The sequence below is a fragment of the Coregonus clupeaformis genome, chromosome 29 (genome assembly GCF_020615455.1).
Source record: "Coregonus clupeaformis isolate EN_2021a chromosome 29, ASM2061545v1, whole genome shotgun sequence".
NCBI lineage: Eukaryota > Metazoa > Chordata > Actinopteri > Salmoniformes > Salmonidae > Coregonus > Coregonus clupeaformis.
In genome coordinates this window covers 33,897,755-33,969,843 of record NC_059220.1, presented here as the reverse complement: position 1 = coordinate 33,969,843, position 72,089 = coordinate 33,897,755, and the positions used below count along the sequence as shown (strand labels likewise).

The window sequence follows — 72,089 nt, the reverse complement described above, 5'->3', positions numbered from 1 at the left end:
GAGGAGATCTGCATGGAGGAATGGGCCAAAATACCAGCAACAGTGTGTGAAAACCTTGTGAAGACTTACAGAAAACCTTTGACCTGTGTCATTGCCAACAAAGTGTATATAACAAAGTATTGAGAAACTTTTGTTATTGACCAAATACTTATTTTCCACCATAATTTGCAAATAAATTCATTAAAAATCCTACAATGTGATTTTCTGGATTTTCTTTTCTCATTTTGTCCGTCAAAGTTGACGTGTACCTATGATGAAAATTACAGGCCTCTCTCATCTTTTTAAGTGGGAGAACTTGCACAATTGGTGGCTGACTAAATACTTTTTTCCCCCACTGTATGTGGTCGTTCTTGACACTCAAGAGCAGATCCTAGTGGCAAAACACAGTTAAGGCTACCCCAAAGAGAAGCACTTATTCATCCAGCAAAAATGTATGCTTCCATTTAAGGTAACTTTAATATGAAGCTAGTATAAAACCCCAGTTCAGCAACACAAAATGCTTGTGGCTATTAACAGCTACCCCAACAAAAAGCAATTACTGCAAAATACCGCTCAATGCTTTTGTTACGGTTGCTGTTGTGACATGTAGGGACGCATTAAAAAGTAGTTGCTGTAATTCAATGCAGAACCAGACCCCCAACTTAACAAGAAGACAACACATGAAAGCAGTTTATGTGGTCGTTCTTGGCACTCAAGAGCAGAGCCTAGTGGCAAAACACAGTTAAGGCTACCCCAAAGAGAAGCACTTATTCTTTCAGCAAAAAATGTATGCTTCCATTTAAGGTAACTAATGTGAAGCTAGGAGAAAACCCTTGTTCAGAAAAGCAACACAAAATACTTGTAGTCGAGTGGCCATTAACAGCTACCCCAACAAAAAGCACTTACTGCACACAAAACCGGTCAATGCTTTTGTTACGGTTGCTGTTGTGAATGTAGGTACAAGTAGGGACACATTAAAAAGTAGTTGCTGTAATTCAATGCAGAATCAGACCCCAACTTAATAGCACTTTCTGTGGCCTGATAAAAGAAAGGTGCTCAAGTTGAAGTAGAATTCAGCATGTTCTGGAAAGCAGAGAGCTAAGGAAATGACCTCTAAGTAAAACAGTTACGACTACTGCAAAGAGAAGCACTTTTGCGCTATGGATTCAAATAACGCTTCTGTTTGAAATAATGAGTGTGTTTCAATCAAAAGAAGAAGGATAGTATTATCAGGAGATGTTGCATAAGTCACGGCAAACTACCCCAACAAGTAGCACTTACTGAATTATGTAGACAAGTCAATGCTAGTGTTAGGGTACCAATTGTGACAGGTTTGGTAGGGAAAAGGCCACAGTTGGAGATCTCTGGTAAAGACTACTTACTGGTTTGGTAGACAACATGCCACAGTCGTAGAGCTCTGGTAAAGACTGCTTACTCCTTGAATCCCCTTTATTGAGGTGGCAGTCCTCCAAGGAGTCCTACTAAAGTGATTTTCTATCCTGGGACGTGCTCATTTTAAATATTCTTGGACACCAACTGATAGCTGTGCCATTTGCGGCCAAGCCCCTTCCACACCTATTGTGAATTACGTATTGGTCTTCATGCTAATGTGAGTATGCAGCTTACGACTGAGGTGCTCAAGGTTGATGAGTCGTATTCCACATGGTCAGCTAATTGTTGATATGAAAAATAAGTGTGTGATTAGGTAAAAGCAATACACACAACACATGAAAGCAGCATATGTCGTCGTTCTTGGCACTCAAGAGCAGAGCCTAGTGGCAAAACACAGTTAAGGCTACCACAAAGACATGTGGTTGTTCTTGGCACTCAAGAGCAGATCCTAGTGGCAAAACACAGTTAAGCCTACCCCAAAGAGAAGCACTTATTCATCCAGCAAAAAATGTATGCTTCCATTTAAGGTAACATTAATATGAAGCTAGGAGAAAACCCCTGTTCAGAAAAGCAACACAAAATGCTTGTAGTCGAGTGGCCATTAACAGCTACCCCAACAAAAGCACATACTGCACACAAAACCGGTCAAAGCTTTTGTTACGGTTGCTGTTGTGACATGTAGGGACACATTCAAAAGTAATTGCTGTAATTCAATGAAGAATCAGACCCCAACTTAATAGCACTTCCTGTGGCCTGATAAAAGAAAGGTGCTCAAGTTGAAGTAGAATTCAGCATGTTCTGGAAAGCAGAGAGCTAAGGAAATGACCTCTAAGTAAAACAGTTACGACTACCGCAAAGAGAAGCACTTATGCGCTATGGATTCAAATAACGCTTCTGTTTGAAATAATGAGTGTGTTTCAATCAAAAGAAGAAGGATAGTATTATCAGGAGATGTTGCATAAGTCACTGCAAACTACCCCAACAAGTAGCACTTACTGAATTATGTAGACAAGTCAATGCTAGTGTTAGGGTACCAATTGTGACAGGTTTGGTAGGTAAAAGGCCACCGTTGGAGATCTCTGGTAAAGACTACTTACTGGTTTGGCAGACAACAGGCCACAGTCGTAGAGCTCTGGTAAATACTGCTTACTGCTTACTCCTTGAATCCTATCTTTACTGGAACCCCTTTATTGAGTTGGCAGTCCTCCAAGGAGTCCAACTAAAGTGATTTTCTATCATGGGACGTGCTCATTTTAAATATTCTTGGACACCAACTGATAGCTGAACCATTTGCGGCCAAGCCCCTTCCACACCTATTGTGAATTTAGTATTGGTCTTCATGCTAATGTGAGTATGCAGCTTACGACTGAGGTGCTCAAGGTTGATGAGTCGTATTCCACATTGTCAGCTAATTGTTGATATGAAAAAGAAGTGTGTGATTAGGGAGAAACAATGCACACAACACATAAAAGCAGCATATGTGGTCATTCTTGGCACTCAAGAGCAGAGCCTAGTGGCAAAACACAGTTAAGGCTACCCCAAAGAGAAGCACTTATTCTTCCAGCAAAAAATGTATGCTTCCATTTAAGGTAACTGTAATGTGAAGCTAGGAGAAAACCCTTGTTCAGAAAAGCAACACAAAATGCTTGTAGTCGAGCCATTCCCTCCCCTACCCTGGACGACCCTGGGCCAATTGTGCGCCGCCCATGAGTCTCCCGGTCGCGGCCGGCTGCGACAGAGCCTGGATTCGAACCAGGATCTCTAGTGGCACAGTGATAGCTGTGCCATTTGCGGCCAAGCCCCTTCCACACCTATTGTGAAATAAGTATTGGTCTTCATGCTAATGTGAGTATGCAGCTTACGACTGAGGTGCTCAAGGTTGATGAGTCGTATTCCACATTGTCAGCTAAATGTTGATATGAAAAATAAGTGTGTGATTAGGTACAAACAAAGCACACAACACATAAAAGCAGCTTAGTGGCAAAACACAGTTAAAAACTACCCCAAACAGAAGCACTTATTCATCCAGCAAAAATGTATGCTTCAATTTAAGGTAAATTTAATGTGAAGCTAGTATAAAACCCCAGTTCAGCAACACAAAATGCTTGTGGCTATTAACAACTACCCCAACAAAAAGCACTTACTGCACAATACCGGTCAATGCTTTTGTTAAGGTTGCTGTTGTGACATGTAGGGACGCATTAAAAAGTAGTTGCTGTAATTCAATGCAGAATCAGACCCCAACTTAATAGCACTTTCTGTGGCCTGATAAAAGAAAGGTGCTCAAGTTGAAGTAGAATTCAGCATGTTCTGGAAAGCAGAGAGCTAAGGAAATGACCTCTAAGTAAAACAGTTACGACTACCGCAAAGAGAAGCACTTATGCGCTATGGATTCAAATAACGCTTCTGTTTGAAATAATGAGTGTGTTTCAATCAAAAGAAGAAGGATAGTATTATCAGGAGATGTTGCATAAGTCACGGCAAACTACCCCAACAAGTAGCACTTACTGAATTATGTAGACAAGTCAATGCTAGTGTTAGGGTACCAATTGTGACAGGTTTGGTAGGGAAAAGGCCACAGTTGGAGATCTCTGGTAAAGACTACTTACTGGTTTGGCAGACAACAGGCCACAGTCGTAGAGCTCTGGTAAATACTGCTTACTGCTTGAATCCTATCTTTACTGGAACCCCTTTATTGAGTTGGCAGTCCTCCAAGGAGTCCAACTAAAGTGATTTTCTATCATGGGACGTGCTCATTTTAAATATTCTTGGACACCAACTGATAGCTGTGCCATTTGCGGCCAAGCCCCTTCCACACCTATTGTGAATTTAGTATTGGTCTTCATGCTAATGTGAGTATGCAGCTTACGACTGAGGTGCTCAAGGTTGATGAGTCGTATTCCACATTGTCAGCTAATTGTTGATATGAAAAAGAAGTGTGTGATTAGGGAGAAACAATGCACACAACACATAAACCAGCATATGTGGTCATTCTTGGCACTCAAGAGCAGAGCCTAGTGGCAAAACACAGTTAAGGCTACCACAAAGAGAAGCACTTATTCTTCCAGCAAAAAATGTATGCTTCCATTTAAGGTAACTGTAATGTGAAGCTAGTATAAAACCCCCGTTCAGCAACACAAAATGCTTGTGGCTATTAACAGCTACCCCAACAAAAAGCACTTACTGCACACAAAACCGGTCAATGCTTTTGTTACGGCTGCTGTTGTGACATGTAGGGACACATTAAAAAGTAGTTGCTGTAATTCAATGCAGAATCAGACCCCAACTTAATAGCACTTTCTGTGGCCTGTGGATAAAAGAAAGGTGCTCAAGTTTAAGTAGGATTCAGCATGTTCTGGAAAGCAGAGAGCTAAGGAAATGACCTCTAAGTAAAACAGTTACGACCACCGCAAAGAGAAGCACTTATGCGCTATGGTTTCAAATCCCCCAAAACTGTGAGGGGGTGAGCCATCCTCAGGAAAGGAACTTATCAAGGCGTCAAGCTCATTGATGAACTCTCCCAAGGGAACCTGGAGGGCGATAGATGGCAAGGATATTAAGCTTAAATGGGCTAGTGACTGTGACAGCATGGAATTCAAATGAGGAGATAGACAGGTGGGTTAGGGGGAAAAATTGAGAATGTCCACTTGGGAGAGATGAGGATTCCTGTGCCACCACCCCTCTGACCAGATGCTCTCGGGGTATGCGAGAACACATGGTCAGACGAGGAGAGAGCAGTAGGAGTAGCAGTGTTTTCTGTGGTAATCCATGTTTCCGTCAGCGCCAGGAAGTCGAGGGACTGGAGGTTAGCATAGGCGGGGATGAAGTCAGCTTTGTTGGCAGCAGAACGGCAGTTCCAGAGGCTGCCTGAGACCTGGAACTCCAGGTGTGGGGTGCGTAAAGGGACCACCAGGTTAGAGAGGCAGCAGCCACGCGGTGTGAGGCGTTTGTGTAGCCTGTGCAGAGAGGAGAGAACAGGTATAGGCAGAGGCATAGTTGACAGGCTGTAGCAAATGGCTACAATAATGCAGAGGAGATCGGAATGAAATTAACTAAACATCTGGGAGAGGAGAGAGCAGGGCCTCCCTCACCAAAACTTCCACCTCAGAAACTATAATTGTTTCACTGAACCACCCGAACAAAAACTCTCCCAACTTCCACCTTTAGAAATCAGAATTGTTGTGAACCACAGCGGTTCAATGTTTAAAGGAATAGACTCAACCCACTTTATTCAGCTAGCTAACTATGACACCATAGCTAACTAGCATGCTAGCATCCAATGACACACAGTTTAGCACCAACACTTGGTCACAACAAACCACCAATAGTGTGTTAACACACTAAGCAGATAATTCGTGTCCGTGTCTAGTTCCTTTCATAACGCAGCAATAATTAAACGTTGGCTAGCTTAGCACAAATATATTGTATTTAGCTGCCACAGTACAGCACACAATGGCTACTGTGTTGACTCTGTTCGAAAAAACGGCTAGCTAGCTAGCTTCGGTGCTACACCGGCACCGCCGAAGACAATGCCAACCTACAGTAACTACCCACAACAGCCCACGATGCCTAACTATGACACCATAGCTAACTAGCATGCTAGCATCCAATAACACACAGTTTAGCACCAATACTTGGTTACAACAAACTACCAATAGTGTGTTAACACACTAAACAGATCATTCGTGTCCGTGTCTAGTTCCTTTCATAAGGAACGCAGCAATAATTAAACGTTGGCTAGTTAGCACAAGTATATTGTATTTAGCTACTACAGTACAGTTAGCTGGTCGTGTTGGCTAGCTAGCAATGGCTACTGTGTTGACTTTGTTTGAAGAACGGCTAGCTAGCTAGCTTGCGTACACCCGGCACCGCCGAAAAACAATGCCAACCTACAGTAACTACCCACAACAGCCCACGATGCCTAACTATGACGCCATAGCTAACTAGCATGCTAGCATCCAATAACACACAGTTTAGCACCAATACTTGGTTACAACAAACTACCAATAGTGTGTTAACACACTAAACAGATAATTCGTGTCCGTGTCTAGTTCCTTTCATAACGCAGCAAAAATTAAACGTTGGCTAGCTAGCACATTAACATTGGAAACAACTCTCCACCGTTGCTAAACGTTACCAGTAGCTACCCGCTAGCTAGCTAGCCTCGTGCTTCGCCGGGCTCCGCCGTAAACAATACTTACCTACAATAATTACCTACGGAAACCTACAATTACTACCTAAATAACTACCTAAATAAACTACCTACAATACCTAACTACAACTACCTACCTACGATCTAAATACATGGTTTAAGCTTTACTCAACACCATATAAGAAGCCAAGCTTACCTCCTGCTAGAGAAAACACAACCTCTCCCGACCTATGAAATAACACATATGGAATCATGTAGTAACCGAAAAAGTGTTAAACAAAAGTGTTAAACAAATCTAAATATATTTTATATATGTACATTACCAGTCAAAAGTTTGGACACACCTACTAATTCAAGGGTTTTTCTTTATTTTTTACTATTTTTTACATTGTAGAATAATAGTGAATACATCAAAACTATGAAATAACACATATGGAATCATGTAGTAACCGAAAAAGTGTTAAACAAATCTAAATATATTTGAGATTTGAGATTCTTCAAATAGCCACCCTTTGCCTTGATGAGAGCTTTGCACACTCTTGGCATTCTCTCAACCAGCTTCATGAGGTAGTCATCTGGAAGGCATTTCAATTAACAGGTGTGCCTTCTTAAAAGTTAATTTGTGGAATTTCTTTCCTTCTTAATGCGTTTGAGCCAATCAGTTGTGTTGCGACAAGGTAGGAGGGGTATACAGTAGATAGCCCTATTTGGTAAAAGACCAAGTGCATATTATGGCAAGAAAAAGCTCAAATAGGCAAAGAGAAATGACAGTCCATCATTACTTTAAGACATGAAGATCAGTCAATATAGAACATTTAAAGGACTTTCAAAGTTTCTTCAAGTGCAGTCGCAAAAACCATTATGCGCTATGATGAAACTGGCTCTCATGAGGACCGCCACAGGAATAGAAGACCCAGAGTTACCACTGCTGCAGAGGATAAGTTCATTAGAGTTACCAGCCTCAGAAATTGCAGCCCAAATGAATGCTTCACAGAGTTCAAGTAACAGACACATCTCAACATCAACTCTTCAGAGGAGACTGTGTGAATCAGTCCTTCATGGTCGAATTGCTGCAAAGAAACCACTACTAAAGGACACCAATAATAAGAAGAGACTTGCTTGGGCCAAGAAACATGAGCAATGGACATTAGACCGGTGGAAATGTGTCCTTTGGTCTGGATTCCAAATTGGAGATTTTTGGTTCCAACCGCCGTGTCTTTGTGAGACACGGTGTGGTTGAACGGATGATCTCTGCATGTGTAGTTCCCACCGTAAAGCATGGAGGAGGAGGTGTTATGGTGTGGGGGTGCTTTTCTGGTGACACTGTCTGGTTTGGGCTTAATGGGACTATCATTTATTTTTTAACAGGACAATGACCCAACACACCTCCAGGCTGTGTAAGGGCTATTTTACCAAGATGGAGAGTGATGGAGTGCTGCATCAGATGACCTGGCCTCCACAATCCCCCGACCTCTACCCAATTGAGATGGTTTGGGATGAGTCAGACGGCAGAGTGAAGGAAAAGCAGCCAGCAAGTGCTCAGCATATGTGGGAACTCCTTCAAGACTGTTGGAAAAGCATTCCAGGTGAAACTGGTTGAGAGAATTCCAAGGGTGTGCAAAGCTGTCATCAAGGCAATGGGTGGCTATTTGAAGAATCTCAAATATAAAATACATTTTGATTTGTTTAACACTTTTTTGGTTACTACATGATTCCATATGTGTTATTTCATAGTTTTGATGTCTTCACTATTATTCTACAATGTAGAATAAAATAAAGAAAACCCTTGAATGAGTAGGTTTGTCCAAACTTTTGACTGGTACTGTACATATAACTACGAATAAAGTGACAGATAGTAAACAGTAGCAGCAGCGTGTGCGATGAGTCAAAAAAGTTAGTGCAAAAAGGGTCAATGCAGATTAACTAAATACTGTAGCTACCCAGACTAACTCTTTAGCAGTCTTATGGCTTGGGGGTAGAAGCTGTTCAGGGTCGGTCCTGTTGGTTCCAGACTTGGTGCATCATCACTGCTTGCTTTACCGTAGCAGAGAAAACAGTCTGTGGCTGGAGTCTTTGACACTTTTTAGAGCCTTCCTCTGACAAAGGAATCCCCTCCCTCATTCCTCTCTCTCCCTCTCCCCCCTCCCCCACTCTCTCACTTGCTTTCTCCTCCTCTATCCCTCTCTCCAATAATGGAAAATTAATGTTGTCATCATTCACCATTCAATTTCTAAAACAGAACCAAAACACAACCAAAACAAGCTGCAAATGCATCCAACGAGTTTGTAGAGTTACACGCTTGATGTAGTCATTGCGTGCTAGGAATATCCATCACTCTCTTCCTCAATAGCAGCAGAACTAACCAGCACTGTTCCATCCATGCGTGAACATGACATTTAGCTTATTAAGATGGATAACTAGCCACCAACAGTAAAGGAACAAACTTATACCACCCTACATTTCAGTATCTTTCTCTCTCTTTCTTCTCTCTCTCTCTTTCATCTCGCCCTCTTTCTCTTTCATCTCTATCTCCCTTTCTCTCGGACAGGCAGACAGACAGGCCACCCTACCCAGAACCAGTTGGGACTGGCGTCGTTGCAGAATTCTTCCAGATGTTCCTCTGGGGTCATGGTTCCATGGCAGGGCTCAATACCCACTCAGGCGTACAATCCTCAACTTGTGTGTCTGTGTTAGAAACCTGGTGATCCAACTGACGTGTGTGTGTGTGTGTTAGACACTTGGTGATCCGACGGACGTGTGTGTTCAGGTGTTAGAAACCCGGTAGTCCGACGTGTGTTCAGACGTTAAAACCAAGTAGTGATCCTAGCGATTCTCTATAAGACTGTTGTACTGTGTGTCCTCACTGGTCAGACTGTCTATATAGTGTTTCTGGAGATGTTTAATTTTACCGAGCGTGTTCTGAGAACCATGTTCCAAGACGAAACCTGAGAGGACCGACCAGATCCCATCCCAGCTCCTTTAGAAGGTGCTGCTGACACCCAGGCCAACACACACAAACACACACACATGTGCGCACACACACATGCACGCACACACACTTTACTTGTGTACATGTGCACACGAGCATACACACACATAGACATAGAATACACAAACACATGCATTAATTGCATACACACTAACTGCATGCATACTTTGTTGGTACAAACACAAACAAACACACACATGTATGCATGTATGCAGGCATGCACACATGTACACACACACACCCTAAGTAAAACATATATATGGGCAGTAACTCCTGGAACTGGTTTGCTACCCGACTCTCAGCTCCCTCAGTGACATCATCACAGCCATTTGGGACAGAGAGCCGTTGTCCACTAAGTTCTGACCTCTGCTCTAGCCCCCCCTCCGCCCCCTCGTCTATCCCCCCTAGCCCAAGGGCTGCAAGACGAGTAGGTCAGCTCAACATGCTTTTACAACCCAGGGTACACAGCTCAGTTGAATGGCTATAGATGTCCCTGTCTGTCCCTTTGCACCCCTGGGTTGGACCCCTGAGCTGCGGCTCAGAGTATTGTTTCTTCATCTTATGTAATGTATTCTCTGTGAATTTGGTGGGGTTTCTTCCCCTGTTCAGAGAAATTAGTCATTGAATTTGTTAGGTTTATGTCCCATCCTACATCCTGATATGACCAGATTGGCTGTGACTTTAGTGAATCCTATACATCTGAGAAACAGTGTGCAGCTCGATTCTTTCTTAGAGTGCTGAAACTAGGCATTGGGGTACATGGCTGGATGATTTTCAGTCAGGAGACTGAGTGTCGAACACAAGCCCCAATTTAGTTGATTTAGACCAGGCACTGACTCCTGGCTTTTACCATAGCAGGAATCCTAGCATTATTGTTAACACAAAACTCCTCTGTCAATAAAACACAAGATTATGAACCTGGGCCTTAGGTGTGTTGGCAGGAGTTCTACCAATAGACCAGTGCTGACACCACCAATTACCACCGCTCTCACAGATAAACCCTAGTCAAAAGATCCTATAGGATTCCAATAAAAAAATCTTAATAGAATCCAAAAGAAAATCCTATCAGATTTAGAACCTATCCTATAGGATTTTATCATAGAATCCTATAGGAGTCAATTGGACTGGTTCCCAAATCTGATAGGATCTTCTTTTGGATTCTAATAGGATTTTTTTTATTGGAATCCTAAATAAATTTTTTGACTAGGGTAAAATATATTTTTTAAGGAGATCTGAGTTTTTTATGACAGGACAGATGTAAATACATATAGTGAGACAGACCATTGGCCAAGCCAGGGCTTGAAACCCCATCACCAAGGTGGCCTTGAGTCAGGAGCTCAGACCACTACACCAGACTTCAGCACACTGATAGGATTTTCTATTAGATTTTTGTATATAAAATATACAAGTCTGGTTCCAAAATAAGACTGGTTCCAAAATCTGATACGGTTTTTCTATAGGATTCTAATTGGATTCTAACTGGATCCTTGTATTGGAATCCTATTGGATCTTATAGGATTTCAAAAGATTATTCTACATTGTAGAATAATAGTGAAGTCATCAAAACTATGAAATAACACATATGGAATCATGTAGTAACCAAAAACGTGTTAAACAAATCAAAATATGTTTTATATTTGAGATTCTTCAAATAGCCGCCCTTTGCCTTGATGACAGCTTTGCACACTCTTGGTATTCTCTCAACCAGCTTCACCTGGAATGCTTTTCTAACTGTCTTGAAGGAGTTCCAACATATGCTGAGCACTTGTTGGCTGCTTTTCTTTCACTCTGCGGTCCGACTCATCCCAAACCATCTCAATTTGGTTGAGGTCGGGGGATTGTGGAGGCCAGGTCATCTGATGCAGCGCTCCATCACTCTCCTTCTTGGTAAAATAGCCCTTACACAGCCTGGAGATGTGTTGGGTCATTGTCCTGTTGAAAACAAATGTTAGTCCCACTAAGCCCAAACCAGATGGAATGGCGTATCGCTGCAGAATGCTGTGGTATTCATGCTGGTTAAGTGTGCTAAATAAATCACAGACAGTGTCACCAGAAAAGCACCCCCACACCATAACACATCCTCCTCCTGGCTTTACTTATCCGTTCACCCACACCGCGTCTCACAAAGACAAGGCGGTTGGAACCAAAAATCTCCAATTTGGAATCCAGACCAAGGACACATTTCCACCGGTCTAATGTCCATTGCTCATGTTTCTTGGCCGAAGCAAGTCTCTTCTTATTATTGGTGTCCTTTAGTAGTGGTTTCTTTGCAGCAATTCGACCATGAAGGCCTGATTCACACAGTCTCCTCTGAAGAGTTGATGTTGAGATGTGTCTGTTACTTGAACTCTGTGAAGCATTCATTTGGGCTGCAATTTATGAGGCTGGTAACTCTAATGAACTTATCCTCTGCAGCAGAGGTAACTCTGGGTCTTCTATTCCTGTGGCGGTCCTCATGAGAGCCAGTTTCATCATAGCGCATAATGATTTTTGCGACTGCACTTGAAGAAACTTTGAAAGTCCTTTAAATGTTCTATATTGACTGACCTTCATGTCTTAAAGTAATGATGGACTGTCGTTTCTCTTTGCTTATTTGAGCTTTTTCTTGCCATAATATGGACTTGGTCTTTTACCAAATAGGGCTATCTTCTGTATACCCCTCCTACCTTGTCACAACACAACTGATTGGCTCAAACGCATTAACTTTTAAGAAGGCACACCTGTTAATTGAAGCTGGTTGAGATAATGCCAAGAGTGTGCAAAGCTGTCATCAAAGCAAAGGGTGGCTATTTGAAGAATCTCAAATATAAAATATATTTTGATTTAACACGTTTTTGGTTACTACATGATTCCATATGTGTTATTTCATAGTTTTGATGTCTTCACTATTATTCTACATTGTAGAAAATAGTAAAAATAAAGAAAAACCCTTGAATGAGTAGGTGTGTCCAAACTTTTGACCGGCAGTGTAGGTCATCATACTTTTTTAATTTAATTAATTTTTTTACAATACCTGGATCAGGTAATAATAATAATAATATGCCATTTAGCAGACGCTTTTATCCAAAGCGACTTACAGTCATGCATGCATACATTTTTTTTTGTGTATGGGTGGTCCCGGGGATCGAACCCACTACCTTGGCGTTACAAGCGCCGTGCTCTACCAGCTGAGCTACAGAGGACCACGTGTGCCAAGAGGTCACTAAATGGTCACTGGTAGTTACATCCAGGAGGTAGATAGTGTAGATCGGGAGGGAGCACCTTCTAGGGATGGAAGGAGGGTGGGGGGACAGCTCTGGGGGGGAAGCAGGGGAGGGGGTACAACCCTGGGAAGCAGGTAGGGAGGGAGAGGGTTGGTACAACCCTGGGAGGGAAGCAGTCGGGGGGTCTCATTATCTTTATTTATTTTTATATTTCTCTCCTTATCCCAACGTAGAGGGTAAAGGGAACATTCTCTTTTTTGTATGCATAGCTGACAATTATATATGAAATGAAAGAAATGCTCATATCTTTGTGTTACTGTACCTAAAATGTATTTTCCTTCTACTTTTTATTTGCATATAAGCAATGTAAAGATGCTGTGCATTCTAAGGACCCCCCCCAATTTTTTTTTTTTTTAAATATTGTGTTATTGTTATGTCTTATTCAAAGACAAGACATTGCATGACTAGGAATCAAATCAAATAACTCAAGTGAGTGTTTTGTTGAAAAATGTGTACTGTACTGGTGGTCATACTGCAAATGAACTTGCAGCCTTGAATCACTCCCATATTGTGGTGAATAAAACCGAAAGGAATATGTAACTGTTGTTTACGATCAACGAAAATGTTGTAATGAATGTTGTTATATTGTACTGGAACAAATGTCAACAAACTATCATTTAATAGCTTCAATTAAGAAAACAAGTTATAATAGGGTGACAAAACCCTACAAGACTTATCAAAACCCTCTGGGCTCCAATAGGATTCTGATAGGATTCTGATAGACGTGACCCAAAAGGGTTGCGAGAATCCTATAGGATCCAATAGGATTACTTTTGATTTCCAATAGGAAAAAAGTAGTTCAATAGGATTCTGGTAGAGGTGAGACAAAGTCCTGTAGGATTAGTGATTTTTCCAATAGAATCCTAATCACTAATCCTACAGGATTTTTGGACTAGGGAACACTATATACTGCGGTATATTTCTGTATAACTACAGTATGACTCAAGATTCACTAAGAGGAAACTCTTAGCTGTAAACACTGTTAGGTGTCAGTATTTCAATTGGACTAGATTTACTGATCACATACTGTACTGTCCACAACTTGAGCCCAGTGGCAATAGCTTCCACTGACAGTCAGTGTAATCATATAGTGTGTGTGGCCCTCTGCTTGCCATAGATAGGGTTCAGTCTCTTGTGTGCAGCAGACAGAATGTAAAGAAAGGGAATAAAGAGGGAGACACCACCCCCTAGTGGTGATAAACTAGAGTTGCAGTGAGAGATTTGTGAAGTGCAGTGAGTCAACGTTTCGAGCAGGGTTGTGTAGGCTTTTGCTCCCCGCTCTCGTGAATGAGCCTAGTCAGTATGACCTGATGACTCCTGCAGTCCCCAACAGAACTCTGGTAACACTGAAACAAGAAAGATCAAGAAGAAGCCGAAGATGAACATGAAGAGGCCTCAACCACAAGCAGCTAGAGAGCAGCAAAACTCAGTCAAGGGCAGGGAGGAAGTGACAGGGGAAGGTAGACTGTATGCAGATGTTCCTCTGCTGGAGGGCGAAGGTTCATCTTATATGGTGACACTCCCGTCAAACTCGAGCCCTGGGATGGAGCTGGTGGAGTGGGCCATGAAGCAGATGACACCACACATTGTCGTCACGTATGAAGGAAACAATGTGTTACCTAACGCTGTGTAGATATCATGTGTAAAGGAGTCAATGTGTTATGTAACTTTGCTTAGATGTGTTGTGTGGCTGTAGTCAAAGGAGGCATGGGCAAAAGTGTATGAAAACCATTGTAGAAGATAGGGAAAGGGAGATTCTGGGGAAGACAGAAGCTGATTGATGTATTAGAAAACTTTGGTGCAAGGTAAGAACAGAATATAATTGTTATTGTTAGAAGCTACTGCATTCTAATTGCTATTTAAAACATCGATAAAATCCATCAATTGTGAAGCTGTGGAGCCAAAAGATAAGTATTACTGGTTTTCATTAACTAGTTAATTTATTGGTTGAAAAAATAGTCAAGAATTAGAGTAGCATTATAAAAACTACAGGCTCAGAGGGTTCACCTTAGGTGGCCCGCGGCCAGACCAGGAAACTAAAGGGAGGCTTGGGGGGAACTGTGTAAAAAGCACACTAAAGGCGCACTGGGTGTCTACAGTTTGTCCTCTACCCAGACGAAGTGCAGTTAAGAGTTAATTTTTAATAATTCATTTTAGCTGAAACCCTATACCCGGGACTTAGCTAGGGTGACTCACCAGTGGGGGTACTGTCCGGTCAATTAGATAGGGAGGACCAGCCGCTAGCAGAAGTGTCTGAGATTATTCTGTGTTTATAATAAATAGTTTAACCCCGTGGTGGAACGTATCCTGCGTTAACGGCGAGTAATCACACAGTAAGAGCCGGACCATGTAATAAAATAGCACAGAGCGGACTATAAATAAATATTGGATCGCTCGTTGGTGTTGTACGCAAAAATAGCCCCCGTTGATGCATAGTATAACGTGTCACAAACTACCTGTGAAGTGTAATCAGTAGGAAGGAGTGAGCTAACCTTTGTGGCAAGCAGGGATAGACCAAGATGGGTGACCCGGTTGATAAAGTGGAACTCAGGGCTCCACTGCTAACTCAGCTCAGGGTAGGAAGACAGGGAGGCCCCCTCACTGGGAAAGAGGCTCATAATAATCCAGGCCTACAATGCGCGGTGGGAGTTGACCCATCCTGTGAGGCCAAGAGAAGATCCACAGGCGTGAGTGAATCTAGTAGGTCCGTCAGGGAGGCGGCCCGTACCAGTCACCTCGACACCACCCAGAACTAACTAATCCTGGTCCACACTGAAGCCTGCGATTAGTTGATTATTTGAAACAGGTGTGTTAGTGCTGGGCTAGAACAAAAGTGTGCACTCCCAGTGGCTCCCCAAGGCATGAGTTGGAGAGCCCTTGTTTAAAGCCCCTCTGAACTGTGTAACTACCCCCAAGAAGTAGATCATAGTAAAACAAATACATCATTCAGAATGTACCCAAACCTGGACTAGTGTATAACCAACAGAAGACAACAGAGATTGAGACCGTTTTCTAAATATGTACATTTACACATTGTAAAACATCCAGTACATAGGACATTGTGTCAATAGAACATGTCTATAGAACATGACACCATGGATTCAAGGTTCTCAACATAGTGATCATCAGAAGGCTACAAACACTGAGCGTCAGAAATTCAAACTGCATACACATAAGAGTCCCCACGTAACGCTTTCGTAACGAACATTGTTATGTAGACAATAAAGAAAACGTTACATAGATAAGTACTTTTTACATGACGAAAGCTGTCAAAATATATGCATTTCATCACAAAAGCCCAGGCAAAACAAACGTCTACAAAAATAATGTTTGTACAAAATACACCCGTCAAAAATCTCATAAACTACAATATGAACGGTGGCATACACTGCGGAATAATTGCTTTTTAACACATCACAACAGAGAAGTGGAGGGTTAATAGGAGTATTGTAGTAAATTGTAGTTGATACTAAAGTAATACTAAAGTAATACTACAGTAATACTACAGTGAACAGAGCCATACCAGTCCCAGACTCACAGCTGTATTCACTACCAGTTACTGTCTCCATGGTTATTGGCTTGATCCACCAGAAGAGTACAGATCGTTTTGGGCTTTCTATTTTGACCCCACTGCAGGGTTCACGGTGAGGGGTACGGGAGTTCATATGTGTTTCCCTGTGAGGAAGAAGAGGGGGCGGTCCTCTTTAGCGTTGGCCGTCTGGAACTCGTCACTCAGCCGGAACCTCCACTTGTCCTCGAGCTCCAGCCTCACCACCGTCTGTCTCAGAGAGCTGCGGTCAGCACATATCACACACAGAATCGCCCCTGGAGGACGGAAGAGAGAATACCTTTGAGGATGTGATGACTTTTGTGTGTGTGTGTGTGTGTGTGTGCCTGCATGGGTCTTTGTGCGTGTACCTTTGAGGAAGTGAAACTTCTTGAGAAAGCCTGGTGTGACGAAGGAATCACAGAAGCAGAGCAGCAGGCCGCTGAACAGCAGCTCTGCAGTACTGATGTTGATGGCGTGAGGTCTGGAACTCACAAAACACACCGTCACCTGGAGAGAGAGAGGGAAGGAGGGTGGAGGGAGGGAAGGAGGGTGGAGGGAGGGAAGGAGGGTGGAGGGAGGGAGGAAATAAAAGACGCACCAATGAGTGATCTGACATCGAAACAACCACATATGTATTTGTGTGTGTGTGTGTGAGTGTGTACCTCAGGCCCCAGGTTGAGGTAGCAGTCTACAGACAGAATGGGGTGTGTGTAGTTGCGTGCGCTGAGGGGGAACAGGCGTTGGCTGGTGTGTTGCAGGTATTTCTCCAGCAGTAGCTGTGCAGGCGTGGCCAGGAATGGATGCTTGCTGTCCGGGGCACAGATATACTGAGACGGCTGGATGGAGGTGGGGACGTCAGTTATCTGAAACCCCACATTACATCAACATTGGTCAAAGCATGAACATTACAACAACATTAGGGGCTCGAATCAATCCATATTGCTGAAGTTCCGCCTTATAGCGGGATAGAAATTTAAAGGTAATGTTCCTGAATTGGCAGAAACTGCATTCACGGTACACGCCGCCGGCTCACTCGGAAATGTCTTAATAATGTAAATCGTGCTATAATGCGGAACTTCAGCGATACTGATTAAATCGAGCCCCAAAACTGAGATATTACATTAGAAAGGGATATGAATCGATCCAACGCGGAACACCACATATGATCTTAAGTCGTGTGACACTGTACCCCATGATGATGAAGGTGATGTTGTGTATGTGTGCGTGTGTATGTGTGTGTGTGTGTGTGTATGTGTGTGTGTGTGTATGTGTGTGTGTGTAAGACTGTACCTTGGTCTTGATGATGAAGGTGCGGTATCCTCCGATAGCGATCTGTTTCTTCATCACACTGAAGTTGTTAAAACGACAGATGAGCAGACCAGCGCTGTGGGCTCGCAGTGTGAAGTCCACATCATCACACATGAACCTGAGGAGGAAGAAGAGGAGAGGGGGGGCAGAGGAAGAGAGGAAGAGAGGAGAGAGGAGGAAGAGAGTGGAGCGTGAGAAAAGGAAGATAGAAAGAAGAGTGAGAAAGAGGAAAAGTGAGAAAGAGGAAGAGTGATGGTTCAGTGAAGTTTTTTCACCAGAGACCAGTGTTTCACATAGAAACCACTTCAACCTAGCAACCACACTCTTCTTACAATAGCAATTACTTATGTAAAGTCAAGTGTCTGTCCTTTCTCATCCATTCTGGTTATATTGTATTGTATTGTATTGTATTGTATTGTATTGTAGTGTATTCCATTCCATTCTATTCTATTCTATTCTTTCATATTCGGCAGAAGGTAGCCTAGTGGTTAATAGCGTTGGGCCAGTACCCAAAAGGTTGCTGGTTCAAATCTCCGAGCTGACTAGTTGAAAAATATTTTGTTGTACCCTTTAGCAAGGCACTTAACCCTAGTTAATCTAGATAAGAGTATCTACTACTATTCTTTTCTACTGTCTCACCTGTTCTCGTTGTATTGGACGTCCTGGGTCAGGTCCACGTTGAGAAGCAGGAAGTCGTGGAGGTGTCCTCTGGAGAACGGTTCCTCGTGACGAGCCCCTCCCCTCTCCCCCTGACCCGGGGAGCGACTGCTCCACTTCCTGATCCCACAGAGGCCGTACTGGGTGAGGTCAGGACACGCCTCCATGTGCTGCAGCACCTGCTTCAGAGACACGTTCCTCTCTACAGGCCCTGAGGCACTGGAGGGGAGAGAGAGGACACAGACAGACAGACAGAGAGAGTGAAAGACAGAGAGATGACTACAGAGCTCTGCGAGGACAATACTTTCAAAACCTCCATTTAAAAAACAACAACATTGTGTTGATGTGTGTGTAGCTGAGACTTGTTCCTTGTGTGTGTGTGAGTAGGTGTGTATGAGTGAGTGTGTATATGCCTGTGTGAGTCCAGGTCCACGGCGTTCCACATGACGCAGGAGTCATCAGAGACTATGATGAAGGGCCAGACATTGCCCGGCGGCCCCCCTCCCTCCAGCCTGCGGCTGCGCTCCAGCTCCAGGTTGTGATAGGACAGCTCCTTGATCAGGAAGTGGGCCGCACCTTGGGGGAGGGGCCAGAGGTCAGAGAGGGAGACATCGGGAAACACTGTTGTTATATTTATGTGTTAGTGCGTCTCATGTTGTTAGTTAGTCTGTCTCTCTCTCTCTCTCTCTCTCTCTCTCTCTCTCTCTCTCTCTCTCTCTCTCTCTCTCTCACTCCACAACAGGGGGAGTGGGTGAGAGATAGACAAAGTGAGAGATGTAGTGAGTGAATGGGAAAGAGAGTGGAGGTGGAGGTGGTTAGCGTACCGATGCCGGCTCCATTGAAGACGGTGGGCAGCACCAGCATGATGTGGTTGGGCCAGTACTTCTTATAGATGGACATCTCGTACTCCTTGATGACCAGGATGTGGAGGTGGGCCGCCCCGTCCATGGCATGGTACAGGTTAAACAGGCCGTGCTCATGACGACCCGTTGTCGGGGTGAAGATGGGGCTCTTGATGCAGTCTGGGTTCTGATGGGGGAAAGGAGAAACATACAGCTGTATATAAAAGTTTGAGTGGGTTCTGCAAAGATTTGATGATCTTCGGGCTTCTATACTTTGTAGGACTGTATATGTTAGAGGAGGTTTCAGATGGGGAAGGTATATAGAAAAGAAAGAGAGAGAGAGAGAGAGAGAGAGAGAGAGAGAGAGAGAGAGAGAGAGAGAGAGAGAGAGAGAGAGAGAGAGAGAGAGAGAGAGAGAGAGAGAGAGAGAGAGAGAGAGAGAGAGAGATGACATTTTTCTACTCTCTTAGTAATTCCTACTAGAGAGGGAGGGGACAGGAGTTCAACTAACGAGCGTCAGGGACATGGCTTCCTTCATGATGGTGCAACGTGCTAAGCCAAACACCATGAATAAAGCTGACATGATTCATTCATCTTACATTGAGCCATATTCTGAATGTGACCCCTGTTTCATTACTCTAACACCCATCTATAGTTACAGTTGAAGTCGGAAGAGAGAGAAAGAAACAAAGAAACAAAGAAAGGTTGGCAGATGAGGAAAATAGGCTCTTGGGTGGTGAAATTAAGCAGTGCATTCTGTAGGGGTTAATGTAAATGTTAGAGTATGGCTGTGGTCCGATTCTCTACTCTTCTCCTCGACTTGTGTACTTGCTCATCCCCCTGGCAGATTGAAAGGCACTGGATTGCTGTAAGGAGTTTGTACCATATTTCTTAAACCAGTCCATTTCTTACATCCATAAATAGGAGTGAACGAGTGCACCCTTCAGAAGAATGGGTATTATGGTTAGTATTAGGGGTAAGGCGCTTAGTTAGGTTACCCAATCGGAGGTGAGGGGCAGTCTCATGCTCTCCAGCTGGCCTCCTGGTTGGCTGAAGCTGAAGTGGTGTTGTTTAGACTTGGGGATGATGAAGTAGAGCTGGATCTCCTCCCCCAGCAGCAGGTGGGAAAAGGTGAAGGCATGCAGCGTCGATTCATACATCTACAGGTAAAGCATATGGTGGAATACATTATTATCTATCTGAAGGTATAGAATACATTATCATACATCTACACACATACAGCTGGATCCTGGGTGGCGCAGCGGTCTAAGGCACTGCATTGCAGTGCTAGAGGCATCACTACAGACCCGGGTTCGATCCCAGGCTGTATCACAACCGGCTGTGATCGTAAGTCCATAGGCCCAGCATCGTCCGGGTTAGGGGAGGGTTTGGCCGGGGTAGACCGTCATTGTAAATACTAATTTGTTCTTAACTGACTTGCCTAGTTAAATAACATACAGTTGAGCACTGATTGGTAAAACTATGAATAAACAGTGTGTGTGTTCTCTGCTCACCTGGTATCTGGGGTTGAAGCCCATGTACTGGTGACACTGTTCACAGTGGTGGTAGGTGTTGTAGGTTGCATATTTGGACAGTTTGATCCTGGCCGTTCGCCTCCGCAGATACACATCCTCCTTACGTCTGGGGTTTCCTGGGGGACAGAACAGGGGCTGGGGGTTAGTTAACTTGGCAAACGCCAGTCTAGAACCATGGAACAACCATAGAACATCTCTGATAGCCACATACATATAGCTACTCTCTTAGAATAAAAGGTGCTATCTAGAACCCAAAAGGGTTCTACCTGGAACCAAAAAGGGTTATCCTATGGGGACAGCAGAATAACCCTTTTTTTCTAAGAGTGTACAGAGCTCAGCCAAGCTAGAAATAGTAGAAAAAGAGATCAGGAAGTCTAAGACAATGACATAATCTAGTAAGTCTCACAATCATAATGATAACCTAGAGAGATGTCCCGCTCTCCTGTCCTACCGTCTGTGTTGGGGTAGTAGTCAGGGCAGTAGACAGTGCTGATGTCTTCATATTTGGGGTTGTGGATAGTGTAGTCGAAGGGCATGCCCCTCAGTGTGTCTGTGATCGGCCAGGGGGCACAGGCTGGGTGGTACTGGACACACTCCAGCTGGCCACCTATATAACACACACACACGTGTTTACATTCATAATACATTCATAACAGCTCATGGGTCCTTAATCAACATTTATACATGCATGGAAGCCTATATAATTCATTCATAATGCATTACACATGTTGTATATACAACACAAAGATGTCTATACCAGCAAATAGCTCCTTAAAATAACCTCTTCATGGAAGCTATATACTGTACTGTAATTCATTCATAGTGCATTACACAGGTGATGCATATTATTAAGACTAGTGCAGAGTGGAGGGTCATAGCAGTTATGGAGTTGAGGCCAGGGAGTATTGCCATGGTAACTCACTGGAGTTGATATCTTCCTCGTCATAGATGTCCACCTCCATCAGTCTGATCAGCATACGAGACAGGATGCCCAGAAACTGGAGGTATGCTCCTGTCTTCCCCACCTGAACAGGTTACAGCAGTCAGAATAGTGTGTGTGTGTGCGTGTGTCTGTCACTTGTGTGTGCATGCATGTGTGTGTGTACCTGTGGGGGTCCACTGAGCAGCAGTCTGCGGGGGTGGAAGTTGTCCGTGCGTCCCTCTGCAGGGCGGTTGCTGCTGTCCATGTGGCAAGGCCTTGGGATGGTCCACTGGCGGTAATACAGAGACTGTTCTGTACACGTCATCATCTTACTCAGCAGAGGTCTGATACAGAGGAAAAGAAAGCAGAGGAAACGTTGATATAAAGCATCATATTACACACCAGTGTGTGTGGAGCTGGCCCAGGCTACAGACAGGTGAGGTGTGTGTGTTTGTTCTTACCTGAAGGAGCTGGCCCAGGCCACAGACAGGTGCGGCAGGAAGGAGGTGCAGCGAGGCAGTCCGCTCCCGTCGCACGCTGTGATGATGTCATAGAGCGCCCGGGGCAGCAGCACGGAGGGGGGGCGACTCACCCCCCGCGCCCAGGAGCAGCTCTGAAGGGGGGAGGGGGGAAGGGTGGAGGAGGAGTCAGAGGAGGTTGACTTGGAGGGCCAGCGCTGGGTGTCGGAGGGGTTAGGTGGGTTAGGGTTTGGACAGGGGGAGCGATGGGGGTCAGGGGGGGTGGTGTGGAGATGGAGGGTGTCCGCACCACTGCTGTCGGAGAAGGGTCGGGAGGGCTGGGGGGCTGAGGGAGGGTGAGGGGGAGGGCAATGACCCAAACCAGGGACCTCCAACTTCAGAGCTAGAGGGAAGACAGGAGAGGAGGAAGAGGGTAAGGGATGTATACAGAGATGAGTTATAAACGGTCAAATTGGTTGTTTAAGGTTATAAACACCCATGTTGAAAGTATAGTGTATTACTGAATAGCTAGAATTGTGTTGTATTTCATTGAATTGAATTTGGCCAGTGGATGGCGCTCCATCGCTCACCGTTCTCTCCCCCCTCCTCCTCCTCGTTGTCGGTGCTGCTGAGTTTGTCCGGGTCGCTCTCTGATAGGTCGCTACCGGGGCCAGGGGCGTGGCTGTGGGGTTGTGACCCCTGGGACTCCACCCTCACCAGGTAGGCAGCCAATCCCAGCTCCTCCTCCAGTGATGTGCGCTGCAGGTAGGAGGAGCTTATCACACGCAGGTCACAGTACTTCAGTGATCTGGTCGGAGAGAGAAAATACATCAATCAACCAATCAGGATAAATATACAGGCACTATGTGTGTGTGTGTGTGTGTGTACCTGGGTAGGGACTCTCCCAGGGGGTCTGCCCCAGAGAGGATGAGGATACAGGGGAGAGCCTCTAGCTCCAGGTAGGTACGGGGAACCCAGTCTGTCTCCTTGATCTTCAGCCATGCCTGGACACAAAACACACAGACAGGCTTTACCCAAGTGCTAGAACAATAACGGATCTAATAATATAGGAAATTCCACCCATTCACATTGACTGACTTTCCCACCAGCTTCCTGTTGCAGGTGCAAGACTTCTGCCACACCAACTCACTCTTTAAATGGCTACCTAATGGACTGGAAGCATGACTAGGGAATGTGTAGTGTTAGTAGAATGTTTGATACGTAATGTATAGCTCTTCAACCTTGGTGTTTACGTTACAGCCTTATTCTAAAATGGATTAAATAAATAAAAATCTTCAGCAATCTACACATAATACCCCATAATGACAAAGCGAAATAAACAGGTTTTTTGAAAGTTTTACAAATGTATAAAAAATTAAAAACAGAAATACCTTATTTACATAAGTATTCAGACGCTTTGCTATGAGACTCGAAATTGAGCTCAGGTGCATCCTGTTTCCATTGATCATCCTTGAGATGTTTCTACAACTTGATTGGAGTCCACCTGTCTGTGGTAAATTCAATTGATTGGACATGATTTGGAAAGGCACACACCTGTCTATATAAGGTCCCACAGTTGACAGTGCATGTCAGAGCCAAAACCAAGCCATGAGGTCGAAGGAATTGTCCGTAGATCTCCGAGACAGGATTATGTCGAGGCACAGATCTGGGGGAAGGGTACCAAAACATTTCTGCAGCATTAAAGGTCCCCAAGAACACAGCGGCGTCCATCATTCTTAAATGGAAGATGTTTGGAACCACCAAGACTCTTCCTAGAGCTGGCCGCCCGGCCAAAGTGAGCAATCAGGGGAAAAGGGCCTTGGTCAGGGAGGTGACCAAGAACCTGATGATCACTCTGACAGAGCTCTAGAGTTCCTCTGTGGAGATGGGAGAACCTTCCAGAAGGACAACCATCTCTGCAGCTCTCCACCAATCAGGCCTTTATGGTAGAGTGGCCAGACGGAAGCCACTCCTCAGTAAAAGGCACATGACAGCCCGCTTGGAGTTTACCAAAAGGCACCTAAAGACTCTCAGACCATGAGAAACAAGATTCTTTGGTCTGATGAAACCAACATTGAACTCTTTGGCCTGAGTGCCAAGTGTCACGTCTGAAGGAAACCTGGCACCATCCCTACGGTGAAGCATAGTGGGGGCAGCATCATGCTGTGGGGATGTTTTTCAGCGGCAGGGACTGGGAGACTAGTCAGGATCGAGGAAAAGATGAACGGAGCAAAGTATAGAGAGGTCCTTGATGAAAACCTGCTCCAAAGCGCTCAGGACCTCAGACTGGGGCGAAGGTTCACCTTCCAACAGGACAATGACCCTAAGCACACAGCCAAGACAACGCAGGAATGGCTTCGGGACAAGTCTCTGAATGTCCTTGAGTGGCCCAGCCAGAGCCCGGACTTGAACCCGATCGAACGTCTGAAAATAGCTGTGCAGCAAAGCTCCCATCCAACCTGACAGAGCTTTAGAGGATCTGCAGAAAATAATGGGAGAAACTCCCCAAATACAAGTGTGCCAAGCTTGTAGCGTCATACCCAAGAAGACTCAATGCTGTAATCGCTGCCAAAGGTGCTTCAACAAAGTACTGAGTAAAGGGTCTGAATACTTATGTAAATAGTCTGAATACTTTCCGAAGGCACTGTATGTGAAAATGGCACGTTTCTATGTTTTGTAGATAAAAAGATAGAGAACGATAAGTGTTTCCAATGACATCATCAACCAATTAGTAGACAATTAGTTAGGCAATGCCAACTCACAATTGGTCGAAATCAAAACGATGCACACCGATGATGTAATTGGAAACACTTATCTTCCTCTATCTTTTTATCTACAAAACATAGAAATGTGCCATTTTCACATACATTTTCACATACAAAACATAGAAATGCGCCATTTTCACATATGTTGATGTTGGGGTGGTGCTGGAGATTATGAATATGAAGTTGAACAATTGTGAAGTTTCCCTTTAAGGTGAGGGTTAAGATCAGATTTCAAGACGAAAAAAGTTTAGAAATAGGTGGGGGTTAGACATAATTATGACTTTGTGGCTGTGGTAACTAGTGACGAGCCCTTTAAACGAACTCACCTGAAGGCAATCTAGTGGCTACCTAATGGACTGAAAGAATGACTAGGGAATGTGTAGTGTTAGTAGAATGTTTGATATGTAATGTATACCTCTTCAACCTTGGTGTTTACATTAAGGTTTTATTGAACAAAAAAAACATCTGTTACCATCCCACCTATATTCCCTTAACCATTTCACCGGGTTAGCCCTTTCATCTGTACTCCTCCTGTGTTCTTAACGGCACACCATCACGCTAGCCCATACCAACACCAGCAATCCAACCTAATATATACAGTCTTTTCAGCCTACCAGTTTTTACAAATAATGTTATAATATATGTAACCTGCCCTATATTGAGATTGTCTTACAATCCTTTCAACTAACTGTCATATGGGTAGCTAACTGTTATGTGGCTAACCAGCATCCGTATGTATTAAGTGTCTCAGATTAGAGTGCTGATCTAGGATCAGGTCCCCCCTGTCCATGTAATCTTATTCATTGTGATGCAAAAGCAAAACTGATCATAAATCAGAACTCTTGACCCAGTTGTCCTGTGGTTTATCCCCTACCTTGATGCGCTCAGTGAAGCTCTGTCCTATGCTGAGGGCTTGGCTGGGGTTTCCCAGGATGATCTCAAAGCGCTCCCCCAGCCCCAGTCTCTGTCTGACCCACGCCAGCCGCTGGTGGGCCCACCCTGCCAGAGCCAATGAGGGGATCCGTAGCAGCACCATGTGACCGTGGTGGGTGGGGCATCGCTGGGCGGAGCTGAGCAGGCTCTGGACTATCTCCAGCGTCTCGACGGAGGTGTGTTTATGTATGCTCCGCCCCCCTGAGCCAGGCCGACCTGACACAGCCATCAGGGCCACACAGTAGTGCTGGACCAAAACCTGGGTCCGGATCACTGCACTGTGTAGCTTGGGGAACCTGGGACAGGAGATCGAGAATTTTCTTGTGTCATTTCGATACCCCAAATTAAATCAAATGTGTTTCTCTCAGTGATGTAGTCGAGTCACTAATCGTTAAGTCTGAGTCGAGTCCCAAGTCCCCTGTGCTCGTGTCCGAGTCACGAGTCCCTAGGGCTGAAGTCCGAGTCCCAGTGCTCGAGTCCTGGTCCAAGTGTTCAAGTCTGAGTCACAGGGTCCACATTAACTCAAAATAAAGTGATTTACCCAGTCAGATATACCGTAATGTCAAGAGGAATTATTTAGTCAATACATTGTTTGCTATCCCTTTTCCTTTCTTTCTGTGCCACCAAATGTTTGCATAAAGGCTACTGGTAAAGTTACCAGGTTGTTAGCAAGCTAGCTAATTAGGTAAATTGACTGAACAAGGTGTAGCCTGCAATATGGTTTACGCATGTAAAATGTGTCTCTCCAATGCGCGATAGAAAGAAAAAAACGTAGCGCCGGTAATATGGGTCATAACTTTTTGAATGGTAAGAAACAAGCCATTTTCTCTGTAGAAAAGAGGGAGACTTGGCAGAACCTGGCTATGGGATGCAGTGGGGAGAGTGGGAGGGAGCGAGAAGACAAATTCAAAGACAGCCTACTTTTCTATACTCAAGGGGGAGAGAGACAAACAAAGCTAGACTGTTGTTTTACTATTAAACTCAATGCTTTCGTTTTTAATTTCATAAAGCAGCTTGTGTTTCTTAACCTTTTACTGCGTTGGGCTAAATCAGGGTCACATAGAGTGATTCTTAGTAGTCTTAAACAAATCTAATTTGAAACAAAAGTATACACCTCACACAAATGGTTATGGGCTTTAAAAAACTGAAGACACCATGTCAGATATAGAGTTGAAATGTATTAAATGTTTAGTTTGCATCCCAATATTACACTTTATATACAGTTGAAGTCGGAAGTTTAGCTTAGCCAAATACATTTAAACTCAGTTTTCCACAATTCCTGACATTTAATCCTAGTAAAAATGCCCTGTCTTAGGCCAGTTAGGATCACCACTTTATTTTAAGAATGTGAAATGTCAGAATAATAGTAGAGAGAAGGATTTATTTCAGCTTTTATTTCTTTCATCACATTCCCAGTGGGTCAGAAGTTTACATACATGTTTAACTTGGGTCAAACGTTTCGGGTAGCCTTCCACAAGCTTCCCACAATAAGTTGGGTGAATTTTGGCCCATTCCTCCTGTCAGCGCTGGTGTAACTGAGTCAGGTTTGTAGGCCTCCTTGCTCGCACACACTTTTTCAGTTCTGCCCACAAATTTTCTATAGGATTGAGGTCAGGGCTTTGTGATGGCCACTCCAATACCTTGACTTTGTTATCCTTAAGCCATTTTGCCACAACTTTGGAAGTATGCTTGGGGTCATTGTCCATTTGGAAGACCCATTTGCGACCAAGCTTTAACTTCCTGACTGATGTCTTGAGGTGTTGCTTTAATATATCCACATAATTTTCCTTCCTCATGATGCCATCTATTTTGTGAAGTGCACCAGTCCCTCCTGCAGCAAAGCACCCCCACAGCATGATGCTGCCACCCCCGTGCTTCACGGTTGGGATGGTGTTCTTCGGCTTGCAAGCAACCCCCTTTTCCTCCAAACATAACGATGGTCATTATGGCCAAACAGTTCTATTTTTGTTTCATCAGACCAGAGGACATTTTTCCAAAAAGTATGATCTTTGTCCCCATGTGCAGTTGCAAACCGTAGTCTGGCTTTTTTATGGCGGTTTGGAGCAGTGGCTTCTTCCTTGCTGAGCGGCCTTTCAGGTTATGTCGATATAGGACTCGTTTTACTGTGGATATAGATACTTTTGTACCTGTTTCCTCCAGCATCTTCACAAGGTCCTTTGCTGTTGTTCTGGGATTGATTTGCACTTTTCGCACCAAAGTACGTTCATCTTTAGGAGACAGAACGCGTCTCCTTCCTGAGCGGTATGACGGCTGCGTGGTCCCATGGTGTTTATACTTGCGTACTATTGTTTGTACAGATGAACGTGGTACCTTCAGTCGTTTGGAAATTGCTCCCAAGGATAAACCAGACTTGTGGAGGTCTACAATATTTTTTCTGAGGTCTTGGCTGATTTCTTTTGATTTTCCCATGATGTCAAGCAAAGAGGCACTGAGTTTGAAGGTAGGCCTTGAAATACATCCACAGGTACACCTCCAATTGACTCAAATTATGTCAATTAGCCTATCAGAAGCTTCTAAGGCCATAATATAATATAATTTTAAAGGCACAGTCAATTTAGTGTATGTAAACTTCTGACCCACTGGAATTGTGATACAGTGAATTATAAGTGAAATAATCTGTCTGTAAACAATTGTTGGAAAGATTACTTGTGTCATGCACAAAGTAGATGTCCTAACCGACTATAGTTTGTTAACAAGAAATTTGTGGAGTGGTTGAAAAACTAGTTTTAATGACTCCAACCGAAGCTTATGTAAACTTCCGACTTCAACTGTACATCACAGAAGACTGAAATATAACAAAACTGTTTGACATAGAAACAACGGATTTTCGTTGTAAAAAAAAAAAACATCTTTAGGAATTATGAAATTATGAAAGATATTCATAACATTCCACCCATGAGGCCAAAGAGGACGTTTTGGTCATTGACTGCAGGAAAGGGCTGCCCAGGCAAAGGGTAGCTAACTAGAAGGCTGGTGACTGGTTAGCTACAGGGAAGCAACAGAGTCGCCTGCGCAACGTGTATGATCGGAGCGGAGCCTGCCTGTCTGCCAACACTCATCGTTTGCTCCCCCGCAGCTCACCAGCTGATGTAGGCTGTGTGTGCCGGGTGTGGCGCGTCCTTCCCAATGATGAACAGGACCCTAGCTGCGCTGCGCATCTAGTGCTGCTAATATTCTGCTTATCACAGGCAATCCAGTCCAAGTGCAAAGTCACGAGAAGGCGAGTCCAAGTCTGATTCACCAATGGTCACGTCCAAGTCGAGCCACAAGTCATGAAAATCGAGACTCGAGTCAGACTCAAGTCTGAGTCCTGGACTCGAGTACTACAACACATACGGTCTCTATTTACTGTATATTTACATATACGGTTAATTGTGTGTATTTCTTGTACCTGTGTGATTGTGTGTGAGTGTGCATGTGTGTTTGTGTGAGTGTGTATGTATGTATGTATGCACAGTATGATGAATGTGTATGTGTGTGTGTAAGGGTGTGTTTGAGAGTGAGTGAGTGAGCGAGAGTGCCTTTGTGAGTATGCGTCTTAGTGTGTGCGTATATGTGTGTGTGTAAGAGTGTGTATGTATATATTTGTTCATGTGTGTGTGTGTTACCTCTCCTCCAGAGCAGAGGCCATGCTTTCGAAGGAGCTGTCGTAGCGGAGGAGAGGCAAGCCGCTGCCTGAACGAGTCGAGTCCAGCAGCTCCGACACACCAAAGTACCGCGTCTTCTCATGGTACAGATCCATGTCCTAGACAAACACACACACACACACACACACACACACACACACACACACACACACACACACACACACACACACACACACACACACACACACACACACACAGAGAGTTTGAGACAACAGTGTGTGTGTGTGTTTGTGACTGTGTGTGTGTCTGTGTCAGTGTGGGTCTGTGTGTGTGTGTGTGTGTGTGAATGTCTTACGTTATTGAAGGTGGAGGGCCAGTGTATCTCGTTGTAAGGGCTGATGCGTGTGTGTTGTGTCTGCAGGGCAAAGGGGAACGAGGTGACGTGGAGAGTCAGTATGTTGGTGGCATCTCTGATCTGAAGGGAGTTGAGCAGGCTGTCCACGAACCCACCGCCGGAGTCACCACCGTTGGCACCGTACGGTCCACTGGGAGACAGGGGGATGTATACTGTACGTTACGGTCACGTTAGAAACACAGGGACACACTCACACAGACACACGCAAGCAAAAAAGCACACAAACGCACACACGCACACACACCTGTTGATGTCCCAGTGTGCGTGGTCATGCACCAGGATGTAGAGTGTGTTGGAGTTCCTGTGTGCTTCCTGTATGAGGTCATCAATGCGCGCCCTGGCCTCCTGGTCCATCTTGACCACGTAGCGCTCAGCCTCTCTCTGAGACAGACACTCCTGCTCCAACCCCAGCTGCTGGAGGACACCTACAGGCATAGACAATGATTAAACACACACAAGCTCGAACGCACACGTGCGGACACACACACACCCACACCCACACAAACATACACACACACGACACCAATGTGTTTCAGGTGAAGGGTTGAGTAACGCGAGTGAACACATTTCTCAAGGATTCTATAATACACCAGCAGGGGGCTCTGTGTTTTCAACCTGCTATACAACACAGACATCAGCTAGAGGAGAAGAAGACCTGAAGACAACTTCCTGGAAGTCACCTCAGAGGGATTGAGGTGAAGGCGGGAAGGAGGAGGAAGGAGGAGGAAGATGAAGAGGAGAGTCTGCTGAACTGTGAGATGAAAGTGGAGGAGAAAGAGAAAGAGATAGAGGAGAGGGAAAAGAGGAATGTGTTGATATCTGGAATAGAAGTGAAAGAAAAGAGAAGGAAGAATAGGAGGAAGAGAGGAGGGGTCTCACCTGAGTTCCAGAGATGAAGTACAGTCTGTTGGAAGGTGACCTCAGATGGAGGAACACAGATGAGGAAGTGGACCCTGTTGAAGGAGCCCAGGTCCAGGTTCTGAGTGCTGGAGTCAGCTATGGCACACACATGGGACAGCAGCTTCCTGGCTACCGCCAACTGGATGGGCCGCACCTCCCGCCACTCCACACAGTACTCTACACACACACAGAAACACACACACACGTTAGACATACACGTTAGACACAAATGTATATACACGCACACATGGAAACACACGTTTTAGACACCACACAAATGTATAAACATAATGCACACTCACACACATACAGACACAGGTTTTGGACAGACTCTACACATATCATGCACAAAGTCATAAACGCAACACATATACACAACACACACACACACACAAAACATATTACACACACCTCTTGCCACTTCACATGAAATTCTACACACATACAATATGTAGGTACAGTATGTAGCTTAGTCAAACTACACACATTTCATGATGTTCTCTCCACACAGAGTGGATGTCTCACCTGAGCAGGAGTCCTTGGGGCTCTCAGCTCTGTCTTTGGGGCTGCCTGTGTGTCTGTCTGTGGCTGGCTCTTTGGGGCTGCCTGTAGCTCTGTCCGTCTGTCTGTCTTTAGGGCTGCTGTCTCCTGTGGACTCCTGACTGCTGGACAGGGGGGACAGCTGGCTACTGCTCTCCACAGCAGCACTCTCCAGCAACACATCTACCTCACCATCTGACAAACACATACAATATGGTGAGTACATGCATACAGTAAACAATGTACAGTGTACATCTCTCAGAGCACTTAGAAAATATGTATATGAAACAAATCCATTGAAGTTAAGATGGGTAAATACACACACACGCACAAACACAGACACACTTTCTCAGCATCCAGGTGGGTTGTGTACAGATGTAACATCATCATTTGATCACTGTTTTGTTGATGAGAAGCAGGAAATGCTAATTTCAGACTTGATTGTCCCTTATGTAAAACGTATCAAAATATCCATTCATTATATAATCTACATTGCTGCAGGATAATTTTTCGGCTGTAGCAAACTGGCTCAAATGAAGATCCTACATCTGTAGTAGTCTTACCAGGTCCCAGAGAGTTGCAGAAGGTGGTGAGTTCCTGGGTCATGCCAGAGGACAACTGTTGACTGATCTCTCTCAGACTATCACTGGGACTGAACATCCCCTCAGCCAGGGTACGACACTGGTGTTTACCTACACACACACGCACACACAAATAGTATACACCAGTTATTACACACACGCATGCATGCACACAAAAGTCTGCAACTCCACTCACACCATAAGTCGAAGTGTAAACACACATAGCAAATGTAAAAGACACAAGCAGGCACCCACACACAATATTACACCCCCCTCCCCACCACACACCTGTCACCACCACACAGGACTCAGTCTCCTGTCCCTTGGCTGTACAGATGATGACCACATAGTTGGTATGAGCCAGCCGTCCCTCCATCAGCCTAGTGAAGGTGTCAGCCAGCCCCAGAGCCATTGAGGTCTTCTCCCCCAGCACCACTACTCCCTCCCCACATGACGAGGCTGCCAGCTGGGCCAGCCAGGGCAGCTGGGAGGGGGTGAGGGCCTGGGCCTGTGGCAGCCCAGGCAGAGTGGAGGGAGCCTGAGGGAGGGAGAGGCCAGGCTGGGGCTGCTGGTACTGGCGGATCTCACTGAGGTGGGACTCTCTCCAGGAGCGCATGAAGATCTGCTCCAGGTCCTGGATCAGCGGGACCTGGTCTGGGCCTGGAGGGAAATGACAATAACCAGTTATTACCAACTAGGTTTTTAACGATTGCCTCAATGTAATAGTACGTTCTGCACAATTCAGCCTTTTTAACTGGGGCGGCAGGTAACCTAGCAGTTAAGAGGCTTGGGCCAGTAACCTAAATGTCATTGGTTCGAATCCCTGAGCCGACTGAAAAATCTGTCGATGTGCCCTTGAGCAAGGCACTTAACCCTAAATGCTCCTGTAAATCACTCTGGATAAGAGCGTCTGCTAAATGACTACAATGTCAAATGTAACTGTGAGCATGACTAAAATTAAAAATGAAATCAACCATCTCTCTCACCTAGTTGCACCAGGTAGTATACAGTGAGTAGTATCTGCATCTCTGCAGACAGGGGCTGTATAGGAGAGGGTCCATAGTGTTGGTAGATCCTGGGCAGGGCCTGGCTGTTCTGATAGCAGCTCTGGAGCAGGGAGCTGACTTGCACATCACACACCTTACCACTCAGCTGGGGTAGGCTGCCGTGACCTGGGGACCAGAGACACACACACACACACACACACACACACAGACAGACAGGTCACACACACAGACAGGCACGCACACACACACACACATAAACACACGTACACACACACACACCAGATGCTACTGCACAGGATCAGGTTGTGGGAAAATGGAGAGTGAGCTAATGGATACCCCCAGGGGATGGAGGGATGAGGGGGATGGGTGGGAAACAGAATAGAGGTGAAAGGATGAGAGGTGGGAAAATGATAATTGATCCAGGTGAAGCGGTGGTTGAGTGAGAGAGAGGTGGAGTAACAAGTTGGGGTGAAGGGGTGAGATAGAGCAGAGGACATTATGACCTTTCCACTGCTGAGCTAAGAAGCTTTAGGACAGTGGCTCAGACTCCGGTCCTCAAGGGCCTCAGTGTCTGCTGGGTTTTGGTTGCACTCTTGCGTTTAATGTCACTGTGGAATAGGAACACACATACACACACAAATACGCACGCACGCACACGTGCACACACACACTTCTGACCTCTGAAGATGACGGGCTGGAGTCTGCAGGTGTGTAGCAGCTGCTCAGGCACTGTGACAGACGGCCCGGGGGGGGAGGGGGGGTGGGAGGACCCCTGGGACACACTCTCTGGGGGGGCATGGTCTGTGGGCACAGGAACACACACACACTCAGCAGGTAGCAGAGATAAAACAGTGGTAACTAACTATACCCACAAAGAAAAGAGCAGCCTTGTATGCTAGTTAGCTTCTGAACATCTGAAATTGCATGCACGCATGTGCACGCACACACGGACACACACATGCACTCTCTCGCTCTCTCTCTCTCTCTCCTACCTGGTTTGGTACCATTGGTGAGTGATGAGGAAGAGGAGGAGGAGGAGGAAGATGGGGGGGTCTTCACAGCTGAAGACTCAGGAGACCAGCCTTTGTGTCTCTTTTTAGGTGGTCCCGCATTGAATGTACCTGACAGGACAAGTAACACACTGTTATGTATTGTATGTCTCTGGGGTTGGGGATGCTTCTGGATTTGTATGCACATTTTAAAAAAAATACAGAATATACAGAATAATGTCTTCTTGATGGACAATTAACATTCATTCATTATTTCATAAGGCACCCTAAATACAGTGCATTCTAGTTCACCTGTTTGTTTGTTCGTTAATTCATTCTTCTGTTTATCCAACAGATCAGCCAGCAAGCCAGCCAGCCAGCCAACCAATCTGCCAGCCAGCTAACCAACCAGCCAGCAAGCCAGCCAGCAAGCCAGGCAACCAGCCAGCTAACTAACCAGCCAGCAAGCCAGCCAGCAAGCCAGCCAACCAGCCTGCCAGCCAGCCAGCCAGACAGCCAGCTAACCAACCAGCCAGCTAACCAACCAGCCAGCCAGCAAGCCAGCCAGCCAGCCAGCTAACCGACCAGCCATCAAGCCAGCCAGCCAGCCAGCAAGCAAGCCAACCAGCCTGCCAGCCAGTCAGCCAGACAGCCAGCTAACCAACCAGACAGCAAGCCAGTCAGCAAGCCAGTCAACCAGCCAGCTAACTAACCAGCCAGCCAGTTAGTCAACCAACCAGCTAACTAACCAGCCAGCCAGTTAGTCAACCAGCCAGCTAACTAACCAACCAACCAGCCAGCTAACTAACCAGCCAGCCAGTTAGCCAACCAGCCAGCTAACTAACCAGCCAGCTAACTAACCAGCCAGCCAGTTAGACAACCAGCCAGCTAACTAACCAGCCAGCCAGTTAGCCAACCAGCCAGCTAACTAACCAGCCAGCCAGTTAGTCAACCAGCCAGCTAACTAACCAGCCAGCCAGTTAGCCAACCAGCCAGCAGGCAGTATAACCGTAGCTCACTATTGACCATAAAGATAGCACGGTCTTTGTCATATAAACCAGCTCCTCCTCTTCCCCTCTACACGTGCTGTCTTTCCTCTCCTCTCTGCCTGCTCTCTTCTTATGCAGCAACAGAGACAAAGACCAAAGGGTCCACGTGTTGAAACGCCCCTATCAAAACCCAGACTGGCAGGAAGGAAGCCTTCAACTTTACAACTAAACCCACTGAGAATGAGACAGCCAGAAAGAGAGGGAGAGAGGGAAAGAGAAAGAGAGAGACTTTTTACTGTGCTGCTTTTATTGAGATAACAGTCTGAGGGAGATAGAGGGAGGAAGAGAACGGAGAGAGGGAGAGTGTTGCTGAATGAAAGGGGGTCTTAACAATGGGGGCCCACACACAATACAGCCGGCTCCTACTGGGCACTTTAGACTGTTAAAACACAGGAGCTCTCTCTTTCAGGGGGAGGTGTGAAGATGAGGGGGGGTACAATGACATCACATATTTAAAGCCATGCCTCCTACCCCATAGAGATGCTATAATGCATATGTCATTCTATGTCATACCCCTTCATAATACATAAACACACACACACACAAGCGTGCACACACACACACACAAGCGTGCACACACACACACACACAAACACACACACACACACAAGTTACCTATAACTGTGGGTCTCCCTGGTCCATTGGATAGTACGGCCGTCTGGGGCAAAGGATTCTGGGATAGGGGAGTGTGGCTCCCATTGGTCAGGGGAGGGGGGAGGTCAGCCAGGTGAGGGTGGCCGATCGGATCTACAGGGGCGCCGGCTTGAGGGACGGAAAAAAACAACAAACATGGTCATCTAGCAGACAGTTTCATAGTGTGTGTGGGTGTGTCTGTGTGTCTGTGTGTGTGTGTTATGTATGTGTGTGTGGGGTTATGTCTGTGAGTGAGTGTGTGTGTGTGTGTGTGTGTGTGTGTGTGTGTGTGTGTGTGTGTGTGTGTGTGTGTGTGTGTGTGTGTGTGTGTGTGTGTGTGTGTGTGTGTGTGTGTGTGTGTGTGTGTGTGTGTGTGTGTGTGTGTGTGTGTGTGTGTGTGTGTGTACCAGTGTAGCTGCCGGGTGTGTGTGCAGGGTGAGCGGTGACCGCTGGATTGAGGAGGTGCTCGTCTGAGATAACATGACCATCAGAGGCGTTGGGCGCTGTCTGTCTCCCTCTGCTCTCTGAAAAGAAGACGCACACAGTCAGACACACAACAACACACAGCAACACAAACAACACGCGTACAGATTAGCATTTGGCTACACACACACTGTCAGCCAGGCATACAAAACCATCAAAACACAGTCAATGCTCCTGTACTTACACAGCGTTTGTGTACTAATTTGAGAGAACGTATGGCTATTTTCCGTAAGAGCACTAGAGTCACTCCAGTGACTATGTTAATGCCAACTGAATACAGTGGGGAAAAAAAGTATTTAATCAGCCACCAATTGTGCAAGTTCTCCCACTTAAAAAGATTAGAGAGGCCTGTAATTTTCATCATAGGTACACGTCAACTATGACAGACAAAATTAGATTTTTTTTCTCCAGAAATTCACATTTTTAATGAATTTATTTGCAAATTATGGTGGAAAATAAGTATTTGGTCAATAACAAAAGCTTCTCAATACTTTGTTATATACCCTTTGTTGGCAATGACACAGGTCAAACGTTTTCTGTAAGTCTTCACAAGGTTTTCACACACTGTTGCTGGTATTTTGGCCCATTCCTCCATGCAGATCTCCTCTAGAGCAGTGATGTTTTGGGGCTGTCGCTGGGCAACACAGACTTTCCTTTACACGGATCAGTCGTCCTGGTCCCTCTGCAGAAAAACAGCCCCAAAGCATGATGTTTCCACCCCCATGCTTCACAGTAGGTATGGTGTTCTTTGGATGCAACTCAGCATTCTTTGTCCTCCAAACACGACGAGTTGAGTTTTTACCAAAAAGTTATATTTTGGTTTCATCTGACCATATGACATTCTCCCAATCATCTTCTGGATCATCCAAATGCACTCTAGCAAACTTCAGACGGGCCTGGACATGTACTGGCTTAAGCAGGGGGACACGTCTGGCTCTGCAGGATTTGAGTCCCTGGCGGCGTAGTGTGTTACTGATGGTAGGCTTTGTTACTTTGGTCCCAGCTCTCTGCAGGTCATTCACTAGGTCCCCCCGTGTGGTTCTGGGATTTTTGCTCACCGTTCTTGTGATCATTTTGACCCCACGGGGTGAGATCTTGCGTGGAGCCCCAGATCGAGGGAGATTATCAGTGGTCTTGTATGTCTTCCATTTCCTAATAATTGCTCCCACAGTTGATTTCTTCAAACCAAGCTGCTTACCTATTGCAGATTCAGTCTTCCCAGCCGGGTGCAGGTCTACAATTTTGTTTCTGGTGTCCTTTGACAGCTCTTTGGTCTTGGCCATAGTGGAGTTTGGAGTGTGACTGTTTGAGGTTGTGGACAGGTGTATTTTATACTGATAACAAGTTCAAACAGGTGCCATTAATACAGGTAACGAGTGGAGGACAGAGGAGCCTCTTAAAGAAGACGTTACAGGTCTGTGAGAGCCAGAAATCTTGCTTGTTTGTAGGTGACCAAATACTTATTTTCCACCATAATTTGCAAATAAATTCATTAAAAATCCTACAATGTGATTTTCTGGATTTTTTTCTTCTCATTTTGTCTGTCATAGTTGATGTGTACCTATGATGAAAATTACAGGCCTCTCTCATCTTTTTAAGTGGGAGAACTTGCACAATTGGTGGCTGACTAAATACTTTTTTCCCCCACTGTATGTTAATGTGAGCTCTACTTACATGTTAATGCCAACTTCATATGTTAATGTGAGCTCTACTTGCATGTTAATGCCAACTGAATATGTTAATGTGAGCTCTACTTACATGTTAAAGCCAACTTAATATGTTAATGTGAGCTCTACTTACATGTTAATGCCAACTTAATATGTTAATGTGAGCTCTACTTGCATGTTAATGCCAACTGAATACGTTAATGTGAGCTCTACTTACATGTTAATGTAAACTCTACTCTAGTTACTGTAGGTCTGAAACTCACCCCAAACCCTCTTCCTAATCTGTGTGGATTAGACTTGATTTAATGTCTCTCTGCCTCATATCCTGTATACTACAGGTATTATCAGGAATACAGTAACAGTCTAGCCACAGGCTCCGACCCCTCTTCACCCTGACCCCAGTCCTGACCTCTCACCCCAGACCTCTGTCCTCCACACCTGGAAAGACAGGTCAGGTCACAGACCCCAACTCTCCTACAAACTCCAACTTAGACCCCTGTCCACAGAACGACAGCAGAGATACATTGAAGGAGAGACTGACCCACTGACCTGACCCCTCTCTCTTTCTCTCTCTCTCTCCCTCCCCCCTCTACCTCGCTCTCTTTCTCAATTCAGTTCAATATACTTTATTGACATGGAACGTTACAACACTTACATTGTCATGGAAAGATCACACATGAAAATATCCCCCCCCATCCCCTCTACTCCCCCTGCTTGTCTTACCGAGGCCCTTCCAGGAGATAGCAGCCCCCCTGACCAGCTGTCCATGGCTATTCCTGTACAGGTGGTACTTTAAGTGCTTCTGTTTCTTGGGCTGGGTGCTCAGCTTCAGGTTGATGTGGTTGGAGAACTCAGTGAAGTAGCGGAAGCCCTTCTCTTCACAGCCCATACAGTTCCCAGAGAACCCTGAGGATGACAACACAAACACTGGGTCAGTGTGTATGTGTGTGTGTGTGTGTGTGTGAGTGTGTGTGTTTGGGAGTAATAAACCTTTTCTCCCGTAGCGAGAGAAAGAGTGTGTGAGCGATAATGTTTCCATGGTTACAGGTCAGCTGGGTTGTGAGATGGTGTGTGTTGTGCGTGTGTGTGTCTAGCAGAGCCCAGGTTGAGGGACTAATAATGTGTGTATGTGACTTCAGTCAGGGTACCCTGACTGTTCTTTATAGCCTCTCTCTCTCTCTCTCTCTCTCTCTCGCTCTCTCTGTCATTCTCTCTCTCACTCTCTCTGTCATTCTCTCTCTCTCTCTCTGTCATTCTCTCTCTCTCTCTCTCTCTCTCTCTCTCTCTCTCTCTCTCTCTCTCTCTCTCTCTCTCTCTCTCTCTCTCTCTCTCTCTCTCTCTCTCTCTCTCTCTCTCTAACCTTCTCTCTATTTCAGCTTCGTCAATGCCTCACTCACTCCCTTTCCTTCGCCAGCCCCCACTCTTCCCCTTTCTCAATGTAGCTCCTGCCAACCCCACTCTCCCTCTCTCCAACCATCTCACTGTAAACCTCACTCCACCCAACTCTTTCGCAATCTCTTCAATCTCAATCTCTTTGTCCCTCTCTATCCTCTCACCTTTACTCTCTTTCTTCCTTTTCCCTTCATCTGGACCAAGGGTTGCCTAGCCCTGCTATAGTCTGTGCTTTCTATGTGTGTGTGTATATGTGTGTGTGTGGGTGTGTGTGTATGTGTACGTGCATGCGAGTGTGTGTATCTGTGTGTGTCTCACCCAGCAGTGCGTTGAGTCCTCGTTCGTCGGGCAGGAACCTGCGGTCGACGGCACACACCAGCAGTGTGTCTGGTGCACTGGGGGACTTGGCCCCTACCAGCAGGAACCCTGGGGCCACGTCCAGAGGCTCTGATGCCAGGGAGGACAGACGCAGGTCCCTACCGGCCTGGCAGAACCCTGAGAGGGACACACACACACAGACTGTTACCCTAACCAGACAGACAGATCTCTTGCCCCCAGACGGAAGCCTAAGACAGGAGACAATGTATACAGTGAGGGGGGCAGCCCTGAGGGAACCATGTGTGTTCATACCGTCCGTGGTGCAGCATCCTTCTGGCGGGGGCTTCATATAGTATGGAACGGGGGGGCTGTTGGACTCTGAGCCATCTTCCTCCTCCTCCTCCTCATTCTCCACCCGGCCTGCTGACACACATTCTCATTACAGAGTGTTCCAACACACACACACACAAGCGCGCACACATAGACACATACACGCATACAGGTGCAGACACACGTACACACGCACTCAAACACATACGCAGCACACACACACAGACACACACCATTGTGCAGGGGTGGCTGCTCTGCCTCCAGGTAGAGCTGTGAGAAGACAGGCCGTGGCACCACAGTGTTGGAGCGGAGTGAAGCCTCTATGGAGTTATGAAGCACCTCCTCAAAACGTGTGGTCCTCAACTGGCCCGCATACGAGTTCCCCATCGCAAACCTAGACACACAGGAATGCACACACACACACACACACACACACACACAAGTTCAACAAGACCTTGTACATTACTTCTAACAGTTTACCATAATCCACCTACACACACACACACACACACACACACACACACAACATGGCCGCACACATCCAGAGTCATATCTCTCTCTCTCTTTCTCTCCCTCTCTCTTTCTCTCAATAATATATATGGCTCTGTTGTCACTTCATCTGTCACACAACCTGGACAACCTTTGTGACACTACATGCTTACCCCAATCATTACTTAGACAGGGTGAACAGTGGCGCTCAAAAACGCTAGGCGGCATTCTGCCTTCTCCCTACAGTTTTCAGCCATTAGCTTCGCTCATGTGAACTACAATCCCGACACTGTGTTTTAACGTTTAGAAACGTCAATAGTCATCGCTTGCGATATGGCTTTCGAAACATATGGCCCTTATCTTTCACCAGCAAGAAAGAATGCTTCAAATAAAAAGATACACTTACTGTAGATGGTTGCATCTTGTTTTCGGTAAACAAGCGCTGTAACATGGAGATATGGCCGTGTGGGAACACTACCCTTAACCCTATAAAGGTGTGTATCAATTTAACCTTTTATGTCATTTGTATTATTTCTCGCTGAAATGAAAGATAAGGTCTTTATGCTTCCAAAACCGAACTGCAAATGACGCGTGTGAATGTTCAAAACTCCCCCATACAGAAGACGCCTTCGTCCAATGACTCTTATGTATAATGTAATGTAACTGAGAGTCATGATCAAAGGCTAGGTGAACAGGTGAGCCAGTAACTGAAACCCATGTCAGTCAACGTCCTTTTTCAGGTCAGAAGAGTAATTGGAGCAACACGCAAAAAGCAGAGCCGCAGGCAAAATGTCCCCCAGAACCCAGAAAGGCTTGATTTTTTTTTTTTACATCAACATTCAAAACACTTAAAATAAATGTCATTTTCTTCATGTGATTTTCTCCATTAGATATGTTGTGAAGAAAAATTACTAGTAGCACAGTGTTTGGCCTCAATGAGAAGAGGTCAGATAAAAGGTCACTTCAGGATGGCGCTGTGACCCCTGCCTGGGGCAGTTGACCTCAGAAAGTGACAGCTGATTGGTTGCTTCAGTAAAACACAGGAAGAGCCAAACTACTCACACTTGTTGGGAGATTCTCAATTGGAAAAAAGTCCATCCTCTCTTCAACTCCTCCGTCCTCCTCTCCTCCATGACCCAGAAACCGACAAGTGGCCGAGTGATCAAGGACAGTGTCAATTCGTTAGTAGGCGAATAAAGGATTCTGCTCCCCTCCTCGATTACCTACTTCGTTAGAGTATCCTCACACGGAAGTGTTTTAAAATCCGCCATATCCCCCTTTGAATCAGCTGTTGTTTTCTCAAAGGAGAAACCATGCACACATTTAAAAACAATATCCGACTTATCCATTTAGCTATAAAATAATGTATTGCACAACTAGCTACATTTGTTTTGATCATTTTACACATTTCTTTTGGGATTCCACAGTTGTAAACGTCATTTGCCTGATGACATGTGAGTGAAGGAGAGTCTAATTTCATAAACGTGTTTTGGGGTTTTTACATTTCCTCTCCTCGCCTCCGCTCCTCGATTACCTTTGACCTTTTTTTTCCAAAACAGGCGAAGACAGGACAGAGGACGGAGGAGGGCAAAGCTATTTGAGATTCTCCCATAGTTCCCCTTTCAGTGAATATGATTAGGTAAAACAAACAAGAGAGAAGGGGTAGGAGGGAGACAGAGAGAGGGGTGGGGAGAGAGAGAGAATAGGGGGAAAAAGCTAGAAAAATAGTGCGATACAGAAAGAGAAAAAGAAAGGAAGTAGTCTGTTCTTTACACTGACTCTGGCACACACACATACACACACACACCACACACACACACATACACACATACACACTCACACAGCAGCGATGGCAGACTCTGGCGCGATGGCTGTCCAATCTCCACCTCCATAAAATAATCAGCTACACAGTCATAGAGTCAGGTCGCCCTGACCTAAACAGCCTGCTCGGCTCAGCTCACCCCCACCACACACACTGAGACACACACAATGGTGGCTCAGCTCAGCAATGTGGGTAAACACAGCATGGCCAGCACTCACAGTCACTATTACAGTATACTACAATTCACTACAGACTACACTATACACACACTAACATTGACCATACATACTAATCCTATACAATATACACTCACTATTACAGAGTAGCACACAAACCTTCACTACCTCACATACTCCAGATGAAGGCACAATGCAAAATGTAGGCCGTAGGGTACTATCTCTGATGGCCAATACTTTTTATGTTTACATTTAAGTTATTTAGCAGACACTCTTATCCAGAGCGACTTACAGTTAGTGCATTCATCTTAAGATAGCTAGGTGGGACAACCACATATCACAGTCATAGTAAGTACTTTTTTCCTCAATAAAGTAGTTATCAGAAAAGTCAGTGCTAGTAGGAAGAGACAAAAGCAGATTTTTCCCACACATTTCATGATGTCTTATTTAAGATACTCTTTGAAGAGTAGGGTTTCAGATGTTTTCGGGAAGAATCAATCAAATCAAATCAAATGTTATTTGTCACATGCGCCGAATACAACATGTGTAGACCTTACCGTGAAATGCTTACTTACAAGCCCTTAACCAACAATGCAGTTTTAAGAAAATAGAGTTAAGAAAATATTTACTAAATAAATTAATGTCAAAAATAGCGAGTAGCTATTTTCCAGACAAAACTCTTCTCTATCCTGACACCCCAATTGTGGGGGGGGGTGTCAGGATAGAGAAGAGTTTTGTCTGGGCTGAGCTGAGTTGAGCAGGAGCTGACCCCCTGTAGGGGCAGTTGACCTCAGAAAGTGACAGCTGATTGGGTTCTTTAGTAAAACACAGGAAGATTCGTTGGGAGATTCTCAATTAGGCAAAAGTCCATCCTCTCCTCGACTCCTCTGTCCTCCTCTTCTCCGTGACCAGGGGAAACCGATAAGTGGCCGAGTGATTGAGGAGAGTGTCAATTCGTTAGTAGGCGAACGAAGGAGTCTGCTCACCTCCTCGATTACCTCACGCGGAAGTGTATTGCACAACTACCTACATTTGTTTCTATCACTTCACACATTTATTTGGGGATTCCACACTTGTAAACGTCATTTGCCTGATGACAAGTGAGTGAAGGAGAGTCTAATTTCATAAATGTGTTTTTATGTTTCCTCTCCTCGCCTCCGCTCCTCGATTACCTTTGACCTTTTTTTCAAAAAGAGGCAAAGACAGGACAGAGGAGGGAGGAGGGAGGGGAGCAAAGCTATTTGAGATTCTACCATAGTTCCCCTTTCAGTGAATATGATTAGGTAAAACAAACGAGAGAGGGGTGGGGAGAGAGAGAGAATAGGGGGAAATAGGCAAGAAAAATTGTGCGATATAGAAAGAGAAAAATAAAGTAGTGTATCTTGTTGTGACACACACACATACATACATACACACCACACACGCACATACACACACACACACACACACACACAAACAGAGAGGAAGACAGAGAGAGAGAGAGAGAGAGAGAGAGATTTTGAATAGATTTTTGATTTATTAAGATCCCCATTAGCCGACGCCAATGGCGACAGCTAGTCTTACTGGGGTCCGACAGATAACGAAAAAGACATTACAGAGAAAATACTTTACAATTAACATAAATTTTTTAACATTAACATCTACTGTGTGTGTGTGTGTGTGTGTGTGTGTGTGTGTGCATGTGTGCATCTATCAGTTACACCTACAGTTGAAGTCGGAAGTTTACATAGACCTTAGCCAAATACTTAGGTTTTATTCCGCAACCACATAGTTACGCAGTAACGCGTCAAAACACACTGGAAAATACAAGGCACAAGGGGAAATATCCCGGCGATACAAAATACAAGGAGCTTCACCGAGCTTCACTACTCTCCACAATAAACAATCACACACAAAGACAATGGTGCAGAGGGAACACTTATACAGGTACTGATGAGGGGATATGAACCAGGTGTGTGTAATAAATAAGACAAAATAAATGGATGATGGCTAGTGGCTAGAAGGCTGGTGACGACAAACGCCAAAGCCTGCCCGAACAAGGAGAGGAGGCAGCCTCGGAGGAAGTCGTGACAGTACCCCCCCTCCTTGACGGGCAGCTCCAGCAGCGCACCGACACCGGCCTCGGGGACGACCAGGAGGACGCGGAGCAGGGCGAGCCGGATGGCGACGGTGGAAATCCCGCAACAGGGAGGGATTGAGGATATCCCTCACCGGGACCCAGCAATGCACCTCCGGACCGTACCCCTCCCACTCCACGAGGTAATGAAGGCCCATCACCCGAAGCCTCGAATCCAGGATGGAACGGACGGAGTACGCCGGAGCCCCCTTGATGTCCAGAGGGGGTGGAGGGACCTCCCGCACCTCAGACTCCTGGAGCGGACCAACCACCACCGGCCTGAGGAGAGACACATGGAACGAGGGGTTAATGCGGTAATCTAGAGGGAGTAGTAACCTTTAAGTAACCGCTTTTATTCTCCTCAGGACTTTGAACGGCCCCACAAACTGCGGGCTCAGCTTCCGGCAGGGCAGGCGGAGGGGCAAATTTCGGGTCGAGAGCCAGCCCCGATCACCTGGTACAAAGACCAGGGCGTCACTGTGGTGGCGGTCAGTGTTGGCCTTCTGGCGACGCACGGCTCATTTGAGGTGGACGTGAGCAGCGTTCAACGTCTCCTCTGTGCGCCGAAACCAGTCATCCACCGCAGGTGCCTCGGTCTGGCTCTGATGCCACGGTGCCAGAACCGGCTGATAACCCAAAACACATTGAAATGGTGTTAGGTTAGTGGAGGAGTGGCGGAGAGAGTTCTGGGCATATTCGGCCCATGGCAAGAACACCGACCACTCCCCCGGCCGGTCCTGGCAGTAGGACCGCAGGAACCTACCCACATCCTGATTCACCCGTTCCACCTGCCCATTAGACTCGGGTTGAAAACCAGAGGTCAGGGTGACCGAGACCCCCAGACATTCCATGAACGCCTTTCAGACCCTGGATGTGAACTGGGGACCCCGGTCAGACACTATGTCCTCTGGCACCCCGTAGTGCCGGAAGACGTGTGTAAACAGGGCCTCCACAGTCTGCAGGGCCGTAGGGACACCGGGCAGAGGAAGGAGGCGGCAGGCTTTGGAAAAGGGGTTCACAACAACCAGGATGGTGTTGTTACCTTGAGAGAGGGGAAGATCAGTAAGGAAGTCTATACACAAGTCACAAGTGACAAGTCACAAGTGGGACCATGGCCTTTGTGGAACTGGTAAGGGCTGTAACTTACCCGCTGGGAGGTGCCTAGGTGCCTTACTCTGGGCGCACACCGAGCAGGAGGAGACATACACCCTCACGTCCTTAGCCAAGGTAGGCCACCAGTACTTTCTGGTCAGGCAGCGCACTGTACGACCGATACCTGGGTGACCAGAGGAGGGGGACGTGTGTGCCCAATAGATCAGACGGTCACGGACAAGAGAAGGCACGTACTGCAGCCCAGCTGGACAGTGAGGAGGAGATGGCTCTGTGCGTAACGCCCGCTCTATGTCCGCGTCCATCACCCATACTACCGGCGCCACAATGCAGGAAGCCGGGAGTATGGGGGTGTTGTCTATGGGCCTCTCCTCTGTGTCGTACAGCCGTGACAGTGCATCTGCCTTCACGTTCTTCGTACCCGAGATGTAAGATAGTGTAAAATCAAACCGGGTGAAGAATAGGGCCTACCTGGCCTGGCGAGGGTTCAGCCTCCTCGCTGCCCGGATGTACTCCAGGTTATGGTGGTCCATCCAGACGAGGAAAGGAAGTTTCTCCCCCTCCACACGGTCAGGGCTAGGACAACAGCCAACAGCTCCCGTTCACCAACGTCGTAGTTCTTCTCCACCGGGCTGAGCTTCTTGGAGAAGAAGGCACAGGGGCGGAGCTTGGGTGGCGTGCCCAAGTGTTGACATAGGACTGCACCTATGCCTACCTCGGATGCATCCACCTCCACTACGAACGGTAGTGATGGATCGGGATGTGCCAGTACCGGGGCTGAGGTGAACAGAACCCTCAGGTTACTGAAGGCCCTGTCAGCCTCAGCAGACCAGCAGAGCTGGGACGGCCCACCCTTCAACAGAGATGTGATGGGAGCTGCGACCTTGCCAAAGCCCTGGATAAACCTCCGATAGTAGTTGGCAAAGCCAATAAAGCGCTGCACCTCCTTAACCGTGGTTGGAGTCGGCCAATTACGCATGGCTGAAATGCGATCTCCCTCCATCTCCACACCTGAGGTGGTAATGCGGTATCCGAGGAAGGAGACGGACTGTAGGAAAAACAGACACTTTTCTGCCTTGGCATAAAGGTCATGTTCCAACAGTCGGGCCAGCACTTTGCGAACTAGGGACACATGGTTGTAGACCACTACATCGTGACCAAGCATGTCCCGAGGACTGGAAGACAGATGAGCATCACCCGGTATTCGTAATGCCCCGTGGTTGTGCTGAATGCTGTCTTCCACTTGTCCCCCTCTTGGACACGCACCAGGTTGTACGCACTCCGGAGATCTAATTTTGTGAAGAAGCGCGCCCCATGCATTGACTCGATTACAGATGGAATGAGGGGTAGAGGATAACTATAACGTATTGTCCCCTTGTTCAGTGCTCGGTAATCAATGCAGACCTCCGTCTTTCTTCTTCACAAAAAAGAAACTTGAGGAGGCGGGCGAAGTGGAGGGACTCGGAGATGGAGCAGGTACTCGGAGACGTATGTTTCCATAGCCACCGTTTCAGCCTGCGACAGGGGATACACATGACTCCTGGGAGGCCCAGCGTCTACCCGGAGGTTTATCGTGCAATCCCCCTCTCGCGACCACGGGCAGGCCCCTTCCAGGACGTCCTCTAGAAGCCAGCAGGTTGTCCAGTTGATCGAAAGACAACATGGTGTCCCGGCAGGCTAGCTCCCTTCGGACGTCCTCTCGTAGATGGCACCGGAAGTGGTCGATGAGGGCCCGCTCGTTCCACCCGGACCAAGCCGCTAGAGTACAGGGTGAAGTCCTGCGTGGTCCTTGTCCCCTGCCCCAGGTGACCCAGCCTCTCGCCCACCTCTCTACCCTCGGGCGGGTGATCGAAGACGACCAGAAAGAGGCGAGTGAACTCCCCTTAGTTGTCCAACGCGGCTCCTCCTTCACTCCAGACCGTGTTGGCCCACTCCAGGGCTTTCCCCGAGAGGCAGGAGACGAGGGCGGACACCTTCTCCCGCTCCGATGGAGCCGGGCTGATGGTCGAGAAGTATAAATCCATTTGTAGGAGGAATATCTGGCAGAGGGCAGCTGTCCCGTCAAAATCCTGTGGTCGAGATATATGAATCCCTCTGGGTGCTGGGGTGTAGGTGGCTGGATCCGGTCACTCAGCGGTTTCCCGAAAGATTGGGTCCTCTCCTCTCCAGGTGTTGGACGACCTGGAGAACTTGATCCATCACTTCTCCCAAGCTGGTTAGCATTGTCGAATGCTCCCGGACCCGTGTCACGATTCCAGGCAGGTGCTCCTCTCCTGCTGAGTCCATGTTCGGGTGTGTGATTCTGTGATGAGGTGATGTTGAAGGAGTCAGGCACAGGAGGGTAAATCACAGAATAACAGGCTTTATTCCGCAACCACAGAGTTATGCAGTAACACATCAAAACAGGCACACTGGAAAATACATGGCACACAGGGAAATATCCCAGCGATACAAAATACAAGGCGCTCCACCGAGCTTCACTACTCTCCACAATAAACAATCACACACAAAGACAAGGGGGCAGAGGGAACACTTATACAGGTACTGATGAGGGGATAAGAACTAGGTGTGTGTAATAAACAAGACAAATCAAATGGAATGATGAGATGAGGAGCGGCAGTGGCTAGAAGGCCAGTGACGATGAACGCCGAAGCCTGCCCGAACAAGGAGAGGAGGCAGCCTCGGAGGAAGTCGTGACAGCCGCTCTGTTCTGGGCCAGCTGTAGCTTAACTAGGTCTTTCTTTGCAGCACTTGACCATATGACTGGACAATAATTAAGATAAGATAAAGCTAGAGCCTGCAGGACTTGCTTTGTGTTGTGTCAAAAAAGCAGAGCATCACTTTATTACGGACAGACCTCTCCCCATCTTTACAACCACTGAATCTATATGTTTTGACTATGACAGTTTACAATCTAAGGTAACACCAAGTAATTTAGTCTCCTCAACTTGTTCAACAGCCACACCATTCATTGCCAGATTCCGCTGAGGTCTACAACTTAAGGAATGATTTGTACCAAATACAATGCTCTTAGTTTTAGAGATGTTCAGGATCAGTTTATTACTGGCCACCCATTCCAAAACAGACTGCAACTCTTTGTTAAGGGTTTCAGTGACTTTATTAGCTGTGGTTGCTGATGTGTACATGGTTGAATCATCAGCATACATGGACACACATACATGGACACACATGCATTGTTTAATGCCAGTGGCAGGTCATTGGTAAAAATATAAAATATTAGAGGGCCTAGAGAGCTGCCCTGCGGTACTCCAACCTTTACATGTTTGACATTAGAGAAGCTTCCATTAAAGAAAACCCTCTGAGTTCTATTTGCTAGATAGCTCCTAATCCACGATATGGCAGAGGTTGAAAAGCCATAAAACATAAGTTTTCTCAACAATAGGTTATGGTCAATAATTTCAAAGGCTGCACTGAAATCTAACAGTACAGTTCCCACAATCTTCTTATTATGAATTTCTTTCAACCAATCATCAATCATTTGTGTCAGTGGAGTACATGTTGAGTGGCCTTCTCTATAAGCATGCTGAAAGTCTGTTGGTAATTTGTTTACAGAGAAATAGCATTGTATTTGGTCAAACACAATTTTTTCCAACAGTTTGCTAAGCGCTGGCAGCAAGCTAATAGGTCTGCTGTTAGAACCAGTAAAGGCCGCTTTACCACTCTTGGGAATGACTTTGGCTTCCCTCCAGGCCTGATGACAAAGTCTTTCCTCTAGGCTCTGATTAAAGATGTGACAGATAGGAGTAGATATAGAGTCAGCTACCATCCTCAGTAGCTTTCCATCTAAGTTGACAATGCCATGAGGTTTGTCAATATTGATCAATAACAAAAAAAAATCCACCTCTCCCACACTAACTTTACAAAATTCAAACTTACAATGCTTTTCTTTCATTATTTGTTTATTTATTTATGAGTATGATGGCTCACTGTTCGTTTTTGGCATTTCCTGCCTAAGTTTGCCAACTTTGACAATGAAGTAATCATACAAGTATTTGTCAAAATCAAATGGTTTTGTGATGAATAAGCCATCTGATTCGATGAAAGATGGAGTTGAATTTGTCTTTCTGCCCATATTCATTTAAAGTACTCCAAAGTTTTTTTCCATAATTCTTTATATCTTTGATCTTGGTTTCATAATACAGTTTTTTCTTATTTTTCTTGAGTTAAGTCACATAATTTCTCAATTTGCAGTAAGTCAGCCAGTCAGATATGCAGCCAGACTTATTAGCCACTGTTTTTGCCGCATTTCTTTAAACAATACCGTTTTTTAATTCCTCACCAATTCATGGAGCCTTAACAGTTCTAACAGTCAGTTTCTTCACAGGTGCATGTTTATCAATAATTGGAAGAAGCAATTTCATAAATTCATCAAGTGCAGCGTCTGGATGTGCCTTATTAATCACATCAGACCAACAAATATGTTTTAACATCATCCACATAAGTCACAGCAAAATATTTTTTATGATCTCCTATAAACTATTTTAGGCCCAGCTTTTGGAACATTGGCTTTACTGGATATAGCCACTACATTGTGATCACTGCATCCAATGGGTATGCATACAGATTTAGAACAAAGTTCTACAGTATTAGTACAAATGTGATCAATACATGTGGATGATCTTGTTCCTGTAGTGTTTGTAAACACCCTGGTAGGTTGATTAATAACCTGAACCAGATTGCAGGCATTGGTTACAGTGAGATGAAAACCAGTCAATATTCAGGTCCCCAAGAAAGTAGACCTCTCTATTTACACTATCAAGCATTTCACACATATTATTTAGATACTGACTGTTAGCACTTTCCTGGGTAGCTTATCAGAGATAGACATAATATGGAAAAGGCAAACAAAGCAAGAGAAAAAATATACATTCAACAGTCCATTAATCAGTCGGTGTGTGTAAGTGTGTGTGTGTGTGCTGCGGGGTTGAAGCTATGAACCCATATGCTTGGCTCTCTCATCTCTTCCAGGCTTTTGGGAGGGAGGGTGGACAATGAGCCTGTCATAGTGGATGTAAGCAATGTCCCCACACACTCTGGCAGCTTTCATGGCTGGGATAAGTGATCTTCTCTTCTGGCACAAAGCTTCAGGATAGTCCTCTCAAGTTCTTGACTCTTTCCAGAACAGCTACCTTGTCCTTGAACCTCGGGAAATTGACCACTATCAGCCTGAGCCTGTCACCTTGGCCAGTGGTGGATTTCTCGTCCTGTGGGTACGCTCCACCTCAATCTTCCTGTGGTCCATCTTCAGTTTCTTTGAGATAATTTCCTTCACTTTGTCCTCAGACTTCGTCCCGGGCTCATGTGGAGATTCTTCTTGTAGAACTCTCTTTGCTCGTTAAAAGAATCCTTCACCTGTGATAGAGAGACACCACTGTCCTCAACGATACTCCCGCCGGCTTTGGTCTTTGTCATGGTAGCAACGTAGGTTACGCTGCTACTCCTCGTAGTTCCAGACAGGGCAGGTTGCAGGGAAGAAAGAGAGGTAGGGAGAGAGAAAATTGGGGGAAAAAGCAAGAAGAATAGCACGATACAGAAAGAGAAAATTAAGTAGTGTATCTTGTTGTGAGCAGCACATATTCGCTTAGTAGTCTGTTCTTTACACTGATTCTGGCACACACACATACACACATACACACACTCACACAGCAGCAATGGCAGACTCTGGCGCGATGGCTGTCCAATCTCCACCTCCATAAAATAATCAGCTACACAGTCACAGAGTCAGGTCGCCCTGACCTAAACAGCCTGCTCGGCTCAGCTCACCCCCACCACACACACTGAGACACACACAATGGTGGCTCAGCTCAGCAATGTGGGTAAACACAGCATGGCCAGCACTCACAGTCACTATTACAGTATACTACAATTCACTACAGACTACACTATACACACACTAACATTGACCATACATACTAATCCTATACAATATACACTCACTATTACAGAGTAGCACACAAACCTTCACTACCTCACATACTCCAGATGAAGGCACAATGCAAAATGTAGGCCGTAGGGTACTATCTCTGATGGCCAATACTTTTTATGTTTACATTTAAGTCATTTAGCAGACACTCTTATCCAGAGCGACTTACAGTTAGTGCATTCATCTTAAGATAGCTAGGTGGGAAAACCACATATCACAGTCATAATAAGTACTTTTTTCCTCAATAAAGTAGTTATCAGAAAAGTCAGTGCTAGTAGGAAGAGACAAAGGCAGATTTTTTCCCCACACATTTCATGATGTCTTATTTAAGATACTCTTTGAAGAGGTAGGGTTTCAGATGTTTTCGAAAGATGGGCAGGGACTCCGCTGTCCTGATGTTAGGGGGAAGCTTGTTCCACCATTGGGGTGCCAGAATAGAGAATACTTTTGTCTGGGCTGAGCAGGAGCTGACCCCCGTAGGGGTGGGATGGCCAAGAGACCAGAGGTGGCAGAATGTAGTGCTCGGGTTGGGTGTAGGGCAGCCAACCCCAATAAGCGGCCCGCGGGCCACATCCGGCCCGCAAGAGCCAAATGTCTGGCTCACACTGTTATAATAAACATACATTTAATATCCGCGGCTCTGCTTTATTTTGAAATTATCCCACACCTTGACCTGTGGCCTTTACCGCGTGCATACGTAAGACGTGCTTCGCGCGCTTTGCATACTCGTCTCCACTCGACTAGCTACCTAGTGTAGTGTCACACACACACAGTAGCCGCAGCCGCTCGCCAGTTAACCCTCTTTCATCAAAAGGACTGACCACTTCCTCACAAAAAATTATTAAATCCAGTCAAACCAACATGGCATTCGCCAAGATACGCAAGGTAGACCAGGAGAACCGTCAGTTCAAAACTTACTGGACTGAGAGGTATTGCTTTTTTTTACCGGACCACAACAGTGCTAAGCCCACATGCTTAATATGCATGCAGACTGTAGCTGTAATCAAAGCGGACAATCTGAAGCGGCATTTTAACTCTATTCATGCTGCCAGTTTTAATGCAAACTACCCAGAAAAATCTGACCAGCGCAAACAAAAAATTGCAAGCATGTTAACGTCATACAAGCACTCGGTTTTAACTATGTGTAAAACAACATCGGCACAAGAGAGCGCAACAGCTGCCTCATTACACGTTTCTTGGAAGCTTGCAAGAGCTAAGAAGCCATTCGCCGATGCAGAGTTAATTAAACAATGTGTAATCGACATGGCTGCCGAACTTTTAAACCAAGAGGAACCAATAAAAAAAAAAGTTGTTGAGCTGTTGAAGCAAGTGCCGCTGTCGGCTAACACGGCAACCAGAAGAGTCAAAGTTTTAGCGGAGGAGTGTTTTTCCAGTCTACTCACAGATTTGAGGAAAACCAAAGCATTCTCACTGGCAATAGACTCGTCTTGTGACCGAACCGACATGGAACAGCTGTCTGTGTTCGCAAGATTTTTTGATGGGAAGACATTCCGGGAGGAGCTGCTGTGCTTGATTTCTCTACCCGGGCGTACAACCGGGGAAATATTATTCAACGAGCTGACACAGTTCTTCAAAAGGAATGGCTTAGATGTGAGTAAAATTGTCTCTGTTGTTACCGACGGGGCTCCGTCAATGGTGGGACACCGCCAGGGCTTGGTAAGCAGGCTTTCTGCCGTTAACCCAGCACTCCTGGCATTTCACTGCATTATTCACAAGTCAGTTTTGTGCGCAAAACTGTGTGGAAAAAAGAAAGAGACCATGGATACTGTGACTCGACTAGTTAACTTTGTCCGTGAGAGCTCTAGTCTGCAGCATCGCCGATGCTGCAGACTTTTTAGAGCATTACTCGGGGAAATGTCAGCTGAACACAAGGATCTTTTGCTCCACAATGATGTTCGCTGGCTGAGCAAAGGCTGTGTGTTGGAGAGGGTGTGTGACCTGCGTGATGAACTTGTGTCATTTTTATCCAGCCTGCAGAGCCAAAAAGCTTTTTAACTGACAACAAGGTGATATCAGATGTTACTTTTTTTGTGTGACATCATGTCTCATCTAAATCACCTTAACCTGCGTCTACAAGGCAAGAACCACACTGTTGCTGACATGTATGAGGCGATTGAAGCTTTCCGGTCAAAGCTGCACCTCCTGGAGAGAGACATTCATGGGAGAAAGTTGCACTTTCCACATCTGCGTGAGCATTGTGAGAAGAATAAAATGCAGGAAGATCCAGCAATGAAGGATTTTGTGTCCAGGCTGGCAGAAAACTTCAAGGAAAGATTTGAAAGCTCCCCTAAACTCTCAGCTGACATCCTTCTCTTCGTAAGACAGCCGTTTTCTGTGTCAGCTGACGGCCAGTGGACTGCAGAGGCCAAAAAGCTGGTGCCTTCCATAGATGAGGCTGCTCTTCAGATGGAGAGGGGAACATCTGATTTGCTCAAAGCTCAACACAAGGATGCACTGGTGAGTGACTTTTGGATCAACGTGGTTCCTCAAGCTCGTTTTAAAAACACCAGAGATATTGCAATGCTCCAATGTGTTTGCTGGACTTTTTGTTTGCTGACTGTTTGCACAGAATATGCTCCAGGGGCATTTCATAATTAAATAGTTGGTTTTGGACTAATTTAGTATTTTTCATTTTTCTCTTATGTGACTCCTAACACCACTACTAATAATTATAAAATCACAATAGAAGTGAAAATTGATAAAACATAAAACTGTCATGTTGGCCCTCGGCTTGGCATGCCTGACCAAATTTGGCCCTTTTGGAAATCTAATTGGGGAACCCTGGTGTAGGGTTTGAGCATAGCCTGAAGGTTAAGGGGCAGTTCCCCTTTCTGCTCCATAGGCAAGCACCAGTGTCTTAAGCCGACGCGAGCTTTCATTGTAAGTAACATAATTTGGGTGAACTATCCTTGTAATCACCCTGTTAACATGAGGCAACAATATGACAGAGGAGTGTGTATAATAAACGTAGAAGTTCAGTGGCTGCGAAAGTATTCACCCCCTAGGCATTTTCCCTATTTTGTTGCCTTATAACCTTGAATTAAAATTGATTTTGGGGGGGTTTGTATCATTTGATTTACACAACATGCCTACCACTTTGAAGATGCAAAATATTTTTTCTTGTGAAACAAACAAGAAATAAGACAAAAAAAAAAACTTGAGTGTGCATAACTATTCACCCCCCCAAAGTCAATAATTTGTAGAGCCACCTTTTGCAGCAATTACAGCTGCAAGTCTCTTGGGGTATGTATGTATAAGCTTGGCACATCTAGTCACTGGGATTTTTGCCCATTCTTCAAGGCAAAACTGCTCAAGCTCCTTCAAGTTGGATGGGTTCCGCTGGTGTACAGCAATTCTTAAGTCATACCACAGATTCTCAATTGGATTGAGGTCTGGGCTTTGACTAGGCCATTCCAAGACATTTAAATGTTTCCCCTTAAACCACTCAAGTGTTGCTTTAGCAGTATGCTTAGGGTCATTGTCCTACTGGAAGGTGAACCTCCATCCCAGTCTCAAATCTCTGGAGGACTGAAACAGGTTTCCCTCGAGAATTTCCCTGTATTTAGCGCTTTCCATCATTCCTTCAATTCTGAACAGTTTCCCAGTCCCTGCCGAAGAAAAACATCCCCACAGCATGATGCTGCCACCACCATGCTTCACTGTGGGGATGGTGTTCTCGGGGTGATGAGAGGTGTTGGGTTTGCGCCAGACATAGCGTTTTCCTTGATGGCCAAAAAGCTCAATTTTAGTCTCATCTGACCAGAGTACCTTCTTCCATATGTTTGGGGAGTCTCCCACATGCCTTTTGGCGAACACCAAACGTGTTTGCTTATTTTTTTCTTTAAGCAATGGCTTTTTTCTGGCCACTCTTCCGTAAAGCCCAGCTCTGTGGAGTGTACGGCTTAAAGTGGTCCTATGGACAGATACTCCAATCTCCGCTGTGGAGCTTTGCAGCTCCTTCAGGGTTATCTTTGGTCTCTTTGTTGCATATTTGATTAATGCCATCCTTGCCTGGTCTGTGAGTTTTGGTTGGCGGCCTTCTCTTGGCAGGTTTGTTGTGGTGCCATATTATTTCAATTTTTTTAATAATGGATTTAATGGTGCTCTGTGGGATGTTCAATGTTTCTGATATTTTTTTATAACCCAACCCTGATCTGTACTTCTCCACAACTTTGTCCCTGACCTGTTTGGAGAGCTCTTTGGTCTTCATGGTGCCGCTTGCTTGGTGGTGCCCCTTGCTTAGTGGTGTTGCAGACTCTGGGGCCTTTCAGAACAGGTGTATATATACTGAGATCATGTGATAGATCATGTGACACTTAGATTGCACAGGTGGACTTTATTAAACTAATTATGTGACTTCTGAAGGTAATTTGTTGCACCAGATCTTATTTAGGGGCTTCATAGGAAAGGGGGTGAATACATATGCACACACCACTTTTCCGTTATTTATTTGGTATAATTTTTTGAAACAAGTTATTTTTTTCATTTCACTTCACCAATTTGGACTATTTTGTGTATGTCCATTACATGAAATCCAAATAAAAATCAATTTAAATTACAGGTTGCAACAAAATAGGAAAAATGCCAAGGGTGATGAATACTTTTGCAATGCACTGTATTCCCATTAAGATGCATTGAGGCCTTGGTATATAGAGGGGTTTGTGAATTGAAGACTTTGTGAGCAGCACAGTGGTGTGAGTGTGACTGAGCGTGAATCTGCTCTCTAAATAGTCAGGCTGTCTGACAGAGAAACACACATCACAACACTAGGTCAATCCCACTTAATCCCACTACTCTAAACCCCCTAATCAGTCCATATGCTGCCTACACACACACACACACACACACACACACACACACACATGCATACACACACAAAAACACACACACTCATCATCTCAGCACAGTTCTTTAGCCCCTAATCCGAAAAGCGAGCCTTTTCATTAGCAGACCACCAACTGCTAGAGGAATCCCACCCAAGCCACCAATGCTAACTGGTAATGCTAACTAATGCTACGGCTAACGCTAGCCTACCTTTCACTCTTACAGCAACGACAGTCAGGGCCCAATCCTTTCTCAACTATTGTTGTGCCTGGGACTTGCAAGCTATGATTGTTCCTCCTTGTATTGATATCAATGGAATGTTCCATGCAGGGGCGCAAGTTTGTTTTTAGAAGTTGGGGGAACATCATTATTATAATTTGAAAAAAATTATCCAGTCGGATAAACACTTCAAACAGCCTACCCGACCGCTCGGAGGCGTCCGCATGGTCAAATCTTTGCCTCATTTTTTAAAATCACATTCTAATGATAAAACCGGGGGGGACGAAAATGCAATTTCAGAATGTGGGGGGTACATGTCCCCCCCGTCCCCAGTGAAAGTTGCACCCCTGGTTCCATGCATAAATATCATGTTTGGGTCCCTTAGATAGCTCAGCTCTGTAATGTTACATTGGCTATGCCCTAAGAAAGCTGGGAGGTCTTCATCTGTGTTATCTTCACACCACTACAAACAGTGCAGTCAGAGCTATTGACTCCAGTCATGGAGCAAGGTGTGGGGAAAGCGCAAGATGAAAGACTATACCAGGGTTCCACAACTGGCGGCCCAGGAGTGGCTATATTTGGCACCCCCCAAGTTTTCTGAGCAAAAAAGTATAAATATATAGATATTTTTTTGAATTTTCATTGTTGGACATCAAAGACTGTAAAAACACCAGGAAAGTGACTTTAATTTTGGAAATCTGTTGCCAACTATTACCACACATAATAGAGAGACACGTGATCGTATACAAATGTAAGCAAGGTTTGAAATGATTATGTTTTAGTCAAATATTATATCTGTTTGGGCATCTTGCGGTCAATTTGCAGTCAGCTAATTATTTTTGAATTATGTTCCGGCCCCCCGACCATCCGCTCAATAAAAAAATCGGCCCGCGGCTGAATCTAGTTGATGATCCCTGGACTAAACACACAAACACACACGCATGCACACACACACAGTGACACACACACACACATATATGCCTAATGCTAGTTTCTGGGCCAGTTAATACACTGATCCAGTTTATGAGGAAAGGAAGAGACGGAAGACAAAACAGCGTAATGACCAGAGCAAGACAAGTCATCATCACAGAGGGGTTTTAAAAGGAGAGGAAGAGAGGAGAGGGAAGGAAGGAGTTAAAGTAGAGGTGCACTGATGGCACTTTGGGGTCTTAAGAAGCCCCCAACTCCCCCTCCCCTAACCACCTGACAGGGATGTGGCAGTTTCTTTCATCCTACCCCCCATCCATCTCCTCCCTCTCTCCCCCCTCTTTATTGTCCCAGTGGAGAGCAGCAGCAGCACCACCCCCCCTCTCACACACACACTTCAGTCTTGTATTTAGGAGCCTCTACACCCCCCCACGTCAAACAGTGCTTAAAAATATGCTTTTCCACTGATCTCAACCTCACATCAAACATCCCAGAGTAGAGGTGCAGTCTATCAGAAGTAGCGACTGAATACTGACTGACGGCATAACACCCTCCATATGGTAGATTTGAAAATCACAGTTAGTTAAAACATGGATAGCACTCTTAATGCTTTGCTACCATTACATTCATAAGAAAGTCAAAAGGATGTTCTGTTGTTCATCCTCGGTGCCACATACATTTTACATTTTAGTCATTTAGCAGACGCTCTTATCCAGAGCGACTTACAGTTAGTGAGTGCATACATTTTTTTTTTTTTATACTGGAATCGAACCCACAACCCTGGCATTGCAAATGCCATGCTCTACCAACTGAGCTACATCCCTGCCGGCCATTCCCTCCCCTACCCTGGACGACACTAGGCCAATTGTGCGCCGCCCCATGGGTCTCCCGGTCGCGGCCGGCTACGACAGAGCCTGGATTCGAACCAGGATCTCTAGTGGCACAGCTAGCACTGCGATGCAGTGCCTTAGACCACTGCGCCACTCGGGAGGACACATCAACCGAAAGGTATTAGTATTGAAACGTATTATTATGGTAACACATTTAAATATCACACCATTAGCATTTTAAACCTCAACTAAGAGGCTGCTAGCAAAAAAGACATGAAGAGGAAATATGTGTATTTTGCCTGTTTCTTGACCGTAGCCTATGACCACAGTGTTTTGGCTAGATGCCTAGTAGTGTGCCCACAGAGTTTTCAAACACTGAGGCGGAACATCGTGATACTTCCATGAATGCGTCGCAAAGCAGACTTGACATACCAGACCGGGATTTGGGGTTTGGCAAGTCAATGGGAGAAGTGAAAAATGTGTCTTTAGTTGTTCATTATCCCAAATTCTAAAGGCAAACCTGTCATTACTACATCCTCGTAAAAGTGACAAACTGACACGTTTTCCTTTTTGTCGAAAACAACTTTATATCGAAGGAGTGCCTTTCAATTGACGACCTGCACATGCGCAGTTTGTCACGAAACGACCATTAGACCCGATGGCGTGTTTCTGCTAGCTAATGTTGCCATGACATCGCCTACAAGAGTGATCGGGGATTTCAATTGGAGAAGCAGTTTCTGCATATCTTCATACTGTACTGCCTTTGCTATGACCGGCTGTGTTTTATACTAGAGCTGCTTTCTTGGTCAGGGCCCGTATCCAGATAGTGTCTTGGAATAGGAGTGCTGATCTAGGATCAGTTTTGCCTTTTAGATCATAATGAATACAATTATATGGACACATCCTAGATCAGCCCTCCTACTCTGAGCTGCTTAGTGGATATGGACCCAAGTGTCCCTTGGAAAAGAGGTATCCAATGCCCTCAATGGGATATCCTGGTTTAAATAAAGGCTAAGAATGCAGCATATAGATGAGAGTAGACTGGGCCAGTGTGGGATCTCTGAACTGTGAGTGTTCTCACATTAACAACCACAGAGACCAGGCACTTTCATTGGTCCTCTGAAGAGCAGAGGGGAGGAGGAGAAGAGCATTAGAGGCTTTTAGCCCTGAGGTGTGTGTGTGTGTGGGGGGGGGGGGGGCTTCTTCTATCCTTGTGGGGACCTAAAATCCCCAAAAGTCACCACAAGGATAGAAGAACAAGGAAAATTCTCCCTCGTGGGACATTTCCCACATCCCCATGAGGACAAATGCTATTTTAAACTTAGGTTTAGAATTATGGTTAGGGTTAGAATTAGGGTTAGGGTAAGGGTAAGGGATTAGTGGTTAGGTTTAGGGTTAGGAGTTGGGTTTAGGGTTAGGTTTAAGGTTAGAGGTTCGGATTTTGAATGGAAATTAATTTTAGGTCCCCACAAGAATAGAAGAACATGTGTGTTTGTGTTTCTTTAGACACCCAGTAAACCAGAGCTAGCAGACTGGTGGTGTGGGAGGGAGAAGGTCAGAAGAGCAAACACAAACATTATCCATCTACAGGGGGAGACCAGGGCCTAAATTACACACACACACATTCACACACACACACACAAAGACCTCCCACAAGGCTCATCTCATGACAAGGGGTCAAAGGGTGAGTCCAGATAACAATGTTTGGGCAGGGCTTTGATGGGACCCCAAAACCCCTCCACACACACATGCGTATGCATGCACGTACGCACACACCAGTCCCTCTGCTGTCCTGTCGGCTCAGTGGACACAAAAGGCCTCTTCCAGGGGTCAGGGGTAAAAGGTCAAGGGTCAGGAAGATAGCCAGGGGTTGTTCTCTCAGGACTGGCCCACATACCACCAACCCATTCTCCTCAGGCCTCTAACCTCTAACCCCTGCACGCTCGCTCACACTCACACACTCACACACACACACACTCACACACTCACACACACACACAGTCCTAACCTCTCACCCCTGCACTCTCACTAAAGGACCACATTACAGGCACAGCCAGATGCATTCAGAGCTGCTCCCTCTCAAAAAAGCCTGAACTAGAAGATGTTTGTTCTTTGAGAGTGTGTGTGTTTCTTTGTGTGTCTGTATTGGTACGTGTGTGTGTATGTGTGTGTGTGTTTCTTTGTGTATGTGTGTGTGTGTTTCTTTGTGTGTGTGCATGTGTTTCTTTGTGTGTTTGTGTGTGTGTGAACGCGCGTGTGTTTTCTTTGGTTGAGAGAGAGGTGTCAGCAGTGTGAATGGTGAATGTGGCAGCAGACAGTTCTTTGAAATGGAGCTGAATGATCTGAAGCTAACCCCTCAGTGAGATGGGATTGGGAGTCCAGTTTAGCAGATGCTACAACTTTACTGATCAATGACTGTAAATAAACACTGTCTTTCACCGTCTCCCCAATAGCTACTTGGATCAATGTGCCCAATCAGGGACACAAGCTGCCCAGGGGGGATTTGGATATGGAATAGGGAATATAAGACAAGGAATATGGGATAGAGAGCTGGAACACTAGATTCTGTTCCCGGGAAAAACTCTGAGGCAACTCTCTCTGAGCTACCTGTTGCGTTTTTATATCTTGAAAAAAGATCAAACAGTAATGATACTTACTATGTAATTACCATGTAATGGAATCTTTGCTACAGCTCATTAGTCCTAGACCGGTACATTGCTTCCTTGCTCTCTCTGTCTCTCTCTCTGTCTGTCTCTCTCTCTCTGTCTGTCTGTCTGTCTGTCTGTCTGTCTGTCTGTCTGTCTGTCTGTCTGTGTCTGTCTGTCTGTCTGTCTCTCTCTCTCTCTCTCTTTCTGTTTCTCCTTTCTTACCCACTGTCTTCTTGCTCTCTTTTCACTGCCTCTTCTCTCCCCGTCCTCTTACCTTCCCTTTCCTACCATCTTGCCCCCTCCCTCCTCTTTCCTACTCTCTCTCTCTCCCTTCCCCCGATCAGTGTTTGTAATCTCACTCTAGTGTAAATAGGACTAGTTGCGCCTCAGTATCACACATACAGTAGGCCTGCAAAATACATAATAACTCCTGGACTATTACAATTCTACCACTATCTCACAATAGCTCTGTCTCAACTACACTCTTAAAATTAGTGGTGACTCAAGGAACCCTGGAGTTCCTCAAGGTTCATATTTGCACCTTCAGTTAGTTGAGGGGTTCATGGAGGAACCTTTAATGGTTCAATGTAGCAACAGGTTCCTGGAGGAACCCTGGAGTGGAGGCGTGGCTTTGTAGGGGTGTCGTTTTAAGATTGATTTTGTTTTCGCCACCCGTTAGAGTACATGTCATTCCTGTTCATCTGTTCTGTTGTATTGTCATTACATGTTAAGGTTGAACACGGACAGTTTTTTAGCTTCAGTGAGGCTAACAGAGGTGTATGAGTTCCTCAAGAGCCTATGTAAATCCCAAAGTTGGAATAGTTACCGCTTTAGGTCACACTTTATTTGGATAGTCTGGATTGTCCATCTGTAGATGCTCTACCGATGGTCATACTATCAACAAACTATCTGTTGATAAGCAACTGTTTGCTAAGGTTAGGGTTAGGTTTAGAATAAGGGTTAGGGTTAGGGTAAAGGTAAGGGTTAAGTTTAGGGTTAGGATAAGGGTTAGAGCTAGGGTTAGTAGATACTTGAAATGTTACTGATAGTCTGTAGATAGCCTGTAGAGCATCTACAGATGGACTATCCAAATAAAGTGTTCCCACTTCATTACTATATGTCATCAGAAATGTGAATATTATTAATATTATATTAGACTATGTACAATGCTATAAATATTCAAGGACATTTTTTTTTTGCAGTGTACAAACTTAACATGAACTGGAATGACATTTACACTAACAGTGTCCAAAAAGGACTATCTGAAAGCCATGCCTCCAATAAGCTACGGCTCCAATCTGATAGGCTATGCAATATCTTATTAAAAAGGTTAAAAATGTAACTCCTCCCATCACAAAAAGGTTCCGGTTTGAACCTTTACACAGGGGTTCCCCGAAGACCCTTTTCAGAGGGGTTCCTCAAGGAACAATTTTTAACTAGAAATGTTCAGCTGGTGTGGCAACCTGAAAGGTTCTTCCAGGCACCTTTACTTCTAAGAGTGTAGGCTGTCTGCGACACAGCCCAGAGTAAAGTGAGGTTTAAAAAATCCTTGTGATCCACCAAATAGACAAAACCATCTAACACAACCCTGTCTTTACCAGGATCCGAGAGGGTAGCCATAACCCACCAGAACAGTATGTCCACTCCAGGATCTCCATTTTGGAATGACCGATAAATACCAACAACAAACACAAGAACAAACACTGATGATGCGCTGATCTATCTTCTAGCACAGAAATATGACTTGTTAAGCCTCTCAAGAATGATTCAAGCATCCTACTTTCTTTGGCACCTAATATTCTCCTGTAACTGGATGGTTCCCTTCCTAGCATGATGAAAACAGACCTCATCTCCCTGTTACTGTAGTGATTCTATTTTTGGAAGCAACAGCTCTGTCCATAGCAGTATGATGGAGATACAAGACTCTGGCCTTGAGAATAGTCTAGGAGATAAACAAGAAGCTTGTGTTGTCTACACCCCCCCCCATCAGAGATGCATTTCACTCATTTCTGCTTACTACTTAACTTAGAATACTTACTAAATCTTAGTTACTATTCAAATAAGGGATCTACATGTAAGGCACAGATATTCAACTGCTGATAATTGTGGTGACTGACAATTGTAGCCTACAATTCTAAAAACAGCTCTGAGTTTTAAACATGGCAAAAACAAAATCTGTGCTTCAAAGAAGATATGTCGCCTATAGGAGTGTCAATATAGGCTATACTTCTGTAAATCTCTCAAATTATAATATCTATTGAAAATGTTGTGTATGCTAGTAGTGCGTCTTGTTATAATTCCTACATATAATTGAAATGGACTGGTAAATGCAATAGCAGTCCCGTCAGATCTCACCAATTGTTTACTTGGCGGATCTTCAGAGCGAAAGTCGTGTTATATTGTACCAATACTTGTTGTTACAACAATGTAACAACAGCACCACAATACGCTATTTCTGCAGATCAGACAACGATCAGACAACGACACAAGCTGTGTCCGAAAGGTCCCACTCCGTCCAGAATATTGGCAGCAAAAAAAACGGGTGGCATTTCTAACGCGAATCGACGTGTTCAACAGACACACTAATAAAATATCAAGTCAACTTACCTGTGAATCAAACTGATAATGCGGGTAAAAATACAATAGCAACTTGTTGCGATAGCATTAAATTATTAGGTCCATATATCCGCGAGTAGCCGTGCGCTCGGCGTTCATCTGTTCAGCACGGCGGTCATCTGGTCAGTAAACCAAGGCAAGAGAAATCTGTCCAGCGAGATAGGCTACGAGGGAAACTGAGTGACACGCGTGTCATCCCCTGATCCCCTGAAGGAAATGTTCCTCCCCCTTTCACACTGACAGTGGTATCTTCCAAGACAGGAGACCTTGGTAATATGGACTAAACCACTTTGAATCGAGTAAGATTTTTTGAAGGCAAGATTTCAGTCTAATACTTGCACAAAACAATTCACGGAAATAGTCTACTACGAACTCGACGCATGCACCATATCCTAATTTACATTATAAACTGGGTGGTTCGAGCCCTGAATGCTGATTGGCTGACAGCCATGGTATATCAGACTGTATACCACAGGGTATGACAAAACATTTATTTTTACTGCTCTAATTACATTGGTAACCAGTTTATAATAGCAATAAGACACCTCAGGGTTTGTGGTATATTGCCAATATACCACGGCTAAGGGCTGTGTCCAGGAACTCAGCGCTGCATCGTGCATATGAACAGTCCTTATCAAATCAAATCAAATCAAATGTTATTGGTCACATGCGCCGAATACAACAGGTGCAGACATTACAGTGAAATGCTTACTTACAGCCCTTAACCAACAGTGCATTTATTTTAAACAAAATAAAGTAAAAATAAAACAACAACAAAAAAAAGTGTTGAGAAAAAAAAGAGCAGAAGTAAAATAAAGTGACAGTAGGGAGGCTATTTATACATTTACATTTACATTTAAGTCATTTAGCAGACGCTCTTATCCAGAGCGACTTACAGTTAGTGAATACAATAATTTATTTATTTTATTTTATTTTATTATTTTTTTAATACTGGCCCCCCGTGGGAATCGAACCCACAACCCTGGCGTTGCAAACGCCATGCTCTATCAACTGAGCTACATCCCTGCCGGCCATTCCCTCCCCTACCCTGGACGACGCTGGGCCAATTGTGCACCGCCCATGAGTCTCCCGGTCGCGGCCGGCTGCGACAGAGCCTGGATTCGAACCAGGATCTCTAGTGGCACAGTTTGCACTGCGATGCAGTGCCTTTATACAGGGGGGTACCGTTGCAGAGTCAATGTGCGGGGGCACCGGCTAGTTGAGGTAGTTGAGGTAATATGTACATGTGGGTAGAGTTAAAGTGACTATGCATAAATACTTAACAGAGTAGCAGCAGCGTAAAAAAGGATGGGGGTGGGGGGGCAGTGCAAATAGTCCGGGTAGCCATGATTAGCTGTTCAGGAGTCTTATGGCTTGGGGGTAGAAGCTGTGGTATAGCTGTGGTATATTGGCCATATACCACACCCCCTCGGGCATTATTGCTTAAATATATATTCTACATATATACCTATGTTATATGTTATGTGCTTGTTGACCAACCTATATTTTATTTGTAGATATTCAATAAGAAGCTAATTATAGGCTACATTCTGGTAAATTATGAGGTAGGCTAACCTATACAATAGCCTAGCCCATGTTACCGCCATAGTCAGAGGTGAAGGGTAGATGCCAAAAATAACATAACCATAAAAATGCTTAGGCTACCTTGATGAAAAAAAAATAGTATTCGAAGTCGTCCTCTCACTCCCCAGTTGGAAGTGATAGTTGGTATTTTCTCTATGTGATGCGCTGCCGCCATCTCCTGGATGTCCGTCAGAACTACAGCACCGCCTTATACAGGTAGGCCCACATAGGCTTTAATAGCACATGACATGTGCGTTCTGCAATCGAATATCACTGTTTCTATTCAAAAAGGCCAATTAAATAAAACAGCAAGATGAAATGTTTTGAATCTCGATCAAACTGTGTTTGCGCTGTTTTTTCAACATTTTCATTTTAAACAGTTGATGGTCCAATGCAGCCATTTCTATCTCAATAGATAGAAATGGGGGGCCAGTATGAAAAATACAAAAATAATGTATGCACTCACTAACTGTAAGTCGCTCTGGATAAGAGCTTCTGCTAAATGACTAAAATGTCAAATGTAAATGTAATATCAAATCATTTCTGGGCAACAATTAAGTACCTTACTGTGATTGTAATAAATTAAAATGGTCAAAAATAAACAAAAATAGCTTCTTAGCTAAATGCAATTTCTCTAGCAAGAATGTTGCTAAGACTCTCACGGAGTGGTATGAGAGAGGGGCCTAATTGGAGGAGCCTAATGGGAGGAGGGAAAACTCTCTTTGTTATTGGTCTATTAACATATTAAAAACAAAAAACTACTTTTTAAGCGAGAAGTAGACATTGGAAAATTAATGAGCACCACAAGGCCTACTCCACCCATGCTCTACCAAGGTTTTCTAGCACACGGCTTTGACCTACTAGAGTAGCTATGTTGGTCTATTGTACTTCAAACAATGTGTATGCCGGTTGCTTAGGATTCAAACCTTCTCAAACAGCCTAACCAGCTTTCATGGATATTTTTAATAAATCCAATTTGTCATATGAATAAAGACTTGCTAATGTGTCAAAATTCAGCATTTTGACATTTCCCTCTGTGCACCCTCTGTGACTTCTCTGAAGATTCTAACCAACCTAACCCCAAAATGTCTCCATGTTTTCACCATCATTGTAAAGACCTAGTTATGCTGTTGCTTTGACAAAGTAATATCTGAAGATTATTATTTATTTCATGCGATTAGTGATTAATTTTAAGGAAAAAACAACAACCTGTCCCTCATTTTAAGGTCAACCCTTTTACGTGAACTAAACTCTCATTTTCATATGGTGAAACTGTTCCTTTTCCCCCAAAAAATAAACATTGAACAACTAATAGTAAAATCTAAATGTAAAAGCAGGTGAGCTGGTTCTACTCTTTTTGGCAATGTTCTGGTGTTTTGTGGTGGAAAACTGAGTGGGTCGAGCATAACACGTCAACCCTCTTACCCATAAATAGATAGGCTAAAATGTTTGAACATTAAAAAAAAAATGTGTGAAGATTGTGTAGGACATGGGGATGTGTGAAACGTACTCCTCAGCCTGAAGTGTCCCCACTTGTGCCAGCGAATAGCTAGCTTTTCACATGGCGCCGACTGCTAAGATGCTTCAGGAGGGCTGTCATATGTGATAGCAAGGCAGAGGTCCAGAGTTTGCGCTAGGTATTGACCGAATCGGGAGGAAGTTGTACTTGCTAAGCAAGCAGTGTGACACCCTTTACACTTGCATTCAATTGCCACTCCCTGTTGCACACAACAAGCTTTCTATGGAAAGATGAGACTTTCAGGAACACGATGCTGCTCTCCGTTTTGCTTGGAACTCCTCTGAAGTCGGTACAGCATATCTGCCAACTTCTGTCTGTAGCGTCCGAACAGTTTGGGCCACACACTAATATGATGGGGAGCGTCGCTGCACAGCTATTTGCAGGTCTCTCCAGAGATGTTCGATCGGGTTCAAGTCCGGGCTCTGGCTGGGCCACTCAAGGACATTCAGAGACTTGTCCCGAAGCCACTCCTGTATTGTCTTGGCTGTGTGCTTAGGGTCGTTATCCTGTTGGAAGGTGAACCTTCGCCCCAGTCTGAGGTCCTGACCACTCTGGAGCAGATTTTTATCAAGGATCTCTCTGTACTTTGCTCCGTTCATCTTTCCCTCGATCGTGACTAGTCTCCCTGCCGCTGAAAAACATCCCCACAGCATGATGCTGCCACCACCATGCTTCACCGTAGGGATCGTGACAGGTTTCCTCCAGACGTGACGCTTGGCATTCAGGCCAAAGAGTTCAATCTTGGTTTCATCAGACCAGACAATCTTGTTTCTCATGGTCTGAGAGTCTTTAGGTGCCTTTTGGCAAACTCCAAGTGGGCTGTCATGTGCCTTTTATTGAGGAGTGGCTTCCGTCTGGCCACTCTGTCATAAAAGCCTGATTGGTGGAGAGCTGCAGAGATAGTTGTCCTTCTGGAAGGTTCTCCCATCTCCACAGAGGAACTCTGGAGCTCTGTCAGAGTGACCATCGGGTTCTTGGTCACCTCCCTGACCAAGGCCCTTCTCCCCTGATTGCTCAGTTTGGCCTGGTGGCCGTCTTATTTAATTAGGCTAACTTTCTATTAAAATGTATTGTAGTGAGATCATTTCTTTCTTTCGGGAATATGAATACAGAGTATGTCCACTTCACCATCGGACCATTTTATTGGTAAACTACATGGTAATGTATGTTGCAAGTTCGCTAGCAACAGCTCAAGTCAAGACAGATAGAAAGGGAGGCAGACAGGCGGAGTAGAGGGTTGAATGTGATCAAAATAACCCACATTTTCATCAGGATATTTTCTGCTGTTTTTATTTGTCTGCTATTTTACTTAGTTGACATGGAAATTATAGGCCTACTGCTGCATTGGCCTGTAGGCCATCTCTGAGTTCTATATAAACCCTATTCAGATGGGATTCGTTTTACTGGGGGAGGTCGGGCACAAAACACAACGTCTTGTCAATTTAGTCCCGTTCGAATCGTTTAGAGAGAAATGTCGGAGTTTGAAAGATGCTGCTCGCGGTTTGAGCATGAAAACAATAACTGATTCAATAAATTGAAGGAAGTGCTGTCCATAGCCTATATATGAAGGGCCTACATGTATACACTTTTACAGTGAATGCTTTTGTTTATATGTTATGTGCGAAGGAATTGAACATCGCCAAATGCATCATGCAAAAAATATTTCGCCTATTTAATGCAACCTTTGCTGTTAATAGATCGCAAAGCAGCACACAGTACAACTGAGCTAAACGTTTTGAAATGACAAGGTAACTTTCTCATTCATAGCCTAAAAACGCATATCAAGTGCAAGTGCGCTGTTTAGCTCACATCTCAAGGCTGGGGGCATTTAGGATGTCTTTACTGCGAATCGCTAAAATATCCTAATGATTATGATCACACTTCCTCATTTCAAATATTATGAAGACACTATACCAAAGATGGTTTGGTATAGTTTAGAGAAAGTCGAGTTATCAGTGTAGCCTGTTGTCGCCCGGACAAAAATAAATAAAGAATTAGAGGGGGCAGTTTGGAAAAAAACTAATCCCGTCAGAATCGTCTTCTGGAATAACGGACATTCTTGGGCAATAAATACATAACCAACGTTCTCTAGTAATATTAGTCCCATGCGAATAGGGTTCAAGCGCTCATTTCTTTAGCCGCCAATGGACCACAGTGTTTCAATGTGTCCATATGGCAGAGGCTCGTTCCCTCGCCTTAGTTTAATTTTAACTTTTAGATTTTTACGTTTTAAATAAAAAAATGTATTATTAACCACATGACAATAATTTTGAGAAACGAAAACGTTATTATTGAAATGAAACTGTTCCACGAAAATGGGCATATAAAAATAATAATAACTGTCACGCAGATCGGTAGAAATTGTAGGATAAATTGTAAGCTTCCCAAACTTGAAACTCACGAGCTGCATATGATCTTTACTATAACGCCCATAAAAATAGTGTGAACTTGCAAGCGCGTGCACACAGGAGGTCCCGTGAAAAAACGTGCCCGCCTATGGAAATCAAAGGCCAGTCTAACGGATTCGTTCTGGCGCCGGCCCTGGTTTACTTTAGATATTGGTTTTAGCGCACAAACCATTTGTTTGTTGCGCCGTGTATATTTAGGCTACTATTTCTTATCATACCTGTTGTCATTAAATGGTACCAATACAAAGTGCACATGTTTTGATAATTAGTTTGCCCTTTCTACATTAAGACATGTTCTTCTTTGCTCTGGTAGGGGGTGTGTCAACCAGAGCAGCGTTCGGGGGAGCGCCAATTATCCTGTGTGTTTGAGTGATGCAATGTTGCTAAATTCCAAGGAGGAGAGAAATGCGTACCCGGTATATTGCTGCTTAATGCAGGGTTCTACACTAATAATTGCAGTGTGTATGCATTTAGGAATATATTGATATGTGCCTTTATATATTGTATGCCTTTATTTATGACCATTCATTTCTGATTGGTTAATAATGGTATCTTCCAAAGTGAGGGCTTGAGGGAAAGGTATTTAACCTCTGTCACTCTTGTTGTGGCCAGACCGAGTCTTTCTCTTCCGCCACAACCGTGACCTATCTAAGCAATAAGAAATGGATTTAAAAAAACAGAGATTTCCTACCAAGATCAAGTTACTACTAATGGCCAGACAGGAGACAGGGCAAGGTTGGCATGCTGCCATTCACAGGCATGATTGAGGATTGGATATTTTGAACTCTACTATTATTTGATTTATTCTCAGTTATCACCAGTTTATGTTACTTGTCCATTCAACGTCCTGTTATTTTTGTTGTACATATTTTATACATAGTATACAGTTTTATTTTCGCCTGTAAATAAACACCCTCATCTTGAGTTTTACACCACTACCATCTTGTCTCCTTCATTCTTGTAATTTAGCAGACACTCTTATCCAGAGCGACTTACAGGAACAATTAGGGTTAAGGGCCTTGCTCAAGGGCACATCGAAATATTTTTCACCTAGTTGGCTCAGGGATTTGAACCAACAACCTTTCGCTCCAAACCGCTAGGCTACCTGCCTAGACCCATTACCCAGTCCATAGACTCATAAAGGCCTCTGTGGATTATTAGAGATTAAAGGACCGAGTTTGGGAAACCCTGACTGAGACAGTTTTAGCAAAAATCTTGCATGATACATTTAGTTTTGCTAAACAGCTGTTTTTGATTATTTTTGACAATTTAAATGGAAAACTATTACAGTAAGGTACTTAAGTGTTACTCAGAAATGATTTGATATTAAGATGAAAATGGCTTTATGTGGAGGGAACAGTGGAGCGGGGTTTGAACCAGGATCCCTGCACTTAGGCCTATTGGTAAGAGCACTATAGGCCTACCACATGTGCCATAAAGATCCAGAGCTCTTGAATGTCCAGGCCTCTTGATAGGGCCGTATTGCCCTTATGCAGGGAGGCAACAGTACACTCACCAGTGTGAAGTGGCCAGGGAAAGGAACCTCGATGGCTCTGTGATAATTCTATAAGTAGAAATATGAAGTAAAAAAAAAAAATCCATATATTTCCCTCTCATCTCCCTCATGATGGAATTATTAAAATGACACGCACACATCACACGCTGTCACCCGGCGGGGCAGCCACGCAGCGCAAACCTTCATTTCTCATTTTCTCTCCTTGGTCCCCCTTTCTCCCAGGCAATCTGTCTTCCTGACGGGCGCGGTCCCCCCGCTAAGTGCCCACGGGCGCGACAGACAGCCGCCGGTGACTGGAGCACTCTGGGGTTGTCACGCGCTGATGGCGAAGTTTCCCCCGCTACACCGGGAGCGAGTGGATTCATCTTCATCTGCCTCTCAGTGATGACTTGCCTTGTGCGGCTAACCGTCACTGTGTCGAACACAGAAGGTAAATTAAAATTAAAATAACACCTCTTTCACCCCTTGCCAGCGCTCACTTCAACTCCCCTATCCCCCCCTCTCTCTGTCACACACATACACACATCTACACACACCACCAAAGGAAACTCTGTGAACACTTTTCCTGGCAGACAAGCCTTAAATTAGGTGGTTGCTCGGTTCTGTGCTGCCACTCTGGCTGGTGTGGTGGGGGTGGCAGCTGGCGGGCAGCAGACCTGTAATCCTAGTGGTGAATTTTGGTGTGTAGAGGAGGAGGGGAGGGGGGGAGGGGATGTTGGGCTGGACTGGAACAGGTGTTGGTGAGTGTCCAGCAGAGCGGAGAGAGAGGGAAGAGGGGAGCAGGGGTGAGGAGAGGGGAGAGAGGAGAGGGGTGATGAGATAGGTGAGGGGAGTTAGGAGCTGATGGGCGATGATCGGGTGGGGCTATACCCGTTTTCCCCCGGCCTGAGGGAGAATGATCAAGCCATTTATAAGAGCTGTCAGACAGTGGGAAAGAGACACACAAACATCAGGACTCAGAGGTATCAAAGAGGAAGGCCACACCAAGACAACTCAACTCAACACAAGACAACACAAGACAACACAACACAAGACAACTCAACACAAGACAACACAAGGCAAGACAGCTAAACACAAGACAACTCACCTCAACACAACTCAAGACATCTCAACACAAGACAACACAAGACAACTCAACACAAGACAATACAAGACAACTCACCTCAACACAACTCAAGACAACACAAGACAACTCAACACAAGACAATACAAGACAACTCACCTCAACACAACTCAAGACAACACAAGACAACTCAACACAAAACAACACAAGACAACTCAACACAAGACAACACAAGACAACTCACCTCAACACAACTCAAGACAACACAAGACAACACAACACAAGACAACTCAACTCAAGACAACACAACACAACACAAGACAGCACAACACAAGACAACACAAGACAACTCAACACAAGACAACACAAGACAACTCAACACAAGACAACACAAGACAACTCACCTCAACACAACACAAGACAACACAAGACAACACAACACAAGACAACTCAACTCAAGACAACACAACACAACACAAGACAGCACAACACAAGACAACTGAACACAAGACAACTCAAGAAAAGACAGCTAAACACAAGACAACTCACCTCAACACAACTCAAGACAACTCAACACAACACAACACAAGACAACACAAG

At 45.0% G+C, this 72,089-nt stretch overlaps 1 protein-coding gene across 1 annotated transcript; it reads right to left on the bottom strand.

Annotated features, from left to right (window-relative positions):
• Positions 1-15,078: 15,078 nt before the first annotated feature.
• greb1 (growth regulating estrogen receptor binding 1) lies at positions 15,079-63,508 on the bottom strand. Its single transcript, XM_045209168.1, has 33 exons — positions 63,391-63,508; positions 39,891-40,051; positions 39,640-39,747; positions 39,328-39,504; positions 38,341-38,523; positions 35,875-35,991; positions 35,450-35,596; positions 33,789-33,917; positions 33,475-33,597; positions 32,776-32,961; positions 32,078-32,449; positions 31,772-31,900; positions 31,194-31,403; positions 30,648-30,845; positions 30,013-30,193; positions 29,709-29,898; positions 29,375-29,511; positions 25,687-26,041; positions 22,936-23,051; positions 22,638-22,855; positions 22,051-22,450; positions 21,774-21,933; positions 21,590-21,692; positions 21,119-21,274; positions 20,647-20,783; positions 20,131-20,292; positions 19,115-19,319; positions 18,704-18,866; positions 18,273-18,509; positions 17,616-17,751; positions 16,988-17,188; positions 16,694-16,832; positions 15,079-16,600 (listed from the first exon to the last, which is right to left on the bottom strand). The coding sequence occupies exons 2-33, from the start codon at positions 40,042-40,044 to the stop codon at positions 16,437-16,439; spliced, it is 5,793 nt and encodes a 1,930-aa protein (XP_045065103.1). The 5' UTR covers positions 40,045-40,051; positions 63,391-63,508; the 3' UTR covers positions 15,079-16,436.
• Between the last annotated feature and the right edge of the window lie 8,581 nt (positions 63,509-72,089).

Bases quoted from the DNA above. Each gene is read 5' to 3' on its own strand.
- greb1 (XM_045209168.1), bottom strand. From the start codon at position 40,044: ATGGGGAACTCGTATGCGGGCCAGTTGAGGACCACACGTTTTGAGGAG. The intron at 30,846-31,193 runs GTGAGACATCCA...GTGTGTGTGTAG, and splicing joins CCCCAAGGACTCCTGCTCAG to AGTACTGTGTGGAGTGGCGG. The intron at 17,189-17,615 runs GTACAGTCTTAC...GTGGGGTTTCAG, and splicing joins CCTTCATCATCAAGACCAAG to ATAACTGACGTCCCCACCTC.